This window comes from Arctopsyche grandis, chromosome 2 (genome assembly GCF_051622035.1).
Source record: "Arctopsyche grandis isolate Sample6627 chromosome 2, ASM5162203v2, whole genome shotgun sequence".
NCBI classification, from domain to species: Eukaryota; Metazoa; Arthropoda; class Insecta; order Trichoptera; family Hydropsychidae; genus Arctopsyche; species Arctopsyche grandis.
In genome coordinates, this window is record NC_135356.1 from 38490602 (window position 1) to 38562690 (window position 72089).

General features: G+C 40.0%; 3 protein-coding genes across 5 annotated transcripts; all 3 read right to left on the reverse strand.

Moving 5' to 3' along the window:
- Nucleotides 1-12412: 12412 nt before the first annotated feature.
- On the reverse strand, nt 12413-15613 carry LOC143922463 (uncharacterized). 3 transcript variants are annotated; one of them, XM_077445709.1, is made up of 3 exons: nt 13615-15597; nt 13351-13439; nt 12413-13291 (listed from the first exon to the last, which is right to left on the reverse strand). In XM_077445709.1, the coding sequence occupies exon 1, from the start codon at nt 15397-15399 to the stop codon at nt 13726-13728; it is 1674 nt and encodes a 557-aa protein (XP_077301835.1). In that variant the 5' UTR covers nt 15400-15597; the 3' UTR covers nt 12413-13291; nt 13351-13439; nt 13615-13725. The 3 variants fall into 3 exon arrangements, with proteins under 3 accessions (XP_077301835.1, XP_077301834.1, XP_077301833.1); XM_077445708.1 differs by having other exon boundaries at nt 12413-13495; nt 13557-15591; XM_077445707.1 differs by having other exon boundaries at nt 12642-13291; nt 13351-15613.
- Nucleotides 15614-30074: 14461 nt separating this feature from the next.
- Nucleotides 30075-32528, reverse strand: LOC143922578 (tyrosine-protein phosphatase 69D-like). Its single transcript, XM_077445883.1, has 5 exons — nt 32291-32528; nt 32081-32212; nt 31856-32007; nt 31678-31813; nt 30075-31598 (listed from the first exon to the last, which is right to left on the reverse strand). Exons 1-5 carry the CDS (start codon nt 32333-32335, stop codon nt 31551-31553), a joined length of 513 nt encoding a protein of 170 aa, XP_077302009.1. The 5' UTR covers nt 32336-32528; the 3' UTR covers nt 30075-31550.
- Nucleotides 32529-33672: 1144 nt separating this feature from the next.
- Nucleotides 33673-35871, reverse strand: LOC143922579 (uncharacterized). Its single transcript, XM_077445884.1, has 3 exons — nt 35672-35871; nt 35230-35394; nt 33673-34732 (listed from the first exon to the last, which is right to left on the reverse strand). Exons 2-3 carry the CDS (start codon nt 35388-35390, stop codon nt 33955-33957), a joined length of 939 nt encoding a protein of 312 aa, XP_077302010.1. The 5' UTR covers nt 35391-35394; nt 35672-35871; the 3' UTR covers nt 33673-33954.
- Between the last annotated feature and the right edge of the window lie 36218 nt (nt 35872-72089).

The window sequence follows — 72089 nt, forward strand, 5'->3', positions numbered from 1 at the left end:
TTGCGTTGAAACCATTAAACAATTGTAAATGATAATAATGATGTATGTATTTTTCGGTTTAACAATGTCGTGAATTATCTTTTTCGAAGACCTGCATGCTAGGATTGTATAGTAATTATTTTTTGACCTCTTATTGTGTATTTATATGCAAATCTATCTACATATATACATATATACATACACGATAATGACAATTTTTATATTTATAAATGCATATATATGTGTACGTATTATTCTATAGTTATATATTATTTATTTGAGGAATTTTTATTATTATATTATTTAAACGTCATTGTAAACAAAATATTTGTATAATAAATCTATTGTATTTGGATGCGTCTTTTTTTTAGAATATGGTTTTCTTTCAGAGTTATTGTCATATTGTTTTTGTTCATTGTCATATGTATTTGTTATTTTTGCGTAGGGGTGGGTTCAGGATTCAAATGAAAGGCCAAAGTCGCTTCACAACATTTATTCAACACGTAAAGTGGGATTCAGGAGGTCCACACGTAACCACCGCTCTCTCCAGAATACTTGATCCACCGTGAGTACCTCCTTATAAAGGACAAGTTGCCCAGCATAGCATCCCCGATTTGATGGCGTGTCTTTTGTCTCGGCATGTAGGTCTACCCTGGCGAGTCGCACGCACTCACCCCAGTTCTGAGAACTCTAGCGTATCCTTTGTTTGGGCACTAACACAGTCCCATTAGCCTAAACTGGGTTTTCTATTGTTCACCCTAGAATGCACTTAGACAGTGGATAATCTCTCCCACGTTCCCACGCTACATTATTGCTGTGGATTTGATTGACTAAAATCCTTGGATGACTTCACGAATTCGTTCTATATCTTTTAAAATAGTGGAGATCGTTAAATGAGACAATGACAACGAATATAAAAAAAATCGTATTGTTACATGAAAGTTATTTATCGTATTAATACGATGTTTGTAATATCTGACCATAGATGTCAGATATTGTTTAGATTTACATGTATCTATGTAATAATTATGTGGACCAGGAAGGCGCATTTGGGGTTTACCTGTTGAGCCTTCCTGGTATATTTGTATGTAAATAAATAAATAAATAAATGTCTTCGAGTACGCCGATTTTAGTACAATGCAGGTACACAATTATGGGGACTGATCTAGTTGTGAAGGTGTTCTTCACCACCAGTCCGCCATGTATTATAGACGAGTTCGTCTGTGTTTTGGTAGTTAATACTGCTGTTTGTTTGAATAAAGTTGTTTTATTGTTTGCCTAAATATTGTACAAGTGTATTAGAATATTTGGGGAAGTTTTCTTGAAGCGGCTATTGGCTGTTGACTTGGTGTCGTGATGGCCGCTGGATCTGCAATGTGTCGTTGCTCTGGATCCGGCTATGTTCAGATGTCTCTGGATATGGCAGTGTGTTGCTGGCTCGGCATTCGGCTATGTTCAGCAGGTCTCTGGATATGGCAGTGTGTTGCTGGCTCGGCATTCGGCTATGTTCAGCAGGTCTCTGGATATGGCAGTGTGTTGCTGGCTCGGCATTCGGCTATGTTCAGCAGGTCTCTGGATATGGCAGTGTGTTGCTGGCTCGGCATTCGGCTATGTTCAGCAGGTCTCTGGATATGGCAGTGTGTTGCTGGCTCGGCATTCGGCTATGTTCAGCAGGTCTCTGGATATGGCAGTGTGTTGCTGGCTCGGCATTCGGCTATGTTCAGCAGGTCTCTGGATATGGCAGTGTGTTGCTGGCTCGGCATTCGGCTATGTTCAGCAGGTCTCTGGATATGGCAGTGTGTTGCTGGCTCGGCATTCGGCTATGTTCAGCAGGTCTCTGGATATGGCAGTGTGTTGCTGGCTCGGCATTCGGCTATGTTCAGCAGGTCTCTGGATATGGCAGTGTGTTGCTGGCTCGGCATTCGGCTATGTTCAGCAGGTCTCTGGATATGGCAGTGTGTTGCTGGCTCGGCATTCGGCTATGTTCAGCAGGTCTCTGGATATGGCAGTGTGTTGCTGGCTCGGCATTCGGCTATGTTCAGCAGGTCTCTGGATATGGCAGTGTGTTGCTGGCTCGGCATTCGGCTATGTTCAGCAGGTCTCTGGATATGGCAGTGTGTTGCTGGCTCGGCATTCGGCTATGTTCAGCAGGTCTCTGGATATGGCAGTGTGTTGCTGGCTCGGCATTCGGCTATGCTCAGAAGGTCTCTGGATGCGGCAGTGTGTTGCTGGCTCGTTCGGCTGGTCCGCTGCTGTGTGTCGGCGCTTGTTGCTGTGGGTCGACTGGTCTGCTGCTGTGGGTCGACTGAAGTTGTTGGGATTTCTTCTTTATGCCAATATTTGTCGCCCCTTTAAATCCGCCACCCCCGGGCAAATGCCCATTTTGCCACCCCCTAGATCTAGGCTTGTGAGTCAGTGCATCGTTTCGTAAATACAGTTTGCGTGCACTTTTTCACATTTCGTAAGCCGAATTCGTCAACTGTGTTTGTACAAAGTTCATATTTTGAAATTCAAAATATTGATAAAATGCATTTTTGGTACATTTTTTAGGTCAAAACAATACGATAGTGCATATGTAGATATTTTGACATAAAATGTTGAAATATGCAACAATCGACATTTTTTCCCTATAAATTTCCTAGTACTTGTCATGTCAATTCATTACCAAAGTCACTGTCCATCTCTGAGGAAATCCACAAGTGAGTAGCTTTCTTATACCTTTAGTAATAAATATACTTATATATTTCATATATTTCATTGTATTTACTTTAGATTTGGCAGTATTCTTCTCTACCTGAAAGATGGGGATATGTAAAAAGACAAGATTTGGAACTGAAGAGTCAATGACCGAGATTATAAGACCACCTCCACTTACAATCCCACCAACCCCTCTACCACCTATCATTGTGATTGAACCCCCAACGCCAACTCGAAGTGTTGCACAGTAGACATGGAGATATGGATTTTAATGCTATATTTGCACATAAATGTATAAGATTTTTCGAGACTCAATAAATTTGTGATTTTTTAAAAGATCTATTTTTTAAATGGACAATCCACCTTTTCCACTTTTTTGGACACATCTGTACGTGCATGTGTGCATATGTGTACATACTCTCATATACGTAGATAGTAAATATTTGGACAGGGTACCGTCAAATTTCAAGTTATGGTGAATCTGTTTCCACCAGTGGAAAAAAAAATTTTTTTATAAATCGAATTCGCCTACTAGATTATCCAGAATGCTCATGCAGCTTTCACTGTATTTCGCAATGTAAAAGAAAGTGAAAATTCTCCAGCTGTATGTTGTCTCCATAGCAATAGTTTAAGCGCCTTGAAACACTTGAAATACATACAATTGAAAATACATATGGGGGAGTAAAATTTGAAATGATGTATTTCTGAGAATTTATATTAAGTAATTCGGATGTTTGGTCACATCCGAATTACACAGAATTTTAAGGGTTCCTGAAATGAACTTTTTTTAAAAGTAACATGTTTCCACAGAAAACAATATTATTAATAGATAACGCTATTATATAATATAGAGTACTGGCACGAAGAACGAATTGCTTATAATTCTACGTATAACTTTTGGTAATAAAACACATGATCGATAAATATGTATAAGGGTTTTTTACTATTTAGTTATTAAAATACGCACCCCAACTTTGTTTGAGCTCATTTTCGTTTGTGATTTCGAAGTATAACCAACTTTGAAAAAGCATGCTGAAAAATAGACAAAGAGAATCTGATTATCTCAAATATGGTCAGTTGACCTGATTATCTCAAATAGGTACCCTGGATATGTTCAGTGTCCGAATGTCTACTATCTATGTACCGGACATACATATGTATATGGGATTATGTACATACATATGTATGCACACATGCACGTACAGATGTGTCGAAATGGAAAAAAATGGAAAAGGTGGATGGTCTGATTAAAAAATAGATATTTTAAATTTTTCACAAATTTATTGAGCCTTGAAAAATCTCATAAATTTAAATGCAAATATCATTAAATGTATTGTAACGTACGCCCCCGCAGCCGAAGGAGTGGGGGGGAAACTACCCCCGCCCTCGGATGCTGGGGAGTGGGAGAAAGTACCGCTACTTTCTCAGCTATAAAAGAAGCGCCCTTTCCTTCGGAAGTCGAGTCGGACCACAGCTTTCTCTGAGAACTGTCGTTTCCTTTAGACTCCCATCTCTGCTGGTCTTTCCCTGTTCAGTCAAAGCCACCCACTTCACCCCACGTTACACTGGTGTCAGAAGTGTTTGACCTGAGCCGCAAAAGGAATACACCACGCAAAGATGCCCCCAAAAAGGAGACAGGCATCTCCTCACCAGTTGGACGAACCATCACGTGTGGAACGTCTGGAGGAGCAGATGGCGCGACTCGTCGCGCTTCTCGAGAGGGACACCACAACACGCACGCCAGCGATTCCGGCAAGCCCTTCAACGAGGGTCCCAGCGGTTCCGGCGAGCACACTGAGTCCCTCGTCATCAGTATGCAGAAACGACGCTACTCCACGACCTGTCACCGACCCCATGCTAGGAAGCACCATCCACAAGCAACCGACCGAGCTTCCTGTTTTCGACGGAACGGGCGACGTAGAACGATTCATCCGCGAATTTGAAATCGTGTCACGAGCCCTACGCTGCGAACCGACGGCAAACTCACTCATTCTCGCTCTACGAGGTCAAGCGAGAATATTCCTCATCGACGAAGTACCGAAAGAAGCGTACGAGGAGCTGAGGGAGAGGCTGGTGAAGCGTTTCAAATCTTCGCCACACCCGTACGACGCATTCCGTGACCTAATTTCCCCGTCGATCCGCAACAACGACGACATAGAAGCTCGGTTCGCGGACATCCGTCGAAAAAGGATGGAGGCCTTTCCAGAGCCTATCCCGTTGGACGTCCTAGACAAGATACTCCTCATATTGTCGTTTCACGACGAGGATATCCGCGCTGCCGTCTTCACCGCAGATCCGAAGACCCCACTGCAGGAGCTGTTACGGCTCGCAAAACACGCGAGGGATGCGAAACGGCTGAGGAGTCAAGGGAGGGGGGCGGCCAACAGACCAGCCCAAGACCACCAGCCTCACTTCAATACCGCAGCTCGAAACGCCAGCAGACCTCCCTGGCAAGCAGAGGGCCGTAACGGTCACAGACTTCCCTGGCAAGCGGAGGGCCGTAACGGCAACAGACCGCCCTGGCAAGGGCAAAGGAACTGCCGAAACTGCGGAAGCCCACAATGTCGCGGGCGGAACTGTCCGAAGGTACGGGCAGTCGAGAACGCCTCCGACGAGGAAGAGGTGCGATCCCAGTCGGGAAAAGAATAATGGTCAGTTCCACACGGGCAGGACTGATCATCGAAGACGAAGAAAAGCCCGTCCCAGTGTTAGGGAGCGTCGGCGACTCACCTTTCGTATTAGACACCGAAGGCGAGATCGGAGGAGTACCATGTAGGGTACTGTTGGATACCGGGGCAAGCGTCTCCGTTATCTCCAGCAAACTGTTCGCCAAAATTCCCCGCGAACATAGAAAAAGGGTGAACGACAAAAGGGAAAGAATACGAGTCGCAGACGGTCGACACGTAGCGATCTACGTATGGGCCGAGACTACGTTGGCAATTAAAGGCACACAAGCGAGATGGAAATTTGCCGTCACTGATTTCTCCTCAGAGGTCATCATGGGGATGGATCTCCTGCGCCACCTCAATACGATCGTCGAACTGGGAGGAACCACGACAAGGGTCACTTTCCGGAACGACATTGCGCCCCATCGACCAGTAAGTTCAGTCCATTCGTGTCAGGAAATAAAAAGACACGAACTGAACGGAAAGCGACAAGACGACCTGCCCCGCCAACTGGACGCTGCTATCATCGACCTACCACCTGGAAAACGGTCGACGATCGTCAACTCCCTCCTCCAGCATCGACAAGCCTTCGCCCAAAGCGAACGGGACTTAAGCCAAGTCCATAAAGGGAGCCATCGAATAAATAGCGGCGACGCCGCCCCCATCAAACAGGCCCCTCGCAGAATACCGCTGCACAAGAAGACAGAGGTACGGTCCCTCATCAACGACTTGTTGACAAGACAAATAATCGAACCAGCAGCCGGTCCCTGGGCCTCCCCCATCGTATTGGTCACGAAAAAGACCGGCGAGTTGCGCCTCTGCGTTGACTATCGTCGGTTAAACGCCGTGACAACGAAAGACTCGTTCCCGATGCCACGAATGGACGACGTCCTGGACAGACTCGCGGGCGCCAAATTCTTCTCGACGTTGGACCTGCAGAGTGGTTTTTGGCAAGTCCCAGTCGAAGAGAAAGACCGACCAAAAACCGCCTTTACCACTGAATTTGGTCTGTTCCAATTCCGTGTTATGCCTTTCGGCCTCTGCAACGCGCCTGCCACATTCTCCCGGCTAATGGAAGACATTCTCGGCGACCTGACCGGATCAACCTTGGTATACCTCGACGACATCATAATATTTAGTCCGACCCCGGAGGCCCACTTGGAACACATCCAGACGGTCCTCAAACGCCTACTTGCGGTCGGACTCAAAGTAAATACGCGGAAGTGCCAGCTGTTTAGGAATGAGGTCTGCTTCCTTGGCCATAAAATCAGCTCCCACGGCGTCTGCACGGATCCAGAGAAGACAAAAGCCGTGAGAGAGTGGCCCACCCCCAAATCGAAGGCACAACTCCGCAGCTTCTTAGGCCTCTGCACCTATTACCGGAGGTTTGTGCAAGGGTTTGCGCAAACGGCGAAACCACTGCATCGTCTCACGGAGGAGAAAACAGTCTTCACGTGGGACCAAGACTGCGAGCATGCCTTCAATGCCCTCAAAAACGCTCTGACAAATGCGGAAACAATGGCATTCCCCCGACCCGAGGGAATCTATATTCTGGACGCGGATGCCAGTCAACATGCCATCGGAGCCGTGCTCTCCCAAGTTCAAGACGGCGAGGAGAAGGTGATCGGGTACTATAGTCGCACCTTGAAGGTACCGGAACGGAACTACTGCGTCACCCGGAAAGAGCTGCTCGCCATCGTCGACGCAGTAGAGCACTTCCACCACTACCTGTACGGAAGCCCCTTCACACTCCGAACCGATCACGCCGCACTGACGTGGCTCCGCAGCTTCAGAAAACCTGAAGGTCAATGGGCCCGCTGGTTGCAACGACTGGGACAGTACCACATGGACGTACAGCATCGAGCAGGGAAGAAACACGGCAACGCCGACGCCCTCTCTAGACGTCCATGTGACCCAGACTGCCCGAAATGCGCGAAAATAGAGAGTGAGCAAATAGCACCCGAAGCTAAACTCGTCACTCTAGGGAACCCACAAAGTCCCCAGGCCACCGACTCCACAATCTCACGCTTCATCGCCTGGAAAGAGTCCGGGAGACGACCACTGTGGGAAGAAGTTTCGGCAGAAGAACCCGAAGTTCGGATTCTATGGGCCCAGTGGGACGCACTAACTGTCGACCAGGGTCAGCTCTTCCGGCGATGGGAAAGCCCAAACGGCGAGCGTCAGATCCTGCAATTGGTCATTCCCGAGAGCCACACAAATGAAATCCTATGGGAGATGCACAGTTCCCCGACTGGCGGACACTTCGGCGTCAATAAAACGCTAAAGAATGTCCGCCGCCGATACTACTGGCCAACATGCCGCCCCGACGTTATAAAATGGTGCGAAAAATGCCCCAGGTGTGCAGCGCAAAACGGACCACATACGAGGAACAGGGCGGCCATGCGGCAATACGTGTCAGGGGCACCGATGGACCGAATGGCGATCGACATATTGGGACCACTACCGGTTACCAATAGGGGGAACCGTTACGTGCTAGTGGCCGCTGATTACTTCACAAAGTGGCCAGAAGCCATTCCCTTACCGGACCAAGAGGCGGAAACGGTAGCGGAAGCCCTAGTAACCCATGTCTTCGCCAAACTGGGCACACCTCGAGAACTGCACTCCGATCAAGGCCGTAATTTTGAAGCCCGAGTCTTTGCCGAAACGCTGGATAAATTGGGCATCTGCAAAACTCGGACGACCCCTTACCACCCTCAGTCGGACGGGATGATCGAGAGGTTAAACCGCACTCTACTTGGATACCTCCGGAAATTCCTGTCCTACTACGACGAGGAGGCAGAACGAGACTGGGACACGATGCTGTCCCCGTTCCTCATGGCTTACCGCTCAACCCCACACGACGCGACAGGAGAGTCGCCAGCCCTGATGATGTTCGGCAGGGAAATGCGCCTTCCGCCCCAACTTATTTACGGCGGACCCCCGGACAGTATACCCGAGCAATCAGCCCACAAATACGTCCAAAATCTCATAGAAGGGATGGCGGAAACGCACAAATTCGCTCGGAAACACCTCCAGAAGACGCATAAAAGAATGAAAGCGGCTTACGACGGGAGGATCTGGGAACCACGATACGAAGAGGGCGATCGCGTTTGGTTGCACAACCCAGCCAAGAAGCCCGGTCGCACCCTTAAACTCCAGCCCCCTTGGGAAGGTCCGTTCCGGATTATTAAGAGGATCAGCGACGTGGTCTATCGGATCCGCCGGGAAACAGGGAACTCCCGGTATCTGGTGGTGCACGTCAACAGATTAGCGCGATACCTCGCAACACCGGATCCGATCTAAAATTAAAACCCCGTATTGTATTTCCTTGTATTTGTTTATTTATTGTATTTCCTTGTATTTGTTTGTATATGCTTTTGTACATTAATAAATCGCTCGAGACGACCGATCCTGAAGGAGAGGGCAGTGTAACGTACGCCCCCGCAGCCGAAGGAGTGGGGGGGAAACTACCCCCGCCCTCGGATGCTGGGGAGTGGGAGAAAGTACCGCTACTTTCTCAGCTATAAAAGAAGCGCCCTTTCCTTCGGAAGTCGAGTCGGACCACAGCTTTCTCTGAGAACTGTCGTTTCCTTTAGACTCCCATCTCTGCTGGTCTTTCCCTGTTCAGTCAAAGCCACCCACTTCACCCCACGTTACACATATAATAATATTATTTATTGTATTTACTTTAGATTTAGCGGTGTTCTTCTCAGCCTGAAAGATGGGTATATGTACGAAGACCAGATTCGGATCCCAAGATTCAACTGTTGGAATTTATTCTGCAAAGGCCCCGCCGCCACCCAATACTGAAGATCTCCCTCACCCTCCACCACCTAGGCCTTGTTTTAAAATTAACCCCGCAACTCCCCCTGCTGCACGGTAGACATGGAGATATGGAGCTATATCTTCGAAGATACATTCTTCTTCTTAATGATATATTTGCACATAAATGTAATTTGCACGTAATCTATAATTGGGTCAGATGTTTTTTTGTTATATTTATTCTACATCTGAGGCCTGTTGATTTTTCAATAAATAAATTCATAAGATTTTTCGAGGCTCAATAAATTTGTGAGAAATTTTAAAGATCTATTATTTAATTAGACCACCCACATTTTCCACTTTTGTCGACACATCTTTACGTGCATATGTATGTAGATATGTGCGTACATTCTCCCATATACGTAGATCATAGATATTCGGACAATGAATATATCCGGCAAATTCCAAGTTACGGTGAATCTTTTTCCATTAGTGGAAATATACACATTTATATATATATATATATATATATATACATATTTATATATGTACATATAATCCAGAATGTTCATGCAGTTTTCACTGTATTTCGCAATATAGAACGAAGTTCTTTAAGCGAAATCGTTGAAGCGCCTTTGCCAGTCATCTTCTTTAATTTTAAAAGAGGCACGTACACGCAAAATATACATATTTACGAAACGATGCACCGACTCACAAGTCTGGATCTAGGGGGTGGCAAACTGGGCATTTTCCCAGGGGTGGCGGATTTAAAGGGGCGACAAATGTAAGCATAAAGAAGAAATCTTCAGACTTCCCGTTTCGCATCCATATAGTAGTCTTCTTCTTTCAGTGGCTTATTCGTTACCGAACGTTTGCAATCATGTTTCCAATGATGACTTTGTTGGCTGCAATGGTATTTTGGTTGAACCACTGCCTCAGGTTTTTCAGCCAGGACGTTCTTCTTCTTCCCGGGCCTCTCCTTTCGCACATATTTCCTGGGATGATGAGATGCAAGGGTTGATATGTTTCGGGGAGTCGCATTGCGTGACTAAAGTATTCGAGTTTTCGAATCTCGATGCTCTTGGCGATTTCTTTTGTTTTCTTCATTCGAGACAAAACACACTCATTTGTAACCTTTTATGTTCAGCTTATCTGTAGCATTATTCTGTATACCCATATTTCAACTGTTTCTATGTTTTCATAATAGTTTCAGTGAGGGTTCACGCTTCCACTGCGTATGAGAGAACTGAGAATACATAGCATCTCACTATCCTCATTCGGGTTTTCAGGGATAAATCTCGGCTACATAATCGTTTACCATGCACCCTTTTTTTTGATCTTTCGACTTAAGATCTTTCGATTTTCGATCTTTGCCTTCCGATGTTTGCGTTTTCCGGCGTTTCACAATCGGGGTCGTCACGGAGACCTACAATAATCACCCTGGCTTTTTCTATTCGGCATTTTATTTCATTCGTAAGATCCCACTTGGCATCTAAATTATGTAGAACCCTAATATACGGTCTTGTTGACTCTCTCCAGAAACACTCCTTCGACATTGCATGTCAATCCATCAGACTTGCAGATATTCATGAATTTTGTTATTTGATATTCAATTTTAAACCGTATTTATTACACCATTCGGTCACTCTGTTGATGAGTATCTGCAATCCATCTCTACTGTCTCCCACAAGTACAGTGTCATCTGCATAATGCAGATTATTTAACAAGACTCCGCTAACTTAAATCCCCTTTTCGGTTCCTGCTAATACTTCTTCAAATATTTACAACACAATCTAAAATACTCAGCTGCTAGGGATTTCCATCGGGAAATTCTACTATGAAATTCCGGTGAAACTAGTCTTCATAAACGTTGACAAATGAATGACATGGATTACACGACCCATGTTCAATGTATTTTTTTTTCAATAGCGGATAGTATTCTTGTTTACTTAGTACATGCTCAAAATATTATACAACGCCTTTCGGCGTTTTTTTTTAAGCCTATGTACTTGCAAGCAAAACGCGTTGAACATATTTTCAGCTTGATGAAATATAAGACAACAGTAAGTTCTTCTTTCGATATTTTATTTCTGACTGTGTCTCCCCTAGAACTCGTTATGCCACCCAAAAAGCAGAATTTTGAATTTTTGAAACTCCCTTGGGAGAGTCTGGGCCTCCCAAGAAGGCTATGTGGACCCAGGTTGAGAAACGCTGCGCTAGAGAATCGAGGTTTTTTTTCTGTTGTTCTCAGAATTATTTTGTCGGTCCTGCCGAAGTCTGATAATGAATACTTTGGTCACGTAATGTGTCACCCCGAAAAATATGAAAAACCCTGCATCTCTTTATCCGAGGAAAGAGCGAAAAGTGCGAAAAGAGAGGCCCCGAATGAAGAAGGACGTCCTGGCTGAAAAACCCGAGGCAGTAGTTCAACCAAAATACCACTACACTGTTCCGGGCAGCAGCCAACAAAGTCATCATTAGAAACATGATTGCCAACGTCCGGTAACGGATAACACACTAAAAGAAGAAGGCTATATGGATGCGAAACGGGATTTCTTCTTCATGCCAATTTTTCCACCCCTTTAAATCCGCCGCCCCTGGGCAAATACCCAGATTGCCACCCCCAAGATGTGAGTCAGTGCATCGTTTCGTAAGTATATTTTGCGTGCACTTTTTCACATTTCGTAAGCCGAATTCGTCAACTGTGTTTGTACAAAGTTCATATTTTGAAATTCAAAATATTGACAAAATGCATTTTTGGTACATTTTTTAGGTCAAAACAATACGACAGTGCATATGTGGATATTTTGACATTAAATGTTGAAATATACAACAATTGACATTTTTTCCCTATAAATTTCCTAGTACTTGCCATATCAATTCATTACCAAAGTCACTGTCCGTCTCTGAAGAAATTAAAAAGTGAGTAGCTTTGTTATACCTTTCGTAATAAATATTTATACTTATTATAGTGTGTATATACATATAATAATATTATTTATTGTATTTACTTTAGATTTGGCAGTGTTCTTCTCAACCTGAAAGATGGGGATATGTACGAAGACCAGATTCGGATCCAAAGAGTCATCTGTTGGTAGTTCTTTTGCAAAGGACCCTCCACCACCCACTACGGAAGAAATACCTCGCCCTCCACCACCTAGGCCTGGTTTTAAAATTCACCCCGCAACTCCCCCTGCTGCACAGTTGACATGGAGATATGGAGCCTAATGTTCGAAGATACATTCTTCGTTTTAATGATATATATATAGGATCCGGATGTGAAGGATTCCAAGTGAAACGCGCAGATTAAGTCAGAACTATTTATTGTACACGCTCTTCGGGCTTGTCCTCCAACAAGTGACCATAACAACACGCATCCGGTCTTTCCCAGGCATACCACACACACTCTATCTCGGCTCGTTTAAAAATCAATTCTACATTCGGTCATTCCTGACTGTCATTCGCCCTCGGATGACATTCTTCGTCTTTTATATTTTTACAGCATTTCATCTCACATTCTTTTACATTTCATCTTCTACTCTATACAATGTATCATCTTACATTCTTTTAAAACATTTCCTCTATCATCCTCAACAATGTTTCATCTCACATTCTTTTACATTTCATTTTCCACTCTATACAATGTATCATCTTACATTCTTTTAAAACATTTCCTCTATCATCCTCAACAATGTTTAATCTTCCATTCCATAAAATCATCTTATATTCTTCTAAACATGCTTTCAATTGTCACAATTACAATTTAAATCACAATTACAATCATCATCACAACTACATTTCAATACACTTATACATCAATCATTTTACAATTTACATAACAATTACAATTATAACAAATTAATCGTTACACATTTCACTACAAATCAATTTTTCATTTCAACATAATTCAATCTTCAATAAAGTTACACATCACAATTAAAGTTACACATAAATCATCACAATTACAATTTAAAATTATGTCAAGCAATACAAAACAGAAAGGTATCACAATTACAATTTAAAGTTAAATCTTTACATTGGAAACAATCACATTTTAAAACATTACTAGAATTAGCAATAAAACATTAAAATCAATACCTTTACAATGACAGGTTAAATCTTTACATCGGAAACAATCACATTTTAAAACATTACTAGAATTAGCAATAAAACATTAAAATCAATACCTTTACAATGACAGGTTAAATCTTTACTAGAATTAGCAATAAAACATTAAAATCAATACCTTTACAATGACAGGTTAAATCTTTACATCGGAAACAATCACATTTTAAAACATTACTAGAATTAGCAATAAAACATTAAAATCAATACCTTTACAATGACAGGTTAAATCTTTACACCAGAAACAATCACATTTTAAAACATTACTAGAATTACATTTCAATACAGTTATCTTATATTCTTCTAAGCATGTAACCAAATTAAAACATGATTCAATGTACCAAGCACTTCCCAAAAAATACTAGAATAAGCAATAAAACATTACACTTTTCAATCATCAAATTACAAGTAAGGCTTAACTAAAAACCCTCCAGGTATTTCACTTATTCTCTAATTCACAAACGCACACTTCACTTCCATCGGTGCAACTTAAATTCTATCCAATGCCCTCGGCGATTCTCTGTGACTGTCCGAGGAATCTGCCGTCACCCCACAGATATTCTGCTAGTAATTTACCATAAATGAAGTCAACACATATTGGTTCTAGCTCACTGATACATCCAGTAAGTCTTTTCTCAATCCATGGTTCTATTTTCTTTTCCATTGAATTAACATCAATCCGACTACGACTGAGCTTGAAAGTGAATACAGTGTCTTTTGGTGTTGAAATTTTGACTGGGTCCCTTAATCCTTCTTGTGATTTAGCCATATCTTTCTCTTTGTCTTTATGTTTTTCCTTTTCTTTATTCTCATCTTCAGAATTCTTCAAATGACTATAATCCTTAGATCCTTTTCCAAATTGATCATCGGGTGGTTCATCTGTATTTGAAAACGGTATGTCTCCGTAGTCCCAAAGTCTTCTTCTTTGCAATCCATCACCGTCCATACTTCCATCAGCCAGGTTCACACCTCCATCAGCCATGTTCGCATCGTCCTCTTCATCATTGGAAACAATGAGTTCTCTTTGAGCAGACATCTCTCGTGAAGCCCGTTGCTGCAAAGGTCTTTTTCTGTGCAAACCATCACTGTTCACACTTACATCAGCCAGGTTCACACCTCCATCAGCCATGTTTGCATCGTCCTCTTCATCATTGGAAACAATGAGTTCTCTTTGAGCAGACATCTCTCGTGAAGCCCGTTGCTGCAAAGGTCTTTTACATGCCTGTTGCCACACTTCCTTACGATCCCTCATGTCTTGCTCTTTTTTCCTCCTCGGCAGACTCCGTTCTAAGTTAACCTCCATCAAAACACACGGTTTTTTAACACATTTCACTTTGCTGCCGTCAATGCACATAAGAACGGATTCTGTGATAGGGCTACCCAACAGGGCGGCACCCGGGATACTGACTTCTTTTCTTATTTCTTCTTGTATTGTCAAGACAGTTTTTGTTTTGGTGCTGTTACATTGAGCTGATATGTGCCCAAACTCGTTACAATTGAAACAACGAGTTCCTCTCGTCTTAAACCTACAGTCGGCTGCTAAGTGTCCACGTCCTCCGCAATTGTAACATTGTGGTCTCTCTCTTTCTCGGTTTTCACGGTTTCTTACGGGCCCCGTCACCCTGGGTTCGTCGTCTGGTGTTTCACCGGCCCCACTTGAATCGGAGTCAATGGGCTCTGCTTGAGCAAGCATTTCTCGTTCTTCAAAGACGAGCTCTTCGTCATCCCACTGGAACTCTTCTATCAGCTTCTGCTTAAGGATAGTCCATGATATAATTATCCCTTCCGAATTCAGGAACATTCTCGCTGTTCCTACGCAATATATTCTCCCGTAGACCAGTTGCTCCAGGGGCGTCCAGTGGAAGAACTTCGCAAATTCTTCCATGTGCTCAATCCACCGGCTGATTGGCACACCGCCGATCCCCTTAAACCGTGGCGCGTATGTCTCGAATTTGTCTCTGTCAAAATATGGCACTTCGTCTTCTTCTTCCTCTTCATCGTCGTCGTCATCATCTTCGTCTAAGTCCGCGAACCTCTGCATCTCCACGACAGTTAGCCGACGTAAAACTGACGCTGACATTGGCGCTATCGTCTTGGATATCATCATCGTCGTGTGGCGTGTTCGCTGACGTGACGTCACCGACGTCACGGGCTTCCGCATTCTCGTCATCGCGCGCGCGTCCTAACCTCAACTGTCAAAACTCCGCGTCGTCGTCTGACCGCTTCTGGCTGTCACTCGAAATGTCTTCAGGCATCCCGGACGAGACCCCAAATATAGGATCCGGATGTGAAGGATTCCAAGTGAAACGCGCAGATTAAGTCAGAACTATTTATTGTACACGCTCTTCGGGCTTGTCCTCCAACAAGTGACCATAACAACACGCATCCGGTCTTTCCCAGGCATACCACACACACTCTATCTCGGCTCGTTTAAAAATCAATTCTACATATATATATATATTTGCATATAAATTTAAAAAATTTTTCGAGGCTTCGAGGAAATTTGTGAAAAATTTAAAATATCTATTTTTTAATTAGACCATCCACCTTAATCTATTGACACTTATTACAACTACGAATATAGACGATAAAGACATCCGAATCATCTCGAATCAACAAAAAGCTCTTGTCAAAGTGGACGAGAAAATGACAGAATATATTGAAAAACAAAGAGATTGAAACAAGGATGCATACTATCCGCAATTATCTTCAATCTATAATCCGAAACAACTACATATTTTAAGAAGAAAAAGCAAGAGCCGAAGAGAGGATTAAAGTTAGCGGAGTCTCGTTAAATAACTAATCTGCATTATGAAGATGACACTGTACTTATGGCAGACAGGATGGCAGAGATGGATTGCATATACTCATCAACAGAGTGACCGAATGGTGTAATAAATACGGTTTAAAATTAAATATCAAAAAACAAATTTCATGAATATCTGCAAATCTGATGGATTGATATGCAATGTCGAAGGAGTACTTCTGGAGACAGTCAACAAGGCCGTATATCTGGGTTGTACATACTTTAGATGCCAAGTGGGAGCATACGACTGAAATAAAATGCCGAATAGAAAAAGCCAGGGTAACTATTGCATGTACATATGTAGCCGTGATTTATCCATGAAAACCCGTATGAGGATAGTGAGATGCTATGTATTTTCAGTTCAGTATAAGAATACCCAGTGGAAGCGTAGACCCCCAGTGAAACCATTATGAAAAAATAGAAACATTTTAAATGTGGGTCTACAAAAGAATGCTACGTATAAGCCGAACATATATGTAAGTTTACAAATGAGTTTGTTTTGTCTCGAATGAAGAAAAAGACAAAAGAGTCATGCATCCTGGCTGCTCAAGTCTGATAATGAATACTTTGGTCACGGAAAGCGACACCCCGAAACATATCAACTCCTGTTATGTTTCCATTATCCAAGGAAATATGTCCGAAAGGAGAGGCCCGGGAAGAAGAAGGACGTCCTGGCTGAAAAACATGAGGCAGTGGTTCAGCCAAAATACCACTACACTACACTACCGGGCAGCAGCCAACAAAGTCATCATTGGAAATATGATTGCAAACATCCGGTAACGGATAAGGCACTAAAAGAAGAAAACTACATATATATATATGTATATGGATGCGAAACGGGAACTCTGAAGATTTCTTCTTAATGCCAATATTTGTCGCCCCTTTAAATCCGCCACCCCTTGGCAAATGCCCAGTTTGCCACCCCCCAGATCCAGGCTTGTGAGTCAGTGCATCGTTTCGTAAATATATTCTGCGTGCACTTTTTCACATTTCGTAAGCTATGTCAGCTAAGTCAACTATGTTTGTAGGTTCATATGTTGAAATTAAAAATATTCACAAAATGCATTTTTGGTACATTTTTTAGGTCAAAACAATACAACAGTGCATATGCAGATATTTTGCCATTTATTGTGAAATTTGCGGATCCGAAGATTCAACTAATGTTGCAAAGGACCCGTCGCCACCCACTAATGAAGATCTATGTGCCTCGCCCTCCATCACCTAAGCCTGGTTTTAAAATTCACCACAAAACTCCCCATGCTGCACAGTAGACATGGAGATGATTTCGAAGTATAACCAACTTTGAAAAAGCATGCTGAGAAATAGACAAAGAGAATCTGATTATCTCAAATAGGTACCCTGGATATGTTCAGTTTCCGAATGTCTATTATCTATGTACCGGACATACATATGTATATGGGATTATGTACATACATATGTATGCACACATGCACGTACAGATGTGTCGAAATGGAAAAAAATGGAAAAGGTGGATGATCTGATAAAAAAATAGATATTTTAAATTTTTCACAAATTTATTGAGCCTCGAAAAATCTTATAAATTGATATGCAAATATATCATTAAAATGAAGAATGTATCTTCGAACATTAGGCTCCATATCTCCATGTCTACTGTGCAGCAGGGGGAGTTGCGGGGTGAATTTTAAAACCAGGCCTAGGTGGTGGATCTGCCTCGTCACTGATTCTTGTTATTCTTCTTCTGCTTTTTTACTTTATCTATGTACGTAGTAACAATAGATGAAGTTTTGGGATCATGCGAAAATTAGAATTCGAGATTTTGACTGATTCGAACTCAGAATCGATCACTGATCGCGTTTTCATCTAGAAAAATGTGTGTGCCTGTGTATTTTTTGAACACCGTTCGTCCTATCGAACTGAAACTTAGTATCGGTTACTAAAATTCTTATCGATACAACATCAATTTTTAAGTTGACCGGAAATGGTACCTCTCTTATGGGTGTCCTCTTTTTTTTAAGTTTTTGAATTCAATTATATCCCAAGCCGCTAATCAAATTGGATTTAATTTTTTTTACATATTTTATATCTAAAAGTTTAAGCTTCATAGCAAGTTATGTATGAAATTCGGTAAGCATCCGTCAACCGGAAGTGGCAGTTTACTCTTGTTCGATTTTTATTCTACTATTTTTTTCGACCCTTTAAACATGTGTGCTCTTCTTACAAAATCCGACCGCTGGAAGTAGAGTTTTTGTCTTTTGGAAATTTCCCTACATTTCCGGTCAATTTATATCGAAAATACTCTAATAACCGATATGTGTGAACGTGAATTGAATTTTGAATTTATTGAAGTTGTTTTGTGACCTTCTCATATTCCTTAAATACATAGGTAAAGTGATGGGTTGGTCACATCCGATTTTTTTAATATAAGGTCTCAGATATACAGAATGTCAAATTGTACTCCTCCGTATGTAAGATATATGTATATTTTTAAATGTTTGTTAAAGTAAGAACATCTTTTAAAATTAAAGAAGATGACTGGCAAAGGCGCTTAAACGATTGCGCTTAAAGAACTTCGTTCTATATTGCGAAATACAGTGAAAACTGCATGAACATTCTGGATTATATGTACATATATAAATATGTATATATATAAATGTGTATATTTCCACTAATGGAAAAAGATTCACCGTAACTTGGAATTTGCCGGATATATTCATTGTCCGAATATCTATGATCTACGTATATGGGAGAATGTACGCACATATCTACATACATATGCACGTAAAGATGTGTCGACAAAAGTGGAAAATGTGGGTGGTCTAATTAAATAATAGATCTTTAAAATTTCTCACAAATTTATGGAGCCTCGAAAAATCTTATGAATTTATTTATTGAAAAATCAACAGGCCTCAGATGTAGAATAAATATAACAAAAAAACATCTGACCCAATTATAGGTTACGTGCAAATTATATTTATGTGCAAATATATCATTAAGATGAAAAATGTATCTTCGAAGATATAGCTCCATATCTCCATGTCTACTGTGCAGCAGGGGGAGTTGCGGGGTTAATTTTAAAACAAGGCCTAGGTGGTGGAGGGTGAGGGAGATCTTCAGTATTGGGTGGCGGCGGGGCCTTTGCAGAATAAATTCCAACAGTTGAATCTTGGGATCCGAATCTGGTCTTCGTACATATACCCATCTTTCAGGCTGAGAAGAACACCGCTAAATCTAAAGTAAATACAATAAATAATATTATTATATGTGTAACGTGGGGTGAAGTGGGTGGCTTTGACTGAACAGGGAAAGACCAGCAGAGATGGGAGTCTAAAGGAAACGACAGTTCTCAGAGAAAGCTGTGGTCCGACTCGACTTCCGAAGGAAAGGGCGCTTCTTTTATAGCTGAGAAAGTAGCGGTACTTTCTCCCACTCCCCAGCATCCGAGGGCGGGGGTAGTTTCCCCCCCACTCCTTCGGCTGCGGGGGCGTACGTTACACTGCCCTCTCCTTCAGGATCGGTCGTCTCGAGCGATTTATTAATGTACAAAAGCATATACAAACAAATACAAGGAAATACAATAAATAAACAAATACAAGGAAATACAATACGGGGTTTTAATTTTAGATCGGATCCGGTGTTGCGAGGTATCGCGCTAATCTGTTGACGTGCACCACCAGATACCGGGAGTTCCCTGTTTCCCGGCGGATCCGATAGACCACGTCGCTGATCCTCTTAATAATCCGGAACGGACCTTCCCAAGGGGGCTGGAGTTTAAGGGTGCGACCGGGCTTCTTGGCTGGGTTGTGCAACCAAACGCGATCGCCCTCTTCGTATCGTGGTTCCCAGATCCTCCCGTCGTAAGCCGCTTTCATTCTTTTATGCGTCTTCTGGAGGTGTTTCCGAGCGAATTTGTGCGTTTCCGCCATCCCTTCTATGAGATTTTGGACGTATTTGTGGGCTGATTGCTCGGGTATACTGTCCGGGGGTCCGCCGTAAATAAGTTGGGGCGGAAGGCGCATTTCCCTGCCGAACATCATCAGGGCTGGCGACTCTCCTGTCGCGTCGTGTGGGGTTGAGCGGTAAGCCATGAGGAACGGGGACAGCATCGTGTCCCAGTCTCGTTCTGCCTCCTCGTCGTAGTAGGACAGGAATTTCCGGAGGTATCCAAGTAGAGTGCGGTTTAACCTCTCGATCATCCCGTCCGACTGAGGGTGGTAAGGGGTCGTCCGAGTTTTGCAGATGCCCAATTTATCCAGCGTTTCGGCAAAGACTCGGGCTTCAAAATTACGGCCTTGATCGGAGTGCAGTTCTCGAGGTGTGCCCAGTTTGGCGAAGACATGGGTTACTAGGGCTTCCGCTACCGTTTCCGCCTCTTGGTCCGGTAAGGGAATGGCTTCTGGCCACTTTGTGAAGTAATCAGCGGCCACTAGCACGTAACGGTTCCCCCTATTGGTAACCGGTAGTGGTCCCAATATGTCGATCGCCATTCGGTCCATCGGTGCCCCTGACACGTATTGCCGCATGGCCGCCCTGTTCCTCGTATGTGGTCCGTTTTGCGCTGCACACCTGGGGCATTTTTCGCACCATTTTATAACGTCGGGGCGGCATGTTGGCCAGTAGTATCGGCGGCGGACATTCTTTAGCGTTTTATTGACGCCGAAGTGTCCGCCAGTCGGGGAACTGTGCATCTCCCATAGGATTTCATTTGTGTGGCTCTCGGGAATGACCAATTGCAGGATCTGACGCTCGCCGTTTGGGCTTTCCCATCGCCGGAAGAGCTGACCCTGGTCGACAGTTAGTGCGTCCCACTGGGCCCATAGAATCCGAACTTCGGGTTCTTCTGCCGAAACTTCTTCCCACAGTGGTCGTCTCCCGGACTCTTTCCAGGCGATGAAGCGTGAGATTGTGGAGTCGGTGGCCTGGGGACTTTGTGGGTTCCCTAGAGTGACGAGTTTAGCTTCGGGTGCTATTTGCTCACTCTCTATTTTCGCGCATTTCGGGCAGTCTGGGTCACATGGACGTCTAGAGAGGGCGTCGGCGTTGCCGTGTTTCTTCCCTGCTCGATGCTGTACGTCCATGTGGTACTGTCCCAGTCGTTGCAACCAGCGGGCCCATTGACCTTCAGGTTTTCTGAAGCTGCGGAGCCACGTCAGTGCGGCGTGATCGGTTCGGAGTGTGAAGGGGCTTCCGTACAGGTAGTGGTGGAAGTGCTCTACTGCGTCGACGATGGCGAGCAGCTCTTTCCGGGTGACGCAGTAGTTCCGTTCCGGTACCTTCAAGGTGCGACTATAGTACCCGATCACCTTCTCCTCGCCGTCTTGAACTTGGGAGAGCACGGCTCCGATGGCATGTTGACTGGCATCCGCGTCCAGAATATAGATTCCCTCGGGTCGGGGGAATGCCATTGTTTCCGCATTTGTCAGAGCGTTTTTGAGGGCATTGAAGGCATGCTCGCAGTCTTGGTCCCACGTGAAGACTGTTTTCTCCTCCGTGAGACGATGCAGTGGTTTCGCCGTTTGCGCAAACCCTTGCACAAACCTCCGGTAATAGGTGCAGAGGCCTAAGAAGCTGCGGAGTTGTGCCTTCGATTTGGGGGTGGGCCACTCTCTCACGGCTTTTGTCTTCTCTGGATCCGTGCAGACGCCGTGGGAGCTGATTTTATGGCCAAGGAAGCAGACCTCATTCCTAAACAGCTGGCACTTCCGCGTATTTACTTTGAGTCCGACCGCAAGTAGGCGTTTGAGGACCGTCTGGATGTGTTCCAAGTGGGCCTCCGGGGTCGGACTAAATATTATGATGTCGTCGAGGTATACCAAGGTTGATCCGGTCAGGTCGCCGAGAATGTCTTCCATTAGCCGGGAGAATGTGGCAGGCGCGTTGCAGAGGCCGAAAGGCATAACACGGAATTGGAACAGACCAAATTCAGTGGTAAAGGCGGTTTTTGGTCGGTCTTTCTCTTCGACTGGGACTTGCCAAAAACCACTCTGCAGGTCCAACGTCGAGAAGAATTTGGCGCCCGCGAGTCTGTCCAGGACGTCGTCCATTCGTGGCATCGGGAACGAGTCTTTCGTTGTCACGGCGTTTAACCGACGATAGTCAACGCAGAGGCGCAACTCGCCGGTCTTTTTCGTGACCAATACGATGGGGGAGGCCCAGGGACCGGCTGCTGGTTCGATTATTTGTCTTGTCAACAAGTCGTTGATGAGGGACCGTACCTCTGTCTTCTTGTGCAGCGGTATTCTGCGAGGGGCCTGTTTGATGGGGGCGGCGTCGCCGCTATTTATTCGATGGCTCCCTTTATGGACTTGGCTTAAGTCCCGTTCGCTTTGGGCGAAGGCTTGTCGATGCTGGAGGAGGGAGTTGACGATCGTCGACCGTTTTCCAGGTGGTAGGTCGATGATAGCAGCGTCCAGTTGGCGGGGCAGGTCGTCTTGTCGCTTTCCGTTCAGTTCGTGTCTTTTTATTTCCTGACACGAATGGACTGAACTTACTGGTCGATGGGGCGCAATGTCGTTCCGGAAAGTGACCCTTGTCGTGGTTCCTCCCAGTTCGACGATCGTATTGAGGTGGCGCAGGAGATCCATCCCCATGATGACCTCTGAGGAGAAATCAGTGACGGCAAATTTCCATCTCGCTTGTGTGCCTTTAATTGCCAACGTAGTCTCGGCCCATACGTAGATCGCTACGTGTCGACCGTCTGCGACTCGTATTCTTTCCCTTTTGTCGTTCACCCTTTTTCTATGTTCGCGGGGAATTTTGGCGAACAGTTTGCTGGAGATAACGGAGACGCTTGCCCCGGTATCCAACAGTACCCTACATGGTACTCCTCCGATCTCGCCTTCGGTGTCTAATACGAAAGGTGAGTCGCCGACGCTCCCTAACACTGGGACGGGCTTTTCTTCGTCTTCGATGATCAGTCCTGCCCGTGTGGAACTGACCATTATTCTTTTCCCGACTGGGATCGCACCTCTTCCTCGTCGGAGGCGTTCTCGACTGCCCGTACCTTCGGACAGTTCCGCCCGCGACATTGTGGGCTTCCGCAGTTTCGGCAGTTCCTTTGCCCTTGCCAGGGCGGTCTGTTGCCGTTACGGCCCTCCGCTTGCCAGGGAAGTCTGTGACCGTTACGGCCCTCTGCTTGCCAGGGAGGTCTGCTGGCGTTTCGAGCTGCGGTATTGAAGTGAGGCTGGTGGTCTTGGGCTGGTCTGTTGGCCGCCCCCCTCCCTTGACTCCTCAGCCGTTTCGCATCCCTCGCGTGTTTTGCGAGCCGTAACAGCTCCTGCAGTGGGGTCTTCGGATCTGCGGTGAAGACGGCAGCGCGGATATCCTCGTCGTGAAACGACAATATGAGGAGTATCTTGTCTAGGACGTCCAACGGGATAGGCTCTGGAAAGGCCTCCATCCTTTTTCGACGGATGTCCGCGAACCGAGCTTCTATGTCGTCGTTGTTGCGGATCGACGGGGAAATTAGGTCACGGAATGCGTCGTACGGGTGTGGCGAAGATTTGAAACGCTTCACCAGCCTCTCCCTCAGCTCCTCGTACGCTTCTTTCGGTACTTCGTCGATGAGGAATATTCTCGCTTGACCTCGTAGAGCGAGAATGAGTGAGTTTGCCGTCGGTTCGCAGCGTAGGGCTCGTGACACGATTTCAAATTCGCGGATGAATCGTTCTACGTCGCCCGTTCCGTCGAAAACAGGAAGCTCGGTCGGTTGCTTGTGGATGGTGCTTCCTAGCATGGGGTCGGTGACAGGTCGTGGAGTAGCGTCGTTTCTGCATACTGATGACGAGGGACTCAGTGTGCTCGCCGGAACCGCTGGGACCCTCGTTGAAGGGCTTGCCGGAATCGCTGGCGTGCGTGTTGTGGTGTCCCTCTCGAGAAGCGCGACGAGTCGCGCCATCTGCTCCTCCAGACGTTCCACACGTGATGGTTCGTCCAACTGGTGAGGAGATGCCTGTCTCCTTTTTGGGGGCATCTTTGCGTGGTGTATTCCTTTTGCGGCTCAGGTCAAACACTTCTGACACCAGTGTAACGTGGGGTGAAGTGGGTGGCTTTGACTGAACAGGGAAAGACCAGCAGAGATGGGAGTCTAAAGGAAACGACAGTTCTCAGAGAAAGCTGTGGTCCGACTCGACTTCCGAAGGAAAGGGCGCTTCTTTTATAGCTGAGAAAGTAGCGGTACTTTCTCCCACTCCCCAGCATCCGAGGGCGGGGGTAGTTTCCCCCCCACTCCTTCGGCTGCGGGGGCGTACGTTACAATACATTTAATGATATTTGCATTTAAATTTATGAGATTTTTCAAGGCTCAATAAATTTGTGAAAAATTTAAAATATCTATTTTTTAATCAGACCATCCACCTTTTCCATTTTTTTCCATTTCGACACATCTGTACGTGCATGTGTGCATACATATGTATGTACATAATCCCATATACATATGTATGTCCGGTACATAGATAGTAGACATTCGGACACTGAACATATCCAGGGTACCTATTTGAGATAATCAGGTCAACTGACCATATTTGAGATAATCAGATTCTCTTTGTCTATTTTTCAGCATGCTTTTTCAAAGTTGGTTATACTTCGAAATCACAAACGAAAATGAGCTCAAACAAAGTTGGGGTGCGTATTTTAATAACTAAATAGTAAAAAACCCTTATACATATTTATCGATCATGTGTTTTATTACCAAAAGTTATACGTAGAATTATAAGCAATTCGTTCTTCGTGCCAGTACTCTATATTATATAATAGCGTTATCTATTAATAATATTGTTTTCTGTGGAAACATGTTACTTTTAAAAAAAGTTCATTTCAGGAACCCTTAAAATTCTGTGTAATTCGGATGTGACCAAACATCCGAATTACTTAATATAAATTCTCAGAAATACATCATTTCAAATTTTACTCCCCCATATGTATTTTCAATTGTATGTATTTCAAGTGTTTCAAGGCGCTTAAACTATTGCTATGGAGACAACATACAGCTGGAGAATTTTCACTTTCTTTTACATTGCGAAATACAGTGAAAGCTGCATGAGCATTCTGGATAATCTAGTAGGCGAATTCGATTTATAAAAAAATTTTTTTTTCCACTGGTGGAAACAGATTCACCATAACTTGAAATTTGACGGTACCCTGTCCAAATATTTACTATCTACGTATATGAGAGTATGTACACATATGCACACATGCACGTACAGATGTGTCCAAAAAAGTGGAAAAGGTGGATTGTCCATTTAAAAAATAGATCTTTTAAAAAATCACAAATTTATTGAGTCTCGAAAAATCTTATACATTTATGTGCAAATATAGCATTAAAATCCATATCTCCATGTCTACTGTGCAACACTTCGAGTTGGCGTTGGGGGTTCAATCACAATGATAGGTGGTAGAGGGGTTGGTGGGATTGTAAGTGGAGGTGGTCTTATAATCTCGGTCATTGACTCTTCAGTTCCAAATCTTGTCTTTTTACATATCCCCATCTTTCAGGTAGAGAAGAATACTGCCAAATCTAAAGTAAATACAATGAAATATATGAAATATATAAGTATATTTATTACTAAAGGTATAAGAAAGCTACTCACTTGTGGATTTCCTCAGAGATGGACAGTGACTTTGGTAATGAATTGACATGACAAGTACTAGGAAATTTATAGGGAAAAAATGTCGATTGTTGCATATTTCAACATTTTATGTCAAAATATCTACATATGCACTATCGTATTGTTTTGACCTAAAAAATGTACCAAAAATGCATTTTATCAATATTTTGAATTTCAAAATATGAACTTTGTACAAACACAGTTGACGAATTCGGCTTACGAAATGTGAAAAAGTGCACGCAAACTGTATTTACGAAACGATGCACTGACTCACAAGCCTAGATCTAGGGGGTGGCAAACTGGGCATTTGCCCGGGGGTGGCGGATTTAAAGGGGCGACAAATATTGGCATAAAGAAGAAATCCCAACAACTTCAGTCGACCCACAGCAGCAGACCAGTCGACCCACAGCAACAAGCGCCGACACACAGCAGCGGACCAGCCGAACGAGCCAGCAACACACTGCCGCATCCAGAGACCTTCTGAGCATAGCCGAATGCCGAGCCAGCAACACACTGCCATATCCAGAGACCTGCTGAACATAGCCGAATGCCGAGCCAGCAACACACTGCCATATCCAGAGACCTGCTGAACATAGCCGAATGCCGAGCCAGCAACACACTGCCATATCCAGAGACCTGCTGAACATAGCCGAATGCCGAGCCAGCAACACACTGCCATATCCAGAGACCTGCTGAACATAGCCGAATGCCGAGCCAGCAACACACTGCCATATCCAGAGACCTGCTGAACATAGCCGAATGCCGAGCCAGCAACACACTGCCATATCCAGAGACCTGCTGAACATAGCCGAATGCCGAGCCAGCAACACACTGCCATATCCAGAGACCTGCTGAACATAGCCGAATGCCGAGCCAGCAACACACTGCCATATCCAGAGACCTGCTGAACATAGCCGAATGCCGAGCCAGCAACACACTGCCATATCCAGAGACCTGCTGAACATAGCCGAATGCCGAGCCAGCAACACACTGCCATATCCAGAGACCTGCTGAACATAGCCGAATGCCGAGCCAGCAACACACTGCCATATCCAGAGACCTGCTGAACATAGCCGAATGCCGAGCCAGCAACACACTGCCATATCCAGAGACCTGCTGAACATAGCCGAATGCCGAGCCAGCAACACACTGCCATATCCAGAGACCTGCTGAACATAGCCGAATGCCGAGCCAGCAACACACTGCCATATCCAGAGACATCTGAACATAGCCGGATCCAGAGCAACGACACATTGCAGATCCAGCGGCCATCACGACACCAAGTCAACAGCCAATAGCCGCTTCAAGAAAACTTCCCCAAATATTCTAATACACTTGTACAATATTTAGGCAAACAATAAAACAACTTTATTCAAACAAACAGCAGTATTAACTACCAAAACACAGACGAACTCGTCTATAATACATGGCGGACTGGTGGTGAAGAACACCTTCACAACTAGATCAGTCCCCATAATTGTGTACCTGCATTGTACTAAAATCGGCGTACTCGAAGACATTTATTTATTTATTTATTTACATACAAATATACCAGGAAGGCTCAACAGGTAAACCCCAAATGCGCCTTCCTGGTCCACATAATTATTACATAGATACATGTAAATCTAAACAATATCTGACATCTATGGTCAGATATTACAAACATCGTATTAATACGATAAATAACTTTCATGTAACAATACGATTTTTTTTATATTCGTTGTCATTGTCTCATTTAACGATCTCCACTATTTTAAAAGATATAGAACGAATTCGTGAAGTCATCCAAGGATTTTAGTCAATCAAATCCACAGCAATAATGTAGCGTGGGAACGTGGGAGAGATTATCCACTGTCTAAGTGCATTCTAGGGTGAACAATAGAAAACCCAGTTTAGGCTAATGGGACTGTGTTAGTGCCCAAACAAAGGATACGCTAGAGTTCTCAGAACTGGGGTGAGTGCGTGCGACTCGCCAGGGTAGACCTACATGCCGAGACAAAAGACACGCCATCAAATCGGGGATGCTATGCTGGGCAACTTGTCCTTTATAAGGAGGTACTCACGGTGGATCAAGTATTCTGGAGAGAGCGGTGGTTACGTGTGGACCTCCTGAATCCCACTTTACGTGTTGAATAAATGTTGTGAAGCGACTTTGGCCTTTCATTTGAATCCTGAACCCACCCCTACGCAAAAATAACAAATACATATGACAATGAACAAAAACAATATGACAATAACTCTGAAAGAAAACCATATTCTAAAAAAAAGACGCATCCAAATACAATAGATTTATTATACAAATATTTTGTTTACAATGACGTTTAAATAATATAATAATAAAAATTCCTCAAATAAATAATATATAACTATAGAATAATACGTACACATATATATGCATTTATAAATATAAAAATTGTCATTATCGTGTATGTATATATGTATATATGTAGATAGATTTGCATATAAATACACAATAAGAGGTCAAAAAATAATTACTATACAATCCTAGCATGCAGGTCTTCGAAAAAGATAATTCACGACATTGTTAAACCGAAAAATACATACATCATTATTATCATTTACAATTGTTTAATGGTTTCAACGCAAAATCCTAATTAGAAACCCCAACTTGTGCAAATTTTACAAACGATAATCTACACGGAGGATAAACAACTTCTAATAGATGTTACATTTGAGAGAAAATGTAATTATCGTAACACAGAATCTGATACGTGGTTCGGATCTAATACACATGTCTATTGTACGAACTAACTGGATATAAAAACAAAAACAATTCTATAAATGCAACACTCTATTCGGTGGTAACGAAATATTTATTTATTACAATAATACAAGAATAACGCCACGTTTGAGACAAACTAGAGTCTGTTCAGATGCGAAACGCAGAATAATTCGAATGCAGATTGGATCCAGACAGTTTTCGGTGCAAAATTAAATAAACCGGATATTGCCACAAATGCTTATTCGATAAGAGTATTATATTAACACTCAAATTCTGCTCCGAATCTCTAAACGCACTACACATATTTTCTTTATATGTACATACATACATATTGAATTAGAAATGAATATTCAAAAGAAAATAATAATATTTTGACCGTAAAGAAAAGGAGCGACCGTTTCTGTTGTACATATTATTTCAATTTAAAAACTGAACATTACATTTCAAAAAATAATCCGGTCAACCTGTCAAATAATGCGTATTTATATTTTTCAAATATTCATTTTTTATAGAAAATTAATTGTGATTCTTATTTCTTAATATCTAAGTAATAATCTCCTATAAATGTATAGTAAAAAACACTAATTAGTTCAAAAGGTTTCATATCAAAAAATTGTGCCTTCTTCACAATGTATACGCACTAGGTTTATCATTAACGTCATTTTACGAATTACATTATTTTTATAATAATAATTAAAATTGAATGTGACTATCAACTTATCGTACACCTTATCGAGAACACTGACTAAGATAAGCTATTGTTATTTGCCCAATATTACAGTTACAATGCGATAAGCTTTAACGCTAAAACTGAAACATCATCGTTATGCACGTAAAGAACAAGGAAAAACTTTTAATTTGCACAAAATATTACACAAATTCATTCGTAAATTAGGAACCCAAAATTGAGATTGTATCGTAATTGAACTGACTAAATAATATACGCACTGAATTGGAAAGCCGTTGCCAAGTCTCGTCAAACTCCATGATGGATTTCCAGCGACTAGTTGAATGGAACCGAGTTTACGGCTGGTTCAAACCGTCATAATGAAATGTTGAATTTACTTTTTGCCCCATTTCAGCTCTAAGAACAAACATATGGCGAATTGGACTCTAGCCTCCAACTGATCGAGCGAAGTTGACAGTAGTTTGAGTCCAATCTGTCGTATGCTTTCGACTAAGAACAGGCCTGGTATTGCAGATGAACCGTCAATGTATCGTCACGCCTCGCACAATATTTTTCTATACAATAAATTTACAAAAAATACAACAAAATGAAATGACACAATTGCCTAAGCATACAATCGCACTTACAAAATAAATATTTATAAAAATCTAATATTTTTTTCTAGTTGTATTTCATTCAAGATATGAGAAAGTTCAGATTTATTCGTGTTCAGTTCTCAGTTCTAATTTTATTTATTTATTCAATACAATGTAAAAATCGCAATATATTGAAAAACTATTTATGAATATTAAGTTACGTTTATCACCGATGAATTTTTATGTCTAAATTAATTTATAATATAATAATAAAAAAACCGATTTCATGTATAAAGTTTACAAAAGCTACAAATATATTTCAGTTCGGCTCTTAGATGAAACTCTTAAATACACGTAATTTTTATATGTAAAGGAAACATTCGCAATGCTGATTTTTATGGCACAACTTAACAATCCGTCGTCCTTTCTCCTTTTTCTTTTCTCTTTTTCCCTTCCACCGTCAACGTAACAAATTCAGATCATTGTTGTCGCATCATTTCAACATACGTACGTGTAAACGTCGACGTTGTTCTTTTTATTATTACTATTCCAAGTGTAAAAAATTATGAAACCGTCATAAGACTCGATACATGTATAATATAATGCGATGGCACCCAAATGCGGTAGAAAAGTGTGTTTTCCGACGAAAATTAACAGTATAAAAAATAAATAGATTTTTATAACAAATCTCACTATAAATATCCTCGATCGAAAATTACAAATCCTAAGAGACTCTCGATTGCTATTCAAAATATCACTCGTACACAACACTTCCTGATCGTATCCTAAATAAATGACGTAGATTTACAAGTAGATTCCTTGCAATAATCGAATTATTGCAAATTATTAAATAAAAAATTAAGGTACAGTCGAGAATAGTCCCACAACGAATATATTCGCTCATTCGTGAATCCGTTGTTTTAATATAATCCACAGACACACAAACTCTTCTCTAAATGTCGCAAACAAGCTCATTTCATATACTTGTTTATACAATATAAACCATACACACAATGAAACTCTTCGAAGCTTGAAACTTTTGCTTCCGTCTCTGGACGGAATTTTTTTTTGGTAGAGAATGAATTAAATTTAACCCTCATCAGTCCTGAGACACAACACTTACATATGTCATTCGTGTTCTTTCTGTTACGTAAAAAAAAATTAAATTCAAATGGAATTGTTCAAGTACATATATTACAAAGATGAGAGAAACTTCATCTGGATCAAAGTGCGTATACTAAAATAAAAAAAGATGAGAATTGAATCATTCTACTATACGAATATCACATTTCGATTATAGTTCTATTTAGCAATATTCGATTTTGAATGAAAATTGTGCCTAAATCTCACTCGTCTGTACGTACACCTTGTTTGAATTCCCACTCCGATGAGTTTCATTGCATTGATGAGATTAAGAATATGCTTCGATTCAGAGCAGAATTGAAAATATATCGTGAGACTATTCCCGAAACCTGTACACGAAATCAAAAATAAAACAAACATACAGAATATATTATCATTACGTTAAAACTTATCAAAAAGTAAAAAATGTGTGCTTTCGCAGGTACATATGTGCTGTTTGTTGTATGCGATGAAGTAATCAAAACAAAGCATGAACATATCGTCGTGAATAACCTCAATTAGATAGGTGGTATTGAACACACTTTTTAAGCCCGATATATTATAGTAAAATATGGCAATGAAAACATACATACAATATGCCTTTGATAAAAATCCCGATGAAAACGTGTCTCGTCATGCAACGATAATACTAAATGAAAATATGCGCGTTAGGATTTTCATAAAAATCGATAATCAATTTGCTGAAAAAGTGTTCATAATAATATACATACATATATAAATGTATTATAAAAGATCACACAAGTCTTTTTGACACTTAACTATCACTGAGCAAGTTATGCAACTTATGCAACATAGTTCACAATGGCCCGATGAAGAAACTCGTATTGCAACTGAAATCATACGAGAAAAATGAAAATTTGTATTTTTTACTACGTATTTTTTTACACATTGACTTGAAACAAGACTCACAAACGTGTCCAAACAACCCATCCTCTGACACCGGAGTTTCCTCGTCACTGTCGATACGTCGACCCGTTTTTCTGTGCGGAGTTGGATCGTTAGAATACTCAAAGCGACAAACATCGACGAGCGATCCGTACCTTGGCTGTGAAAAAAGCACACATTAATTTACACATCGATTGCGTACCTGCAGTGAACTAAAATCGGCGTACTCGAAGACATGGTCACTCCACTCTGTCCGACCAGTTCTATCAACCCTCTGGTAACTTCTGGGACCTGTCCGCTGACGGTCGGCCAGCCGTGGTATTGCAGTTGAGTGACTCTAATTCTATCTTGATTCTAATGAATACAAATCGGCATTTAAGAAATACTGTAATAAATAGGACTGTCAAACTTGAATCTTGAAATATACCTTCGTATTGGTGACTTGGAACTCTCGTCTAGTATAATACGGACAGGATTCGCTAAGTAGGTAAGTGACGTTGATATGATCGTACTGGATTTCATCGTCGTCCCAATATCGAGGACACTTTCCTTCGCCCAACTGTTGGTTAAAAATAAAAATGCATTTTACTATAGATTCCGACTTTGACCCGTATGAAAACATCGCCGACTATCTCACCTCACTCAACATGACGATAGTGCTGATTTCGTGGTCTGAAACCATTCTCCAAAAGTCTGCTATCGTCGACGGTAATGGATCTTGTGCTATAATATACGACTCTGCATTATCGTATCCTATGCAGAGAAATGCTATAATAATAGAAGTGGCTTTAGGCGTTATATTGTTGTCAAGTGAGGAATGTCCACGGAAAATTTCAAATAACTACAGCGATAGCCTCGATGATAAAACTGTACCCGCATTAAGAACACTCAGCAATACGTTACCATCGTAATACAAGATATCATTGACATATTGTCATTCGGTGCCTTTGAATCAAAAACAACAGTTCTTCTTTCGTCCTTGTTATTATTTTGGCTGACAATATTTTCCTTGTCCAATAATTCTGGTTCAATGTGGGTATGCAGGTTGTCATGGACATATTTCCATCTAGTGCCTTTGCATCAAAAACTATGGTCGTCCTTTTGCCTTTTTCATAATTATTAGAATTGACTACCGGTTCCTTAATTAATTTTGTTGAATCAAAAATGGGTACTACAGAAGTCATCGACATATTGCCTTCTAGTTGTTTTTCATCAGCCATTCTTTTACCACTAACAGAAGTAGCAGAGTTGGAAATAGGTGTCAAACAATCAGAATTTAATGATGTCGGCTTCCTACTCTTGTTGCAATCATGTGACTCAACTAAACGTTGCCCGTTTGATTTATTCAATTCAACATTCGGAAGTATGCATGTTATAGACATATTACCATCTGGTTGTTTTGCATCAAAGACAACAGTTCTCCTTCTATTATTAGTATTATTATCTTCAAAGACAAAATTTTCTTTATTCAATAGCTCCATTTCTAATGTCGGTATACAAGATGTCATAGACATATTACCATCCGGTGCTCTTGAATCAAAAACTATAGTTCTTCTTCTATTTTTGATGTTATCGTCTTGAACGACAACATTTTCTTTATGTAATACTTCTATATCTGAATTAGGTATACTACATGTTATCGACATGTTACCATCTGGTGTATTTGAATCAAAAATTACAGTTTGTCTCCTGTTTTTAGTGTTGTCGTCCCGAATGGCAAAATTTTCCTTATTCAATACTTCCATATCTAAATTTGGTATACCACATGTTATAGACATATTTCCGTCTAGTTCCTCCGAACCAAAGACTATAGTTCTTCTTTTATCTTTGCTACAGCTATCAGGATTAGCTACAGTAGCCGGAGCTACACATGTCATGGACATATTACAATCTACATCTTCCGGATTGAAAACTATTGTGGTCCTTCTTTTATTTTTGGAACGAATTTCAAGATCTGCATCAGTTGGTCTAGAAGCAGACGTCGTGCACGTCATAGACATATTTATCTTTGTTTCTTTTGAATGTATCGGCTCTGTTTGTATTCTATCTTTAATAGGATTTTTGGTGTCATCTAAATTAAATTCAATTGAATTGTGAGAATTTTCCAGAATGTTTTGAACATGATAATGATCGTCAGAATTTTTCTTTTGTTTATCTTCGATATCATGTATCATTTGCGAAATTGCTGTCATTATAGATATGTCACATTTAGAAGATCTTCCCGCATTATTTACATTATGACTTGGAACTGTAGAGGTCCTCTTTATTTTTGGCACATCGTTTCTTGCATTTTTGTTTTGCTTACATTCTACATATATCGTTGATCATTTGCGAGAGCGCGGAAGTTATTGATAGATCGCAGCTCTTTTGCATTACGTTTCGAGTCGATGCAATGCTGTTTTCATTCGAGCTGTTTTCATAGTCTTGTTGGATATCGTTTCTAGCGTAACGATCGTTGTAAGCATTCATGTCGTTTTCAACATCGTTGAATTCCTTCGTGTACATCGGAATTTGTATATTTTCTTTATCGTGCATCCATGTTTCTTTTTTATCTCTTACATCGGGATAAACAAAAGTATTCGCCACGATGGGTTTTTGCTTTGTGGATTCATTCGTCATGATTTGAACGGGGATTGAAATAGTTTGCGTGATGGACATGTCGCTGTCGTCGCACACGTCACTTTTAGGCGACTGTTTAGTTACAAGTTTCTCCAATTTATTCTCTCCATCCGTCAAATTGAACGGAGCATCTTTTTTTATTTGAAAATTGATGAGAGCCTCGGTACGGTCGGATAGGAAAGGATTCGTTATGTTGAAACAAGACGCATCGGGAACATTTTCGCTGTTGATTTTCGTCAGACTGTTTATCATAGCGCTGATGTTCACGCACCGATCATCGTCTTCCATATCCTCAGCGGCATTTTGCTCGCCTTGAGACACTCTCTGTTGATTGATGGATGCTTCCAGCTTTTGAATGAGAGATTCGGCTACATCACTAGTTTCGGAAACATCCGGCTTGTTTGGTTCTTCGTAAAAATTGTGCCATATTGTATTTCCATGATCGGTCATTGTGAAGAGCCTGTGAATTGAAATATTTTAAATAAATTAAATTTGTTGACCAGTGAATTTTAAATTTAAAAAAAAATACAAGAACACGGCAACTTGAAAGACTTTTGTGACCTCGATGATGCTTTATATGATGATAATATTTTAATTTGACATCGATTGGTGTCATTGTATTACAATTTTATTTAATTGGCCCCATCCATTGTTGTGAAATGACCCGGTTTATAAAATTGATCCAACTCTTGCAGTTGTGCCTTGCTTTTTCTAGTCCTTCAAAGCAGTAAATAGTTATATTAATTATTTACAGGCATATTATTTTTCTTCAATTGTGTATTTGAATGTATGTATACAGAGCAACTATAAAGCAACCATGTAAAGCCAAGTAAAGTGTGCCGAGCTTGGGTTGAACTTTTTAAACATCATGAAAATTAATTTATTAACTACACGATACCTTCAAAATTTATTTATTATTTTTTATATATTTTCGGTTTATTTATAAAATAATCTTACGCGACTCCTTTTTTACTCGAAAAGCTGACTCGTTTATTTTTATCAAACGTAGTTCCATCATTCTCTGCATCATTTTGTTCCGCATCCAGATCCGATAGTGGATTTCTTGCTTTGGGTGGTTTTAAAATTGAAGAGCGCCGCCGCAATTTTTCTGGTTGCATTTTTCTGAAATGAATTTATTTACATATAAAAAAAAGGGAAATCTCAATTTTTTAACAGGAATAGAATCTTAAACGAGATATGGTCAAAAATATAATTTTGTTCCGGCCAAACCGAACATTTGTTAAGCTAAATTTGAATAGGACAATCACACAATCGATCATTAATGGGTAATATTGATTGCTGACGCTTTGTAATGATAAATTTGAATAAGAGTAACCCGTCAACAGAACTCGTTATTGAATGAATTCGTTATATTAATGATGAATAGAAGTAGACTTACGTAGAAAGCAGTCGCAACGGCCATTCAATGACAAGCGCAACCGCAACCGCAACCGTCGAATTCCAAACGTTTGAACCACACGGCTGCCAACGTGAACGTGACCGCGACCCATGTGTCAACTCAAAGTGTTCGACAAGAATTTTACCAATATTAATGGAAATATGGCATGTTAAAATCGTTGATGCTCATCCACAATACTGATAGAGTGGTAGTTATTCTAGGAATTTAAGAAATATTAAACTCCTCGATAATTCGAAATATGAAATTCGAATAGGGAAAACGCTGCAGTTGTTGGCCATTTGATCTTTAGTACGCGGGACAGGTGTGTTGACCGTGTCCCGGTCTAACAAAACACCGGTTGTGTTTGTAAAAGATATATAACTTGTATAATGATAACAATGCAGTAGTTCGAATCAATTCGCTAAACTCGACAAATTTTCGAGTACAACGTGCAGTAAGGCAAGGGTGTATATTATCTCCAGACCTATTTAATATATGTATATGGAGAGTATATAATGCGTAGAGCACTGGATGGTTGGAAGGGTGGAGTGTCCATTGGTGGAAAAAAACTATCCAATCTTCGGTATGCGGATGACACAACGCTCATAGCTAATAATCATGAAGAAATGGCCGAAATGATCCGTCGTGTTGAGACAGAGAGTAATGTGCTTGGACTCCATATAAACCACCCCAAAACAAAAATTATGATAATTGACCGTCACCAACAGCTGCAAAACAACAACTCAGCTTTAAGCGGTATAGAGCTGGTTGATAATTTTGTCTATTTGGGGTCACTCATATCTATCAACGGGGGGGCAGCGAATTGGAAATACGGCGCCGGATTACATTAGCAAAATCGGCAATGTCACAACTAACGAAGATTTGGAAGAAAAGAGCCATTACAACTGCTGTCAAAATCCGTCTCGTGAAGAGTCTCGTCTTTTCTGTCTGCCTTTATGGAGTCTAGACGTGGACCATGAAGGCGGCGGCGGATAGACAGAGAATCGATGCCTTCGAGATGTGGTCCTGGAGATGGCTACTGCGCGTGCCTTAGACCGACAAACTTAGCACGAATGTGTCTATTCTTGAAGAATTAAAAATCAAGGATAGACTGTCAACTATATTGCGGTTGTTCGGCCACATTGCACGAAGAGGTGAGAAGAGCCTGGAGCGGTTGGTTGTGGTTGGTAACGTCGAAGGCAGAAGAAGCAGAGGCAGATCCCCCACATCCCCCTGGACTGACCAAGTATCTGCAGTGACGGGCGCTTCCAAGGTAGCAAGTCTTCGCCTGGCCGAATTAAGAACTCAATGGAAGAAGCTGGTTGACCGGACATCATAGTCACGATCCTCAGTGATGAGGGAACCGACAGCAATATATATAACGGAAGGTATACCAAAGCTACTCACTTTTTAATTTCCTTAGAGACGGACAGTGACGTTGGTAATGAATTGATATGGCAAGTAATACGAAATTTATAGGGAAAAAGTGTCGATTGTTGCAAATTTCACAATATATGTCAAAATATCTACATATGCACTATCGTATTGCTTTGACCTAAAAAATGTACCAAAAATGCATTTTCTCAATATTTTGAATTTCAAAATATGAACTTTGTACAGACACAGTTGACGAATTCGGCTTACGAAATGTGAAAAAGTGCACGCAAACCATATCTACGAAACGATGCACTGACTCACAAGCCTAGATCTAGGGGGTGGCAAACAGGGCATTTGCCAAGGGGTGGCGGATTTAAAGGGGCGACAAATATTGGCATAAAGTAGAAATCTTCAGAGTTCCTGTTTCGCATCCATATAGTCTTCTTCTTTTAGTGCCTTATCCGTTACCGGAAGTTTGCAATCATGTTTCCAATGATGACTTTGTTGACTGCTATCTGGAACACGGGAAGAAGAAGGTCGTCCTGGCTGAAAAACCTGAGGCAGTGGTTCAACCAAAATACCGAAATACCAAAATACCGAAGATTGGATAGTTTTTTTCCACCAATGGACACTCCACCCTTCCAACCATCCAGTGCTCTACGCATTATATACTCTCCATATATATATATTAAATAGGTCTGGAGATAATATACACCCTTGCCTTACTGCACGTTGTACTCGAAAATTTGTCAAGTTTAGCGAATTGATTCGAACTACTGCATTGTTATCATTATACAAGTTATATATTATTTTTACAAGATGTATGGGGACTCCCATGTCCAGTAGAACTTTCCACAGATAGTCCCTGTTCACAAAGTCAAAAGTTAAGCCAGTTTGTTTAAGTCTTTTACGTTATTTTATCGTAACCCAAGTTGAATCAGAGATGAAAGACTTACGATGTTCATTTTGCGGTGTTTGATGTTTTCTGGCATACCGAATTATGAGATCTTTAAAAATTTTCCAAGACTCTTCTACATCTAAATTAGGATTTATTTGGAATTCTGCATCTTTTTCTCTGATTACATTACCAAAATTAATTACATCATCATTGGTGAGTTTAATTGCTTTATTTTGATGTCTTTTAATAATTTTCAATTTCAGTCGAAATTTAGCAACAAGTATGGTCAGATCCGCAATCTGCACCTGGATATGTTTTGACGTTATGTATCGATGATTTCCATCTAGAATTTATTTATATATATTCCACCTTTCTACCATACTCCACCTTTCGTAATAAATATACTTATATATATATATATACATATAATAATATTATTTATTGTATTTACTTTAGATTTAGCGGTGTTCTTCTCAACCTGAAAGATGGGTATATGTACGAAGACCAGATTCGGATCCCAAGATTCAACTGTTGGTATTTATTCTGCAAAGGCCCCGCCGCCACCCAATACTGAAGATCTCCCTCACCCTCCACCACCTAGGCCTTGTTTTCAAATTAACCCCGCAACTCCCCCTGCTGCACAGTAGACATGGAGATATGGAGCTATATCTTCGAAGATACATTCTTCATCTTAATGATATATTTGCACATAAATATAATTTGCACGTAATCTATAATTGGGTCAGATGTTTTTTTGTTATATTTATTCTACATCTGAGGCCTGTTGATTTTTCAATAAATAAATTCATAAGATTTTTCGAGGCTCAATAAATTTGTGAGAAATTTTAAAGATCTATTATTTAATTAGACCACCCACATTTTCCACTTTTCTCGACACATATTTACGTGCATATGTATGTAGATATGTGCGTACATTCTCCCATATACGTAGATCATAGATATTCGGACAATGAATATATCCGGCAAATTCCAAGTTACGGTGAATCTTTTTCCATTAGTGGAAATATACACATTTATATACATATATACATATTTATATATGTGCATATAATCCAGAATGTTCATGCAGTTTTCACTGTATTTCGCAATATAGAACGAAGTTCTTTAAGCGCAATCGTTTAAGCGCCTTTGCCAGTCATCTTCTTTAATTTTAAAAGAGGCACGTACACGCAAAATATACATATTTACGAAACGATGCACCGACTCACAAGTCTGGATCTAGGGGGTGGCAAACTGGGCATTTGCCCAGGGGTGGCGGATTTAAAGGGGCGACAAATGTAAGCATAAAGAAGAAATCTTCAGACTTCCCGTTTCGCATCCATATAGTAGTCTTCTTCTTTCAGTGGCTTATTCGTTACCGAACGTTTGCAATCATGTTTCCAATGATGACTTTGTTGGCTGCAATGGTATTTTGGTTGAACCACTGCCTCAGGTTTTTCAGATAGGACGTTCTTCTTCTTCCCGGGCCTCTCCTTTCGCACATATTTCCTGGGATGATGAGATGCAAGGGTTGATATGTTTCGGGGAGTCGCATTGCGTGACTAAAGTATTCGAGTTTTCGAATCTCGATGCTCTTGGCGATTTCTTTTGTTTTCTTCATTCGAGACAAAACACACTCATTTGTAACCTTTTATGTTCAGCTTATCTGTAGCATTATTCTGTATACCCATATTTCAACTGTTTCTATGTTTTCATAATAGTTTCAGTGAGGGTTCACGCTTCCACTGCGTATGAGAGAACTGAGAATACATAGCATCTCACTATCCTCATTCGGGTTTTCAGGGATAAATCTCGGCTACATAATCGTTTACCATGCACCCTTTTTTTTGATCTTTCGACTTAAGATCTTTCGATTTTCGATCTTTGCCTTCCGATGTTTGCGTTTTCCGGCGTTTCACAATCGGGGTCGTCACGGAGACCTACAATAATCACCCTGGCTTTTTCTATTCGGCATTTTATTTCATTCGTAAGATCCCACTTGGCATCTAAATTATGTAGAACCCTAATATACGGTCTTGTTGACTCTCTCCAGAAACACTCCTTCGACATTGCATGTCAATCCATCAGACTTGCAGATATTCATGTATTTTGTTATTTGATATTCAATTTTAAACCGTATTTATTACACCATTCGGTCACTCTGTTGATGAGTATCTGCAATCCATCTCTACTGTCTCCCACAAGTACAGTGTCATCTGCATAATGCAGATTATTTAACAAGACTCCGCTAACTTAAATCCCCTTTTCGGTTCCTGCTAATACTTCTTCAAATATTTACAACACAATCTACAATACTCAGCTGCTAGGGATTTCCATCGGGAAATTCTACTATGAAATTCCGGTGAAACTAGTCTTCATAAACGTTGACAAATGAATGACATGGATTACACGACCCATGTTCAATGTATTTTTTTTTTCAATAGCGGATAGTATTCTTGTTTACTTAGTACATGCTCAAAATATTATACAACGCCTTTCGGCGTTTTTTTTTAAGCCTACGTACTTGCAAGCAAAACGCGTTGGACTTGTTGGCAATAACTTTTTGGCAATGGACTTGTTGGCAAAAAACATATTTTCAGCTTGATGAAATATAAGACAACAGTAAGTTCTTCTTTCGATATTTCATTTCTGACTGTGTCTCCCCTAGAACTCGTTATGCCACCCAAAAAGCAGAATTTTGAATTTTTGAAACTCCCTTGGGAGAGTCTGGGCCTCCCAAGAAGGCTATGTGGACCCAGGTTGAGAAACGCTGCGCTAGAGAATCGAGGTTTTTTTTCTGTTGTTCTCAGAATTATTTTGTCGGTCCTGCCGAAGTCTGATAATGAATACTTTGGTCACGTAATGTGACACCCCGAAAAATATGAAAAACCCTGCATCTCTTTATCCGAGGAAAGAGCGAAAAGTGCGAAAAGAGAGGCCCCGAATGAAGAAGGACGTCCTGGCTGAAAAACCCGAGGCAGTAGTTCAACCAAAATACCACTACACTGTTCCGGGCAGCAGCCAACAAAGTCATCATTAGAAACATGATTGCCAACGTCCGGTAACGGATAAGACACTAAAAGAAGAAGGCTATATGGATGCGAAACGGGATTTCTTCTTCATGCCAATTTTTCCACCCCTTTAAATCCGCCGCCCCTGGGCAAATACCCAGATTGCCACCCCCAAGATGTGAGTCAGTGCATCGTTTCGTAAGTATATTTTGCGTGCACTTTTTCACATTTCGTAAGCCGAATTCGTCAACTGTGTTTGTACAAAGTTCATATTTTGAAATTCAAAATATTGACAAAATGCATTTTTGGTACATTTTTTAGGTCAAAACAATACGACAGTGCATATGTGGATATTTTGACATTAAATGTTGAAATATACAACAATTGACATTTTTTCCCTATAAATTTCCTAGTACTTGCCATATCAATTCATTACCAAAGTCACTGTCCGTCTCTGAAGAAATTAAAAAGTGAGTAGCTTTGTTATACCTTTCGTAATAAATATTTATACTTATTATAGTATGTATGTATATACATATAATAATATTATTTATTGTATTTACTTTAGATTTGGCAGTGTTCTTCTCAACCTGAAAGATGGGGATATGTACGAAGACCAGATTCGGATCCAAAGAGTCATCTGTTGGTAGTTCTTTTGCAAAGGACCCTCCACCACCCACTACGGAAGAAATACCTCGCCCTCCACCACCTAGGCCTGGTTTTAAAATTCACCCCGCAACTCCCCCTGCTGCACAGTTGACATGGAAATATGGAGCCTAATGTTCGAAGATACATTCTTCGTTTTAATGATATATATATTTGCATATAAATTTAAAAGATTTTTCGAGGCTCAATAAATTTGTGAAAAATTTAAAATATCTATTTTTTAATTAGACCATCCACCTTAATCTATTGACACTTATTACAACTACGAATATAGACGAGAAAATGACAGAATATATTGAAATACAAAGAGATTGAAACAAGGATGCATACTATCCGCAATTATCTTCAATCTATAATCCGAAACATCTACATATTTTAAGAAGAATAAGCAAGAGCCGAAGAGAGGATTAAAGTTAGCGGAGTCTCGTTAAATAATTAATCTGCATTATGAAGATGACACTGTACTTATGGCAGACAGTAGAGATGGATTGCAGATACTCATCAACAGAGTGACCGAATGGTGTAATAAATACGGTTTAAAATTAAATATCAAAAAACAAATTTCATGAATATCTGCAAATCTGATGGATTGACATGCAATGTCGAAGGAGTGCTTCTGGAGAGAGTCAACAAGGCCGTATATCTGGGTTGTACATACTTTAGATGCCAAGTGGGAGCATACGACTGAAATAAAATGCCGAATAGAAAAAGCCAGGGTAACTATTGCATGTACATATGTAGCCGTGATTTATCCATGAAAACCCGTATGAGGATAGTGAGATGCTATGTATTTTCAGTTCAGTATAAGAATACCCAGTGGAAGCGTAGACCCCCAGTGAAACCATTATGAAAAAATAGAAACATTTTAAATGTGGGTCTACAAAAGAATGCTACGTATATATGTAAGTTTACAAATGAGTTTGTTTTGTCTCGAATGAAGAAAACAAAAGAGTCATGCATCCTGGCTGCTCAAGTCTGATAATGAATACTTTGGTCACGGAATGCGACACCCCGAAACATATCAACTCCTGTTATGTTTCCATTATCCAAGGAAATATGTCCGAAAGGAGAGGCCCGGGAAGAAGAAGGACGTCCTGGCTGAAAAACCTGAGGCAGTGATGGAGGGCGAGGTACATAGATCTTCATTAGTGGGTGGCGACGGGTCCTTTGCAACATTAGTTGAATCTTCGGATCCGCAAATTTCACAATAAATGGCAAAATATCTGCATATGCACTGTTGTATTGTTTTGACCTAAAAAATGTACCAAAAATGCATTTTGTGAATATTTTTAATTTCAACATATGAACCTACAAACATAGTTGACGAATTCAGCTTACGAAATGTGAAAAAGTGCACGCAGAATATATTTACGAAACGATGCACTGACTCACAAGCCTGGATCTGGGGGGTGGCAAACTGGGCATTTGCCAAGGGGTGGCGGATTTAAAGGGGCGACAAATGTTAGCATAAAGAAGAAATCTTCAGACTTTCCGTTTCGCATCCATATAGTAGTCTTCTTCTTTCAGTGGCTTATTCGTTACCGAACGTTTGCAATCATGTTTCCAATGATGACTTTGTTGGCTGCAATGGTATTTTGGTTGAACCACTGCCTCAGGTTTTTCAGCCAGGACGTTCTTCTTTTTCCCGGGCCTCTCCTTTCGCACATATTTCCTGGGATGATGAGATGCAAGGGTTGATATGTTTCGGGGTGTCGCATTGCGTGACTAAAGTATTCAAGTTTTCGAATCTCGATGCTCTTGGCGATTTCTTTTGTTTTCTTCATTCGAGACAAAACACACTCATTTGTAACCTTTTATGTTCAGCTTATCTGTAGCATTATTCTGTAGACCCATATTTCAACCGTTTCTATTTTTTCATAATGGTTTCAGTGAGGGTTCACGCTTCCACTGGGTATAAGAGAACTGAGAACATAGCATCTCACTCTCCTCATACGGGTTTTCAGGGATAAATCACGGCTACATACATACATACAATAGTTTATATAATAATAGCTTTTTATATACCTCTTATGCATTTCACATGGTTTTCGTGTAAGTGGTAATTTTTTATTCTATTAGGCATTTTATTTCAGTCGTATGCTCCCACTTGGCATCTAAAGGACAACCCAGATATACGGTCTTCTTGACTCTCTCCAGAAGCACTCCTTCGACATTGCATGTCAATTCATCACATTTGCAGATATTCATGAATTTTGTATTTATTACACCATTCGGTCACTCTGGTCGCGGCTGATCTTTATTGAATAATCAACCGAGCACAATGATTGATCTCTCCTTCTTAACAATAATATTCCCGTAGATGTAGTTTATCTTGACTTTGAAAAAGCCTTTGATAGAGTTCCTATCGATCGGCTTTTACTAAAACTCGAGCATATATATATAGGTGTAAGAGGACGGCTACTTGACTGGATCAGATTATTTTTAAAGTCAAGATAACCCATGTCTTTCCTACAAAATATACAAACATTCCATTGATTACGTCCAACATCAATTAGAGCTTGGTATCATCACCACTTTCGACCTAAAATGGTCCTCTTATATTAACCATATTGTGAACAAATGTTATTCTTTTTTGTATGTTATAAAACGTGTATTCAATTTTCCGTATTCAACTTAACTATATTATCAAATATTTAAAAAATTTTTATCGGACCTAAACTTTTATCAGACCTAAACTAAAAAAAGGTATTTTCAAAGTCAAGATAGACTACATCTACGGGAATATTATTGTTAAGAAGAAGAGATCAATCGTTGTGCTCGGTTAAAATATTACTCAGTACTGATCGGCCTTTTATAAAACCATGTTGCCATATAGCGGTCACCGTGACGAGACAGAATGTTAAATGACAGAAAACGCAAATATCGGAAGGCAAAGATCGAAAATCGAAAGATCTTAAATCGAAAGATCAAAAAAAAAAAGGTGCATGGTAAACGGTACATACTCACGTACATACTCACTTAATTTGCGCGAGCAGGATATAACGGTAACAAGAGGAACAGGCTTTTCCTCCCGTATTAATGTGCGCGCGCAAAATACGTGAGGAAAAGCATGCTCCTCTTGTTCCTGTTGTATCCTGCTCGCGCAAATTAAGTGAGTATGTACCGTTTACCATGTACCATTTTTTTTTTATCTTTCGACTTAAGATCTTTCGATTTTCGATCTTTGCCTTCCGATATTTGCGTTTTCTGTCATTTAACATTCTGTCTCGTCACGTAGACCCGGCATATAGATAATAGTCGATTGAGAGGCGATGTTGATTTCTAAACATTTTAGCAATATGGATGAAAGACTGGTAGGACGATAATTAGTAGCTTCTAATTTGTTTCCCTTTTTGTAGATAGGAATTATGAAGTTTTCCATTCTTTGGGTGTAAAAGAAGTTTTAAAATATTCATTGAAAAGTTTGAAGAAGGAACAGGATATGGAAAGAGCTGTTTTTTTTTAAAACGAGCGAAGCTATGTCATCATTACCAAGGGCGGAGTTGTCACCCAGGTTGTGTAAAACCTCGAAAACGACTTTTTCAGAAATCATTATATTATTAATTAATGTAGAATTTCGGGACAAGTTAGGAAACATCGGCAGATATGTAGAGTCTTCTTTGATGATTGAGTTGCTAAAGGCCTTAGCAAAAGTGTTGGCTACTAAGATAGGGTCTGTTATAAGTTCTTTGTTTTCGTTCATGATTGTGGACACTACGATTTTAAATTTTAGATTAGAGTTGAAATATTCAAAAAAAAGATTTGCAATCGCCAGAAACAATTAAAAATTCAAAGTCACGCTATGAGTTTCTTTTGTATTCGATGTAAATTTGAATGGTTTAGGGAAAGGAAAAAATTTTCGTTTATGGTTATTATATGGCTATTATAAATAGGAACAATATTTTGTTTGAACAAACATTTGTAATATGATAAAAATAGTATTAGTTGCGAGTTCTAAAAATGACCAATCGCTCTTGATAAAGAGTTCGTTTAATTTCTCATAGTCGGCTATTTTTAAGTTACACTTTAAGAAAGGATCAGTTAGAGGTTTACATTGTGACTTATTACACCATTGGATCAAAGAGTTCATTTTACTATCACATATATGGGTAGATACGACAAACTAAGGATATAGACGATAAAGATCTGCGAATAATCGCGAATTGCGAACTGGCAACAAAAAATCCTTGTCAAAGTGGACGAAAAAATGACAGAATATATCGACATACGAAGCGAGTTAGACAAGGATTCATACTTTCCTCAATGATCTTCAATTTATACTCAATGATATGAAAAAATATTTTAAGAAGAATAAGCAAGAGCCGAAGAGAAGATTATAGTTGGCTACATATGTATGGACATTACATCCTCTTTAATCAAATTATCTTGGCAACAATAATTTATCTAATTTAAATTTATATACTAATATGCTCTCTTTCAAGGTTTTATTCACGTTCATACAATCCCATTCATTCAACATATATTTTATACTAGTTAATCTATTGACAGTTATAGATACTACAAACTACGGATATATGTAGACGAAAAAGATCTCCGAATGTTGCGAATCTACACTGGCAACGAAAAACTGTCTAAGTGAACGAGAAAATGACAGAATAAATCGAAATACAAAGGGAGTGAGACAAGGATGCATACTATCCCTAGTGATCTTCAATCTATACTTTGAAACATCTACATATTTGAAGAAGAATAAGCAGGCGTCGAAGAGGGGATTAAAGTTAGCGGAGTCTCATTAAATAATCTGCATTAGGCAAATGACACTGTACTTGTGGAAGACAGTAGAGATGGATTGCAGATACTCATCAACAGGGTGACCAAATGGTGTAATTAATACGGTTTACAATTAAATATCAAAAAATAAAATTCATGAATATCTGCAAATCTCATGGATTGACATGCGATGTCGAAGGAGTGCCTGTGGAGAGAGTCAACAAGACCGTATATCTGGGTTATACTTTAAATGCCAAGTGGGATCATACGACTGAAATAAAATGTCGAATAGAAAAAGCCAGGGTGACTTTTATTCAGCTAAAAATAGTAGTATGTAGCCTTGATTTATCCCTGAAAACCCGTGTGAGGATAGTGAGATGCTATGTATTCTCAGTTCTCTTATACGTCGTATAAGCGTGGACCCTCACTGAAACCATGATGAAACTATATAAACATTTGAAATTTGAGTCTACAGAAGAATGTTACGTATAAGCTGAACATATGTTTAAGGTTACAAATGAGTGTGTTTTGTCTCGAATGAAGAAAACAAAAGAAATCGAAACATATCAACTTCTGCATTTCATTATCCAAGGAAATATGTCCGAAAGGAGAGGCACGGGAAGAAGAAGGTCGTCCTGGCTGAAAAACCTGAGGCAGTGGTTCAACCAAAATACCACTTCACTACACTACCGGGCAGCAGCCAACAAAGTCATCATTGGAAATATGATTGCAAACGTCTGGTAACGGAAAAGGCACTAAAAGAAGAAGACTACATATGTACATATGTATATGGATGCGAAATGGGAACTCTGAAGATTTCTTCTTTATGCCAATATTTGTGGCCCCTTTAAATCCGCCACCCCTTGGCAAATGCCCAGTTTGCCACCCCCTAGATCTAGGCTTGTGAGTCAGTGCATCGTTTCGTAAATATATTCTGCGTGCACTTTTTCACATTTCGTAAGCTGAATTCGTCAACTATGTTTGTACATAGGTTCATATGTTGAAATTAAAAATATTCACAACATGCATTTTTGGTACATTTTTCAGGTTAAAACAATACAACAGTGCATATGTAGATATTTTGCCATTTATTGTGAAATTTGCGGATCCGAAGATTCAACTAATGTTGCAAAGGACCCGTCGCCACCCACTAATGAAGATCTATGTAACTCGCCCTCCATCAACTAAGCCTGGTTTTAAAATTCAACACAAAACTCCCCCTGCTGCACAGTAGACATGGAGATGATTTCGAAGTATAACCAACTTTGAAAAAGCATGCTGAGAAATAGACAAAGAGAATCTGATTATCTCAAATATGGTCAGTTGACCTGATTATCTCAAATAGGTACCCTGGATATGTTCAGTGTCCGAATGTCTACTATCTATGTACCGGACATACATATGTATATATGGGATTATGTACATACATATGTATGCACACATGCACGTACAGATGTGTCGAAATGGAAAAAAATGGAAAAGGTGGATGGTCTGATTAAAAAATAGATATTTTAAATTTTTCACAAATTTATTGAGCCTTGAAAAATCTCATAAATTTAAATGCAAATATCATTAAATGTATCATTAAAACAAAGAATGTATCTTCGAACATTAGGCTCCATATCTCCATGTCTCCATATCTCTATGGAGTTGGGGGTTCAATCACAATGATAGGTGGTAGAGGGGTTGGTGGGATTGAAAGTGGAGGTGGTCTTAAAATCTCGGTCATTGACTCTTCAGTTCCAAATCTTGTCTTTTTACATATCCCCATCTTTCAGGTAGAGAAGAACACTGCCAAATCTAAAGTAAATACAATGAAATATATGAAATATATAAGTATATTTATTACTAAAGGTATAAGAAAGCTACTCACTTGTGGATTTCCTCAGAGATGGACAGTGACTTTGGTAATGAATTGACATGACAATTACTAGGAAATTTATAGGGAAAAAATGTCGATTGTTGCATATTTCAACATTTTATGTCAAAATATCTACATATGCACTATCGTATTGTTTTGACCTAAAAAATGTACCAAAAATGCATTTTATCAATATTTTGAATTTCAAAATATGAACTTTGTACAAACACAGTTGACGAATTCGGCTTACGAAATGTGAAAAAGTGCACGCACACTATATTTACGAAACGATGCACTGACTCACAAGCCTAGATCTAGGGGGTGGCAAACTGGGCATTTGCCCGGGGGTGGCGGATTTAAAGGGGCGACAAATATTGGCATAAAGAAGAAATCTTCACAATACCCGTTTTGCATCCATATAGTCTTCTTCTTTTAGTGCCTTATCCGTTACCGGAAGTTTGCAATCATGTTTCCAATGATTACTTTGTTTACTGCTATCTGGAACACGGGAAGAAGAAGGTCGTCCTGGCTGAAAAACCTGAGGCAGTGGTTCAACCAAAATACCACTACACTGTTCCAGATAGCAGTCAACAAAGTCATCATTGGAAACATGATTGCAAACTTCCGGTAACGGATAAGGCACTAAAAGAAGAAGACTATATGGATGCGAAACAGGAACTCTGAAGATTTCTACTTTATGCCAATATTTGTCGCCCCTTTAAATCCGCCACCCCTTGGCAAATGCCCTGTTTGCCACCCCCAAGATCTAGGCTTGTGAGTCAGTGCATCGTTTCGTAAATATTTTTTGCGTGCACTTTTTCACATTTCGTAAGCCGAATTCATATGTACAAAGTTCATATGTTGAAATTCAAAATATTGATAAAATGCATTTTTGGTACATTTTTTAGGTCAAAGCAATACGATAGTGCATATGTAGATATTTTGACATATATTGTGAAATTTGCAACAATCGACACTTTTTCCCTATAAATTTTGTATTACTTGCCATATCAATTCATTACCAAAGTCACTGTCCGTCTCTAAGGAAATTAAAAAGTGAGTAGCTTTGGTATACCTTCCGTTATATATATATATATATTGCTGTCGGTTCCCTCATCACTGAGGATCGTGACTATGATGTCCGGTCAACCAGCTTCTTCCATTGAGTTCTTAATTCGGCCAGGCGAAGACTTGCTACCTTGGAAGCGCCCGTCACTGCAGATACTTGGTCAGTCCAGGGGGATGTGGGGGATCTGCCTCTGCTTCTTCTGCCTTCGACGTTACCAACCACAACCAACCGCTCCAGGCTCTTCTCACCTCTTCGTGCAATGTGGCCGAACAACCGCAATATAGTTGACAGTCTATCCTTGATTTTTAATTCTTCAAGAAAAGACACATTTGTGCGTTTGTCGGTCCAAGTCAAGCGCAGTAGCCATCTCCAGGACCACATCTCGAAGGCATCGATTCTCTGTCTCGAAGGCACCGCCGCCTTCATGGTCCACGTCTCGACTCCATAAAGGCAGACAGAAAAGACGAGACTCTTCACGAGACGGATTTTGACAGCAGTTGTAATGGCTCTTTTCTTCCAAATCTTCGTTAGTTGTGACATTGCCGATTTTGCTAATGTAATCCGGCGCCGTATTTCCAATTCGCTGCCCCCGTTGATAGATATGAGTGACCCCAAATAGACAAAATTATCAACCAGCTCTATACCGCTTAAAGCTGAGTTGTTGTTTTGCAGCTGTTGGTGACGGTCAATTATCATAATTTTTGTTTTGGGGTGGTTTATATGGAGGCCAAGCACATTACTCTCTGTCTCAACACGACGGATCATTTCGGCCATTTCTTCATGATTATAAGCTATGAGCGTTGTGTCATCCGCATACCGAAGATTGGATAGTTTTTTTCCACCAATGGACACTCCACCCTTCCAACCATCCAGTGCTCTACGCATTATATACTCTCCATATATATATTAAATAGGTCTGGAGATAATATACACCCTTGCCTTACTGCACGTTGTACTCGAAAATTTGTCAAGTTTAGCGAATTGATTCGAACTACTGCATTGTTATCATTATACAAGTTATATATTATTTTTACAAGATGTATGGGGACTCCCATGTCCAGTAGAACTTTCCACAGATAGTCCCTGTTCACAAAGTCAAAAGTTAAGCCAGTTTGTTTAAGTCTTTTACGTTATTTTATCGTAACCCAAGTTGAATCAGAGATGAAAGACTTACGATGTTCATTTTGCGGTGTTTGATGTTTTCTGGCATACCGAATTATGAGATCTTTAAAAATTTTCCAAGACTCTTCTACATCTAAATTAGGATTTATTTGGAATTCTGCATCTTTTTCTCTGATTACATTACCAAAATTAATTACATCATCATTGGTGAGTTTAATTGCTTTATTTTGATGTCTTTTAATAATTTTCAATTTCAGTCGAAATTTAGCAACAAGTATGGTCAGATCCGCAATCTGCACCTGGATATGTTTTGACGTTATGTATCGATGATTTCCATCTAGAATTTATTTATATATATTCCACCTTTCTACCATACTCCACCTTTCGTAATAAATATACTTATATATATATATATACATATAATAATATTATTTATTGTATTTACTTTAGATTTAGCGGTGTTCTTCTCAACCTGAAAGATGGGTATATGTACGAAGACCAGATTCGGATCCCAAGATTCAACTGTTGGTATTTATTCTGCAAAGGCCCCGCCGCCACCCAATACTGAAGATCTCCCTCACCCTCCACCACCTAGGCCTTGTTTTCAAATTAACCCCGCAACTCCCCCTGCTGCACAGTAGACATGGAGATATGGAGCTATATCTTCGAAGATACATTCTTCATCTTAATGATATATTTGCACATAAATATAATTTGCACGTAATCTATAATTGGGTCAGATGTTTTTTTGTTATATTTATTCTACATCTGAGGCCTGTTGATTTTTCAATAAATAAATTCATAAGATTTTTCGAGGCTCAATAAATTTGTGAGAAATTTTAAAGATCTATTATTTAATTAGACCACCCACATTTTCCACTTTTGTCGACACATATTTACGTGCATATGTATGTAGATATGTGCGTACATTCTCCCATATACGTAGATCATAGATATTCGGACAATGAATATATCCGGCAAATTCCAAGTTACGGTGAATCTTTTTCCATTAGTGGAAATATACACATTTATATACATATATATACATATTTATATATGTGCATATAATCCAGAATGTTCATGCAGTTTTCACTGTATTTCGCAATATAGAACGAAGTTCTTTAAGCGCAATCGTTTAAGCGCCTTTGCCAGTCATCTTCTTTAATTTTAAAAGAGGCACGTACACGCAAAATATACATATTTACGAAACGATGCACCGACTCACAAGTCTGGATCTAGGGGGTGGCAAACTGGGCATTTGCCCAGGGGTGGCGGATTTAAAGGGGCGACAAATGTAAGCATAAAGAAGAAATCTTCAGACTTCCCGTTTCGCATCCATATAGTAGTCTTCTTCTTTCAGTGGCTTATTCGTTACCGAACGTTTGCAATCATGTTTCCAATGATGACTTTGTTGGCTGCAATGGTATTTTGGTTGAACCACTGCCTCAGGTTTTTCAGATAGGACGTTCTTCTTCTTCCCGGGCCTCTCCTTTCGCACATATTTCCTGGGATGATGAGATGCAAGGGTTGATATGTTTCGGGGAGTCGCATTGCGTGACTAAAGTATTCGAGTTTTCGAATCTCGATGCTCTTGGCGATTTCTTTTGTTTTCTTCATTCGAGACAAAACACACTCATTTGTAACCTTTTATGTTCAGCTTATCTGTAGCATTATTCTGTATACCCATATTTCAACTGTTTCTATGTTTTCATAATAGTTTCAGTGAGGGTTCACGCTTCCACTGCGTATGAGAGAACTGAGAATACATAGCATCTCACTATCCTCATTCGGGTTTTCAGGGATAAATCTCGGCTACATAATCGTTTACCATGCACCCTTTTTTTTGATCTTTCGACTTAAGATCTTTCGATTTTCGATCTTTGCCTTCCGATGTTTGCGTTTTCCGGCGTTTCACAATCGGGGTCGTCACGGAGACCTACAATAATCACCCTGGCTTTTTCTATTCGGCATTTTATTTCATTCGTAAGATCCCACTTGGCATCTAAATTATGTAGAACCCTAATATACGGTCTTGTTGACTCTCTCCAGAAACACTCCTTCGACATTGCATGTCAATCCATCAGACTTGCAGATATTCATGTATTTTGTTATTTGATATTCAATTTTAAACCGTATTTATTACACCATTCGGTCACTCTGTTGATGAGTATCTGCAATCCATCTCTACTGTCTCCCACAAGTACAGTGTCATCTGCATAATGCAGATTATTTAACAAGACTCCGCTAACTTAAATCCCCTTTTCGGTTCCTGCTAATACTTCTTCAAATATTTACAACACAATCTACAATACTCAGCTGCTAGGGATTTCCATCGGGAAATTCTACTATGAAATTCCGGTGAAACTAGTCTTCATAAACGTTGACAAATGAATGACATGGATTACACGACCCATGTTCAATGTATTTTTTTTTCAATAGCGGATAGTATTCTTGTTTACTTAGTACATGCTCAAAATATTATACAACGCCTTTCGGCGTTTTTTTTTAAGCCTACGTACTTGCAAGCAAAACGCGTTGGACTTGTTGGCAATAACTTTTTGGCAATGGACTTGTTGGCAAAAAACATATTTTCAGCTTGATGAAATATAAGACAACAGTAAGTTCTTCTTTCGATATTTTATTTCTGACTGTGTCTCCCCTAGAACTCGTTATGCCACCCAAAAAGCAGAATTTTGAATTTTTGAAACTCCCTTGGGAGAGTCTGGGCCTCCCAAGAAGGCTATGTGGACCCAGGTTGAGAAACGCTGCGCTAGAGAATCGAGGTTTTTTTTCTGTTGTTCTCAGAATTATTTTGTCGGTCCTGCCGAAGTCTGATAATGAATACTTTGGTCACGTAATGTGACACCCCGAAAAATATGAAAAACCCTGCATCTCTTTATCCGAGGAAAGAGCGAAAAGTGCGAAAAGAGAGGCCCCGAATGAAGAAGGACGTCCTGGCTGAAAAACCCGAGGCAGTAGTTCAACCAAAATACCACTACACTGTTCCGGGCAGCAGCCAACAAAGTCATCATTAGAAACATGATTGCCAACGTCCGGTAACGGATAAGACACTAAAAGAAGAAGGCTATATGGATGCGAAACGGGATTTCTTCTTCATGCCAATTTTTCCACCCCTTTAAATCCGCCGCCCCTGGGCAAATACCCAGATTGCCACCCCCAAGATGTGAGTCAGTGCATCGTTTCGTAAGTATATTTTGCGTGCACTTTTTCACATTTCGTAAGCCGAATTCGTCAACTGTGTTTGTACAAAGTTCATATTTTGAAATTCAAAATATTGACAAAATGCATTTTTGGTACATTTTTTAGGTCAAAACAATACGACAGTGCATATGTGGATATTTTGACATTAAATGTTGAAATATACAACAATTGACATTTTTTCCCTATAAATTTCCTAGTACTTGCCATATCAATTCATTACCAAAGTCACTGTCCGTCTCTGAAGAAATTAAAAAGTGAGTAGCTTTGTTATACCTTTCGTAATAAATATTTATACTTATTATAGTATGTATGTATATACATATAATAATATTATTTATTGTATTTACTTTAGATTTGGCAGTGTTCTTCTCAACCTGAAAGATGGGGATATGTACGAAGACCAGATTCGGATCCAAAGAGTCATCTGTTGGTAGTTCTTTTGCAAAGGACCCTCCACCACCCACTACGGAAGAAATACCTCGCCCTCCACCACCTAGGCCTGGTTTTAAAATTCACCCCGCAACTCCCCCTGCTGCACAGTTGACATGGAAATATGGAGCCTAATGTTCGAAGATACATTCTTCGTTTTAATGATATATATATTTGCATATAAATTTAAAAGATTTTTCGAGGCTCAATAAATTTGTGAAAAATTTAAAATATCTATTTTTTAATTAGACCATCCACCTTAATCTATTGACACTTATTACAACTACGAATATAGACGAGAAAATGACAGAATATATTGAAATACAAAGAGATTGAAACAAGGATGCATACTATCCGCAATTATCTTCAATCTATAATCCGAAACATCTACATATTTTAAGAAGAATAAGCAAGAGCCGAAGAGAGGATTAAAGTTAGCGGAGTCTCGTTAAATAATTAATCTGCATTATGAAGATGACACTGTACTTATGGCAGACAGTAGAGATGGATTGCAGATACTCATCAACAGAGTGACCGAATGGTGTAATAAATACGGTTTAAAATTAAATATCAAAAAACAAATTTCATGAATATCTGCAAATCTGATGGATTGACATGCAATGTCGAAGGAGTGCTTCTGGAGAGAGTCAACAAGGCCGTATATCTGGGTTGTACATACTTTAGATGCCAAGTGGGAGCATACGACTGAAATAAAATGCCGAATAGAAAAAGCCAGGGTAACTATTGCATGTACATATGTAGCCGTGATTTATCCATGAAAACCCGTATGAGGATAGTGAGATGCTATGTATTTTCAGTTCAGTATAAGAATACCCAGTGGAAGCGTAGACCCCCAGTGAAACCATTATGAAAAAATAGAAACATTTTAAATGTGGGTCTACAAAAGAATGCTACGTATATATGTAAGTTTACAAATGAGTTTGTTTTGTCTCGAATGAAGAAAACAAAAGAGTCATGCATCCTGGCTGCTCAAGTCTGATAATGAATACTTTGGTCACGGAATGCGACACCCCGAAACATATCAACTCCTGTTATGTTTCCATTATCCAAGGAAATATGTCCGAAAGGAGAGGCCCGGGAAGAAGAAGGACGTCCTGGCTGAAAAACCTGAGGCAGTGATGGAGGGCGAGGTACATAGATCTTCATTAGTGGGTGGCGACGGGTCCTTTGCAACATTAGTTGAATCTTCGGATCCGCAAATTTCACAATAAATGGCAAAATATCTGCATATGCACTGTTGTATTGTTTTGACCTAAAAAATGTACCAAAAATGCATTTTGTGAATATTTTTAATTTCAACATATGAACCTACAAACATAGTTGACTTAGCTGACATAGCTTACGAAATGTGAAAAAGTGCACGCAGAATATATTTACGAAACGATGCACTGACTCACAAGCCTGGATCTGGGGGGTGGCAAACTGGGCATTTGCCAAGGGGTGGCGGATTTAAAGGGGCGACAAATGTTAGCATAAAGAAGAAATCTTCAGACTTTCCGTTTCGCATCCATATAGTAGTCTTCTTCTTTCAGTGGCTTATTCGTTACCGAACGTTTGCAATCATGTTTCCAATGATGACTTTGTTGGCTGCAATGGTATTTTGGTTGAACCACTGCCTCAGGTTTTTCAGCCAGGACGTTCTTCTTTTTCCCGGGCCTCTCCTTTCGCACATATTTCCTGGGATGATGAGATGCAAGGGTTGATATGTTTCGGGGTGTCGCATTGCGTGACTAAAGTATTCAAGTTTTCGAATCTCGATGCTCTTGGCGATTTCTTTTGTTTTCTTCATTCGAGACAAAACACACTCATTTGTAACCTTTTATGTTCAGCTTATCTGTAGCATTATTCTGTAGACCCATATTTCAACCGTTTCTATTTTTTCATAATGGTTTCAGTGAGGGTTCACGCTTCCACTGGGTATAAGAGAACTGAGAACATAGCATCTCACTCTCCTCATACGGGTTTTCAGGGATAAATCACGGCTACATACATACATACAATAGTTTATATAATAATAGCTTTTTATATACCTCTTATGCATTTCACATGGTTTTCGTGTAAGTGGTAATTTTTTATTCTATTAGGCATTTTATTTCAGTCGTATGCTCCCACTTGGCATCTAAAGGACAACCCAGATATACGGTCTTCTTGACTCTCTCCAGAAGCACTCCTTCGACATTGCATGTCAATTCATCACATTTGCAGATATTCATGAATTTTGTATTTATTACACCATTCGGTCACTCTGGTCGCGGCTGATCTTTATTGAATAATCAACCGAGCACAATGATTGATCTCTCCTTCTTAACAATAATATTCCCGTAGATGTAGTTTATCTTGACTTTGAAAAAGCCTTTGATAGAGTTCCTATCGATCGGCTTTTACTAAAACTCGAGCATATATATATAGGTGTAAGAGGACGGCTACTTGACTGGATCAGATTATTTTTAAAGTCAAGATAACCCATGTCTTTCCTACAAAATATACAAACATTCCATTGATTACGTCCAACATCAATTAGAGCTTGGTATCATCACCACTTTCGACCTAAAATGGTCCTCTTATATTAACCATATTGTGAACAAATGTTATTCTTTTTTGTATGTTATAAAACGTGTATTCAATTTTCCGTATTCAACTTAACTATATTATCAAATATTTAAAAAAATTTTATCGGACCTAAACTTTTATCAGACCTAAACTAAAAAAAGGTATTTTCAAAGTCAAGATAGACTACATCTACGGGAATATTATTGTTAAGAAGAAGAGATCAATCGTTGTGCTCGGTTAAAATATTACTCAGTACTGATCGGCCTTTTATAAAACCATGTTGCCATATAGCGGTCACCGTGACGAGACAGAATGTTAAATGACAGAAAACGCAAATATCGGAAGGCAAAGATCGAAAATCGAAAGATCTTAAATCGAAAGATCAAAAAAAAAAAGGTGCATGGTAAACGGTACATACTCACGTACATACTCACTTAATTTGCGCGAGCAGGATATAACGGTAACAAGAGGAACACAAGAGGAACAGGCTTTTCCTCCCGTATTAATGTGCGCGCGCAAAATACGTGAGGAAAAGCATGCTCCTCTTGTTCCTGTTGTATCCTGCTCGCGCAAATTAAGTGAGTATGTACCGTTTACCATGTACCATTTTTTTTTTATCTTTCGACTTAAGATCTTTCGATTTTCGATCTTTGCCTTCCGATATTTGCGTTTTCTGTCATTTAACATTCTGTCTCGTCACGTAGACCCGGCATATAGATAATAGTCGATTGAGAGGCGATGTTGATTTCTAAACATTTTAGCAATATGGATGAAAGACTGGTAGGACGATAATTAGTAGCTTCTAATTTGTTTCCCTTTTTGTAGATAGGAATTATGAAGTTTTCCATTCTTTGGGTGTAAAAGAAGTTTTAAAATATTCATTGAAAAGTTTGAAGAAGGAACAGGATATGGAAAGAGCTGTTTTTTTTTAAAACGAGCGAAGCTATGTCATCATTACCAAGGGCGGAGTTGTCACCCAGGTTGTGTAAAACCTCGAAAACGACTTTTTCAGAAATCATTATATTATTAATTAATGTAGAATTTCGGGACAAGTTAGGAAACATCGGCAGATATGTAGAGTCTTCTTTGATGATTGAGTTGCTAAAGGCCTTAGCAAAAGTGTTGGCTACTAAGATAGGGTCTGTTATAAGTTCTTTGTTTTCGTTCATGATTGTGGACACTACGATTTTAAATTTTAGATTAGAGTTGAAATATTCAAAAAAAAGATTTGCAATCGCCAGAAACAATTAAAAATTCAAAGTCACGCTATGAGTTTCTTTTGTATTCGATGTAAATTTGAATGGTTTAGGGAAAGGAAAAAATTTTCGTTTATGGTTATTATATGGCTATTATAAATAGGAACAATATTTTGTTTGAACAAACATTTGTAATATGATAAAAATAGTATTAGTTGCGAGTTCTAAAAATGACCAATCGCTCTTGATAAAGAGTTCGTTTAATTTCTCATAGTCGGCTATTTTTAAGTTACACTTTAAGAAAGGATCAGTTAGAGGTTTACATTGTGACTTATTACACCATTGGATCAAAGAGTTCATTTTACTATCACATATATGGGTAGATACGACAAACTAAGGATATAGACGATAAAGATCTGCGAATAATCGCGAATTGCGAACTGGCAACAAAAAATCCTTGTCAAAGTGGACGAAAAAATGACAGAATATATCGACATACGAAGCGAGTTAGACAAGGATTCATACTTTCCTCAATGATCTTCAATTTATACTCAATGATATGAAAAAATATTTTAAGAAGAATAAGCAAGAGCCGAAGAGAAGATTATAGTTGGCTACATATGTATGGACATTACATCCTCTTTAATCAAATTATCTTGGCAACAATAATTTATCTAATTTAAATTTATATACTAATATGCTCTCTTTCAAGGTTTTATTCACGTTCATACAATCCCATTCATTCAACATATATTTTATACTAGTTAATCTATTGACAGTTATAGATACTACAAACTACGGATATATGTAGACGAAAAAGATCTCCGAATGTTGCGAATCTACACTGGCAACGAAAAACTGTCTAAGTGAACGAGAAAATGACAGAATAAATCGAAATACAAAGGGAGTGAGACAAGGATGCATACTATCCCTAGTGATCTTCAATCTATACTTTGAAACATCTACATATTTGAAGAAGAATAAGCAGGCGTCGAAGAGGGGATTAAAGTTAGCGGAGTCTCATTAAATAATCTGCATTAGGCAAATGACACTGTACTTGTGGAAGACAGTAGAGATGGATTGCAGATACTCATCAACAGGGTGACCAAATGGTGTAATTAATACGGTTTACAATTAAATATCAAAAAATAAAATTCATGAATATCTGCAAATCTCATGGATTGACATGCGATGTCGAAGGAGTGCCTGTGGAGAGAGTCAACAAGACCGTATATCTGGGTTATACTTTAAATGCCAAGTGGGATCATACGACTGAAATAAAATGTCGAATAGAAAAAGCCAGGGTGACTTTTATTCAGCTAAAAATAGTAGTATGTAGCCTTGATTTATCCCTGAAAACCCGTGTGAGGATAGTGAGATGCTATGTATTCTCAGTTCTCTTATACGTCGTATAAGCGTGGACCCTCACTGAAACCATGATGAAACTATATAAACATTTGAAATTTGAGTCTACAGAAGAATGTTACGTATAAGCTGAACATATGTTTAAGGTTACAAATGAGTGTGTTTTGTCTCGAATGAAGAAAACAAAAGAAATCGAAACATATCAACTTCTGCATTTCATTATCCAAGGAAATATGTCCGAAAGGAGAGGCACGGGAAGAAGAAGGTCGTCCTGGCTGAAAAACCTGAGGCAGTGGTTCAACCAAAATACCACTTCACTACACTACCGGGCAGCAGCCAACAAAGTCATCATTGGAAATATGATTGCAAACGTCTGGTAACGGAAAAGGCACTAAAAGAAGAAGACTACATATGTACATATGTATATGGATGCGAAATGGGAACTCTGAAGATTTCTTCTTTATGCCAATATTTGTGGCCCCTTTAAATCCGCCACCCCTTGGCAAATGCCCAGTTTGCCACCCCCTAGATCTAGGCTTGTGAGTCAGTGCATCGTTTCGTAAATATATTCTGCGTGCACTTTTTCACATTTCGTAAGCTGAATTCGTCAACTATGTTTGTACATAGGTTCATATGTTGAAATTAAAAATATTCACAACATGCATTTTTGGTACATTTTTCAGGTTAAAACAATACAACAGTGCATATGTAGATATTTTGCCATTTATTGTGAAATTTGCGGATCCGAAGATTCAACTAATGTTGCAAAGGACCCGTCGCCACCCACTAATGAAGATCTATGTAACTCGCCCTCCATCAACTAAGCCTGGTTTTAAAATTCAACACAAAACTCCCCCTGCTGCACAGTAGACATGGAGATGATTTCGAAGTATAACCAACTTTGAAAAAGCATGCTGAGAAATAGACAAAGAGAATCTGATTATCTCAAATATGGTCAGTTGACCTGATTATCTCAAATAGGTACCCTGGATATGTTCAGTGTCCGAATGTCTACTATCTATGTACCGGACATACATATGTATATATGGGATTATGTACATACATATGTATGCACACATGCACGTACAGATGTGTCGAAATGGAAAAAAATGGAAAAGGTGGATGGTCTGATTAAAAAATAGATATTTTAAATTTTTCACAAATTTATTGAGCCTTGAAAAATCTCATAAATTTAAATGCAAATATCATTAAATGTATCATTAAAACAAAGAATGTATCTTCGAACATTAGGCTCCATATCTCCATGTCTCCATATCTCTATGGAGTTGGGGGTTCAATCACAATGATAGGTGGTAGAGGGGTTGGTGGGATTGAAAGTGGAGGTGGTCTTAAAATCTCGGTCATTGACTCTTCAGTTCCAAATCTTGTCTTTTTACATATCCCCATCTTTCAGGTAGAGAAGAACACTGCCAAATCTAAAGTAAATACAATGAAATATATGAAATATATAAGTATATTTATTACTAAAGGTATAAGAAAGCTACTCACTTGTGGATTTCCTCAGAGATGGACAGTGACTTTGGTAATGAATTGACATGACAATTACTAGGAAATTTATAGGGAAAAAATGTCGATTGTTGCATATTTCAACATTTTATGTCAAAATATCTACATATGCACTATCGTATTGTTTTGACCTAAAAAATGTACCAAAAATGCATTTTATCAATATTTTGAATTTCAAAATATGAACTTTGTACAAACACAGTTGACGAATTCGGCTTACGAAATGTGAAAAAGTGCACGCACACTATATTTACGAAACGATGCACTGACTCACAAGCCTAGATCTAGGGGGTGGCAAACTGGGCATTTGCCCGGGGGTGGCGGATTTAAAGGGGCGACAAATATTGGCATAAAGAAGAAATCTTCACAATACCCGTTTTGCATCCATATAGTCTTCTTCTTTTAGTGCCTTATCCGTTACCGGAAGTTTGCAATCATGTTTCCAATGATTACTTTGTTTACTGCTATCTGGAACACGGGAAGAAGAAGGTCGTCCTGGCTGAAAAACCTGAGGCAGTGGTTCAACCAAAATACCACTACACTGTTCCAGATAGCAGTCAACAAAGTCATCATTGGAAACATGATTGCAAACTTCCGGTAACGGATAAGGCACTAAAAGAAGAAGACTATATGGATGCGAAACAGGAACTCTGAAGATTTCTACTTTATGCCAATATTTGTCGCCCCTTTAAATCCGCCACCCCTTGGCAAATGCCCTGTTTGCCACCCCCAAGATCTAGGCTTGTGAGTCAGTGCATCGTTTCGTAAATATTTTTTGCGTGCACTTTTTCACATTTCGTAAGCCGAATTCATATGTACAAAGTTCATATGTTGAAATTCAAAATATTGATAAAATGCATTTTTGGTACATTTTTTAGGTCAAAGCAATACGATAGTGCATATGTAGATATTTTGACATATATTGTGAAATTTGCAACAATCGACACTTTTTCCCTATAAATTTCGTATTACTTGCCATATCAATTCATTACCAAAGTCACTGTCCGTCTCTAAGGAAATTAAAAAGTGAGTAGCTTTGGTATACCTTCCGTTATATATATATATTGCTGTCGGTTCCCTCATCACTGAGGATCGTGACTATGATGTCCGGTCAACCAGCTTCTTCCATTGAGTTCTTAATTCGGCCAGGCGAAGACTTGCTACCTTGGAAGCGCCCGTCACTGCAGATACTTGGTCAGTCCAGGGGGATGTGGGGGATCTGCCTCTGCTTCTTCTGCCTTCGACGTTACCAACCACAACCAACCGCTCCAGGCTCTTCTCACCTCTTCGTGCAATGTGGCCGAACAACCGCAATATAGTTGACAGTCTATCCTTGATTTTTAATTCTTCAAGAAAAGACACATTTGTGCGTTTGTCGGTCCAAGTCAAGCGCAGTAGCCATCTCCAGGACCACATCTCGAAGGCATCGATTCTCTGTCTCGAAGGCACCGCCGCCTTCATGGTCCACGTCTCGACTCCATAAAGGCAGACAGAAAAGACGAGACTCTTCACGAGACGGATTTTGACAGCAGTTGTAATGGCTCTTTTCTTCCAAATCTTCGTTAGTTGTGACATTGCCGATTTTGCTAATGTAATCCGGCGCCGTATTTCCAATTCGCTGCCCCCGTTGATAGATATGAGTGACCCCAAATAGACAAAATTATCAACCAGCTCTATACCGCTTAAAGCTGAGTTGTTGTTTTGCAGCTGTTGGTGACGGTCAATTATCATAATTTTTGTTTTGGGGTGGTTTATATGGAGGCCAAGCACATTACTCTCTGTCTCAACACGACGGATCATTTCGGCCATTTCTTCATGATTATAAGCTATGAGCGTTGTGTCATCCGCATACCGAAGATTGGATAGTTTTTTTCCACCAATGGACACTCCACCCTTCCAACCATCCAGTGCTCTACGCATTATATACTCTCCATATATATATTAAATAGGTCTGGAGATAATATACACCCTTGCCTTACTGCACGTTGTACTCGAAAATTTGTCAAGTTTAGCGAATTGATTCGAACTACTGCATTGTTATCATTATACAAGTTATATATTATTTTTACAAGATGTATGGGGACTCCCATGTCCAGTAGAACTTTCCACAGATAGTCCCTGTTCACAAAGTCAAAAGTTAAGCCAGTTTGTTTAAGTCTTTTACGTTATTTTATCGTAACCCAAGTTGAATCAGAGATGAAAGACTTACGATGTTCATTTTGCGGTGTTTGATGTTTTCTGGCATACCGAATTATGAGATCTTTAAAAATTTTCCAAGACTCTTCTACATCTAAATTAGGATTTATTTGGAATTCTGCATCTTTTTCTCTGATTACATTACCAAAATTAATTACATCATCATTGGTGAGTTTAATTGCTTTATTTTGATGTCTTTTAATAATTTTCAATTTCAGTCGAAATTTAGCAACAAGTATGGTCAGATCCGCAATCTGCACCTGGATATGTTTTGACGTTATGTATCGATGATTTCCATCTAGAATTTATTTATATATATTCCACCTTTCTACCATACTCCACCTTTCGTAATAAATATACTTATATATATATATATATACATATAATAATATTATTTATTGTATTTACTTTAGATTTAGCGGTGTTCTTCTCAACCTGAAAGATGGGTATATGTACGAAGACCAGATTCGGATCCCAAGATTCAACTGTTGGTATTTATTCTGCAAAGGCCCCGCCGCCACCCAATACTGAAGATCTCCCTCACCCTCCACCACCTAGGCCTTGTTTTCAAATTAACCCCGCAACTCCCCCTGCTGCACAGTAGACATGGAGATATGGAGCTATATCTTCGAAGATACATTCTTCATCTTAATGATATATTTGCACATAAATATAATTTGCACGTAATCTATAATTGGGTCAGATGTTTTTTTGTTATATTTATTCTACATCTGAGGCCTGTTGATTTTTCAATAAATAAATTCATAAGATTTTTCGAGGCTCAATAAATTTGTGAGAAATTTTAAAGATCTATTATTTAATTAGACCACCCACATTTTCCACTTTTCTCGACACATATTTACGTGCATATGTATGTAGATATGTGCGTACATTCTCCCATATACGTAGATCATAGATATTCGGACAATGAATATATCCGGCAAATTCCAAGTTACGGTGAATCTTTTTCCATTAGTGGAAATATACACATTTATATACATATTTATATATGTGCATATAATCCAGAATGTTCATGCAGTTTTCACTGTATTTCGCAATATAGAACGAAGTTCTTTAAGCGCAATCGTTTAAGCGCCTTTGCCAGTCATCTTCTTTAATTTTAAAAGAGGCACGTACACGCAAAATATACATATTTACGAAACGATGCACCGACTCACAAGTCTGGATCTAGGGGGTGGCAAACTGGGCATTTGCCCAGGGGTGGCGGATTTAAAGGGGCGACAAATGTAAGCATAAAGAAGAAATCTTCAGACTTCCCGTTTCGCATCCATATAGTAGTCTTCTTCTTTCAGTGGCTTATTCGTTACCGAACGTTTGCAATCATGTTTCCAATGATGACTTTGTTGGCTGCAATGGTATTTTGGTTGAACCACTGCCTCAGGTTTTTCAGATAGGACGTTCTTCTTCTTCCCGGGCCTCTCCTTTCGCACATATTTCCTGGGATGATGAGATGCAAGGGTTGATATGTTTCGGGGAGTCGCATTGCGTGACTAAAGTATTCGAGTTTTCGAATCTCGATGCTCTTGGCGATTTCTTTTGTTTTCTTCATTCGAGACAAAACACACTCATTTGTAACCTTTTATGTTCAGCTTATCTGTAGCATTATTCTGTATACCCATATTTCAACTGTTTCTATGTTTTCATAATAGTTTCAGTGAGGGTTCACGCTTCCACTGCGTATGAGAGAACTGAGAATACATAGCATCTCACTATCCTCATTCGGGTTTTCAGGGATAAATCTCGGCTACATAATCGTTTACCATGCACCCTTTTTTTTGATCTTTCGACTTAAGATCTTTCGATTTTCGATCTTTGCCTTCCGATGTTTGCGTTTTCCGGCGTTTCACAATCGGGGTCGTCACGGAGACCTACAATAATCACCCTGGCTTTTTCTATTCGGCATTTTATTTCATTCGTAAGATCCCACTTGGCATCTAAATTATGTAGAACCCTAATATACGGTCTTGTTGACTCTCTCCAGAAACACTCCTTCGACATTGCATGTCAATCCATCAGACTTGCAGATATTCATGTATTTTGTTATTTGATATTCAATTTTAAACCGTATTTATTACACCATTCGGTCACTCTGTTGATGAGTATCTGCAATCCATCTCTACTGTCTCCCACAAGTACAGTGTCATCTGCATAATGCAGATTATTTAACAAGACTCCGCTAACTTAAATCCCCTTTTCGGTTCCTGCTAATACTTCTTCAAATATTTACAACACAATCTACAATACTCAGCTGCTAGGGATTTCCATCGGGAAATTCTACTATGAAATTCCGGTGAAACTAGTCTTCATAAACGTTGACAAATGAATGACATGGATTACACGACCCATGTTCAATGTATTTTTTTTTCAATAGCGGATAGTATTCTTGTTTACTTAGTACATGCTCAAAATATTATACAACGCCTTTCGGCGTTTTTTTTTAAGCCTACGTACTTGCAAGCAAAACGCGTTGGACTTGTTGGCAATAACTTTTTGGCAATGGACTTGTTGGCAAAAAACATATTTTCAGCTTGATGAAATATAAGACAACAGTAAGTTCTTCTTTCGATATTTTATTTCTGACTGTGTCTCCCCTAGAACTCGTTATGCCACCCAAAAAGCAGAATTTTGAATTTTTGAAACTCCCTTGGGAGAGTCTGGGCCTCCCAAGAAGGCTATGTGGACCCAGGTTGAGAAACGCTGCGCTAGAGAATCGAGGTTTTTTTTCTGTTGTTCTCAGAATTATTTTGTCGGTCCTGCCGAAGTCTGATAATGAATACTTTGGTCACGTAATGTGACACCCCGAAAAATATGAAAAACCCTGCATCTCTTTATCCGAGGAAAGAGCGAAAAGTGCGAAAAGAGAGGCCCCGAATGAAGAAGGACGTCCTGGCTGAAAAACCCGAGGCAGTAGTTCAACCAAAATACCACTACACTGTTCCGGGCAGCAGCCAACAAAGTCATCATTAGAAACATGATTGCCAACGTCCGGTAACGGATAAGACACTAAAAGAAGAAGGCTATATGGATGCGAAACGGGATTTCTTCTTCATGCCAATTTTTCCACCCCTTTAAATCCGCCGCCCCTGGGCAAATACCCAGATTGCCACCCCCAAGATGTGAGTCAGTGCATCGTTTCGTAAGTATATTTTGCGTGCACTTTTTCACATTTCGTAAGCCGAATTCGTCAACTGTGTTTGTACAAAGTTCATATTTTGAAATTCAAAATATTGACAAAATGCATTTTTGGTACATTTTTTAGGTCAAAACAATACGACAGTGCATATGTGGATATTTTGACATTAAATGTTGAAATATACAACAATTGACATTTTTTCCCTATAAATTTCCTAGTACTTGCCATATCAATTCATTACCAAAGTCACTGTCCGTCTCTGAAGAAATTAAAAAGTGAGTAGCTTTGTTATACCTTTCGTAATAAATATTTATACTTATTATAGTATGTATGTATATACATATAATAATATTATTTATTGTATTTACTTTAGATTTGGCAGTGTTCTTCTCAACCTGAAAGATGGGGATATGTACGAAGACCAGATTCGGATCCAAAGAGTCATCTGTTGGTAGTTCTTTTGCAAAGGACCCTCCACCACCCACTACGGAAGAAATACCTCGCCCTCCACCACCTAGGCCTGGTTTTAAAATTCACCCCGCAACTCCCCCTGCTGCACAGTTGACATGGAAATATGGAGCCTAATGTTCGAAGATACATTCTTCGTTTTAATGATATATATATTTGCATATAAATTTAAAAGATTTTTCGAGGCTCAATAAATTTGTGAAAAATTTAAAATATCTATTTTTTAATTAGACCATCCACCTTAATCTATTGACACTTATTACAACTACGAATATAGACGAGAAAATGACAGAATATATTGAAATACAAAGAGATTGAAACAAGGATGCATACTATCCGCAATTATCTTCAATCTATAATCCGAAACATCTACATATTTTAAGAAGAATAAGCAAGAGCCGAAGAGAGGATTAAAGTTAGCGGAGTCTCGTTAAATAATTAATCTGCATTATGAAGATGACACTGTACTTATGGCAGACAGTAGAGATGGATTGCAGATACTCATCAACAGAGTGACCGAATGGTGTAATAAATACGGTTTAAAATTAAATATCAAAAAACAAATTTCATGAATATCTGCAAATCTGATGGATTGACATGCAATGTCGAAGGAGTGCTTCTGGAGAGAGTCAACAAGGCCGTATATCTGGGTTGTACATACTTTAGATGCCAAGTGGGAGCATACGACTGAAATAAAATGCCGAATAGAAAAAGCCAGGGTAACTATTGCATGTACATATGTAGCCGTGATTTATCCATGAAAACCCGTATGAGGATAGTGAGATGCTATGTATTTTCAGTTCAGTATAAGAATACCCAGTGGAAGCGTAGACCCCCAGTGAAACCATTATGAAAAAATAGAAACATTTTAAATGTGGGTCTACAAAAGAATGCTACGTATAAGCCGAACATATATGTAAGTTTACAAATGAGTTTGTTTTGTCTCGAATGAAGAAAACAAAAGAGTCATGCATCCTGGCTGCTCAAGTCTGATAATGAATACTTTGGTCACGGAATGCGACACCCCGAAACATATCAACTCCTGTTATGTTTCCATTATCCAAGGAAATATGTCCGAAAGGAGAGGCCCGGGAAGAAGAAGGACGTCCTGGCTGAAAAACCTGAGGCAGTGATGGAGGGCGAGGTACATAGATCTTCATTAGTGGGTGGCGACGGGTCCTTTGCAACATTAGTTGAATCTTCGGATCCGCAAATTTCACAATAAATGGCAAAATATCTGCATATGCACTGTTGTATTGTTTTGACCTAAAAAATGTACCAAAAATGCATTTTGTGAATATTTTTAATTTCAACATATGAACCTACAAACATAGTTGACTTAGCTGACATAGCTTACGAAATGTGAAAAAGTGCACGCAGAATATATTTACGAAACGATGCACTGACTCACAAGCCTGGATCTGGGGGGTGGCAAACTGGGCATTTGCCAAGGGGTGGCGGATTTAAAGGGGCGACAAATGTTAGCATAAAGAAGAAATCTTCAGACTTTCCGTTTCGCATCCATATAGTAGTCTTCTTCTTTCAGTGGCTTATTCGTTACCGAACGTTTGCAATCATGTTTCCAATGATGACTTTGTTGGCTGCAATGGTATTTTGGTTGAACCACTGCCTCAGGTTTTTCAGCCAGGACGTTCTTCTTTTTCCCGGGCCTCTCCTTTCGCACATATTTCCTGGGATGATGAGATGCAAGGGTTGATATGTTTCGGGGTGTCGCATTGCGTGACTAAAGTATTCAAGTTTTCGAATCTCGATGCTCTTGGCGATTTCTTTTGTTTTCTTCATTCGAGACAAAACACACTCATTTGTAACCTTTTATGTTCAGCTTATCTGTAGCATTATTCTGTAGACCCATATTTCAACCGTTTCTATTTTTTCATAATGGTTTCAGTGAGGGTTCACGCTTCCACTGGGTATAAGAGAACTGAGAACATAGCATCTCACTCTCCTCATACGGGTTTTCAGGGATAAATCACGGCTACATACATACATACAATAGTTTATATAATAATAGCTTTTTATATACCTCTTATGCATTTCACATGGTTTTCGTGTAAGTGGTAATTTTTTATTCTATTAGGCATTTTATTTCAGTCGTATGCTCCCACTTGGCATCTAAAGGACAACCCAGATATACGGTCTTCTTGACTCTCTCCAGAAGCACTCCTTCGACATTGCATGTCAATTCATCACATTTGCAGATATTCATGAATTTTGTATTTATTACACCATTCGGTCACTCTGGTCGCGGCTGATCTTTATTGAATAATCAACCGAGCACAATGATTGATCTCTCCTTCTTAACAATAATATTCCCGTAGATGTAGTTTATCTTGACTTTGAAAAAGCCTTTGATAGAGTTCCTATCGATCGGCTTTTACTAAAACTCGAGCATATATATGTAGAATTGATTTTTAAACGAGCCGAGACAGAGTGTGTGTGGTATGCCTGGGAAAGACCGGATGCGTGTTGTTATGGTCACTTGTTGGAGAGCAAGCCCGAAGATGTGTTAATAAATACATAGTTCTGACTTAATCTGCGTTTCACTTGGAATCCTTCACATCCGGATCCTATATTTGGGGGCTCGTCCGGGATACCTGAAGACATTTCGAGTGACAGCCAGGAGCGGTCAGGCGACGACGCGGAGTTTTGACAGTTGAGGTTAGGACACGCTATGACATCAAGAGCGCGGACGCGGCGGTCGACAAACTGGGTGACGTCACGACCACGACAAGCGACGCCGACGACGCCAACGACGACGAACAAGACAACGACGCCAACGACGAACAAGACAACGACGCCAACGACGAACAAGACGACGACGATGACGAGAGAAGCAACACACGTAAATTTCCGAGATCTGGAGGTTGGCTTCGGTCTGCCGAAATATAACGGCAGAAATAGCCCTATCGCATCGTGGATTGAGCGTCTTGAAGAGCAAACGCAAACCCTCGGCTGGACGGAGACACAACAGTTGGTGTATGGGCGGATGCTGTGTGAAGGAACTGCCAAGGACTTCTTGGACTCGGAAACGGGCATAATCACTTGGGCGATTCTTAAAGAACGATTGACCAGAGAGTTTGGCCATCAGTTAAATAGTGCGGACGTGCACAGAGAACTGAGGTTAGAGAAAAAGGGAAAAGCGGAAGACAGTTTAAGCTACATTTACAGGATGAAGGGGATTGCAGCCAAGTGTAGTTTTATTGAGGAAGAGGCGATTATCGCGTACATAATTGGTGGACTTGGGTTTGATAAGTATGAAAAAATGACGCTGAGCGGGGCCGGTACAATCCAGGAGCTGAAGACGCGAGTTACGCAGTGCGAGAAAATTAGAGAGGACGACGAACCCAAGGTGGCGGGGCCCGTAAGAAACCGAGAAAGAGAGAGACCACAATGTTACAATTGCGGAGGACGTGGACACTTATCAGCCGACTGCAGATTCAAGAAAAGAGGAACCCGCTGTTTCAATTGCAACGAGTTTGGGCACTTATCAGCTCAATGCAAAGGTACCAAAACAAAGACCGTATTGACTATGAAGGAGGATAGGAACCCGAGCGTCGAAAAGGAAGTCAGTATTAACAAAGTCCCTTTAACTGCAATTATAGATACTGGTAGCCAAATAAATGTTATTACTGATTCCACAGCTCGACGACTCGGAGTCCGAATAAACAAAACACTAGCCATAAAAGTGAGCGGTATCGGGGGTGAGGCTTCGACGAAAGGGAGGTTCGCTGCCGAAATCATTGCTGATGACGTCAAATTCATGGCGGAATTCCACGTGATGGACGATAAAAGTATCCCGGGAGCCGTCCTGTTGGGTAGCCCCATCACAGAATCCGTCCTTATGTGCATTGATGGCAACAAAGTAAAATTCTTCAAAAAACCGAACCCTGATAGCACCACCCGTTGTAGATTTAGTAATTGTTTTAGAAACCTGCAAATAGCCGCAACCTCAGAAGTGGATCTGGCACATGTGAGCGACAGAGATGCCAAGGACAGGATCGAACACCTGATCAAGACGTACAAACCTGAGAAGACAGAAACCACAAACATCAAGATGACGATTGTTTTACAATCGGAAAAACCGATATACCAACATCCAAGACGACTTCCGTTCGCTGAAAGGGCAGAAGTAGAAGGACAGGTGAATAAATGGATTCAGCAAGGAATAGTCAGACCAAGCTGCTCGGACTTTGCGAGTCCCGTAGTACTAGTGCGGAAGAAGGACAACACGGCTCGAGTTTGCATAGATTATCGACGACTCAACCGTGAAATCATAAAGGATAGATATCCACTGCCCCTGATTGAGGATCAGCTCGATCAACTTCAAAATGCGAGAGTGTTTAGTACGATAGATCTAAAGAATGGATTTTTCCATGTGGATATCGAAGAAGACAGCCGGAAATACACATCATTCGTAACGCACGAGGGGCAATATGAATTTACAAAGGTACCATTTGGACTATGTAACTCACCATCAGTATTCCAGCGCTTTATTAACCGCATATTCCGATCGCTAACTTGTCGGGGCATTGCTCTAACTTACATGGACGATATCATTATTCCGGCTCCTGATGAACAAGAAGGAATGCAGAGGCTCGAGATGGTAATTGATACTGCTAAGAGATATGGGCTAGAGATCAATTGGAAGAAATGTCAGTTCCTTATGCGACGGGTACAATTTCTAGGCTATATTATAACAAACGGAACCATAAAACCCTCGCCAGAGAAAACCTCAGCTGTAAGGAGGTTTCCGGTACCAACAACGGCTAAACAAGTGCAGAGCTTTTTAGGATTGACTGGCTATTTTAGAAAGTTTATCCCGAAATACTCTACTGTTGCTAAACCCATCAGTGACTTGCTACGTACAGGAGTAATTTTCAAATTTGAGGAGAAAGAAGAGGAAGCTTTTAAAACATTGAAGGAACATTTGACTAACGAACCAGTTCTTCGTTTATTTAAACAGGGGTGTAGAATCGAGCTCCACACGGATGCAAGTCAAATCGGGTATGGAGCGGTACTACTGCAGGAGTCTGACGGTGATGGAAAATTGCACCCTGTATACTTTTGGAGTAAGAAAACGTCTCCCGCCGAAGAAAAGTACAGTAGCTACGAATTAGAAGTATTGGCTGTCATCGGAGCTGTGGCAAAGTTCAGGATTTATTTATTGGGCATGAAATTTAAAATTGTCACTGACTGTTCAGCTTTTACCATGACGATGGAGAAAAGAGATTTATCAGCCCGCATCACCAGGTGGGCAATGGCGCTGGGAGAATACGATTATGAAATGGAACATAGACCGGGAGAGCGTATGAAACATGTAGATGCTCTGAGCCGATTCCCGGTATTGTGCATCACAAATAACGGAGTCACCGCACGTTTGAAAGTGGCGCAGCAGGAGGACGAACACCTCGTGACCATTCGAGAAATACTCAAAGAAAGCAACGTGCCGCATGAGTCTTACTTTCTTAGGAACGACATTATATACAAATACACCGATGGCAAAGAATTAATTTGCGTACCAGAAGTCATGCAGA

What these genes read in the sequence shown, in the direction of transcription:
- LOC143922463 (XM_077445709.1), bottom strand. Translation starts at nt 15,399, where the DNA reads ATGACGAGAATGCGGAAGCCCGTGACGTCGGTGACGTCACGTCAGCGA.
- LOC143922579 (XM_077445884.1), bottom strand. Translation starts at nt 35,390, where the DNA reads ATGCAACCAGAAAAATTGCGGCGGCGCTCTTCAATTTTAAAACCACCC. An exon ending in TCGAGTAAAAAAGGAGTCGC is followed by an intron (nt 34,733 to 35,229) that starts GTAAGATTATTT and finishes TTCAATTCACAG; the next exon opens with GCTCTTCACAATGACCGATC.
- LOC143922578 (XM_077445883.1), bottom strand. Translation starts at nt 32,335, where the DNA reads ATGGTTTCAGACCACGAAATCAGCACTATCGTCATGTTGAGTGAG. An exon ending in TCCAAGTCACCAATACGAAG is followed by an intron (nt 32,008 to 32,080) that starts GTATATTTCAAG and finishes TGTATTCATTAG; the next exon opens with AATCAAGATAGAATTAGAGT. An exon ending in TGGGTTGTTTGGACACGTTT is followed by an intron (nt 31,599 to 31,677) that starts GTGAGTCTTGTT and finishes GTATGATTTCAG; the next exon opens with TTGCAATACGAGTTTCTTCA.